Source organism: Neopelma chrysocephalum, unplaced genomic scaffold (assembly GCF_003984885.1).
Source record: "Neopelma chrysocephalum unplaced genomic scaffold, ASM398488v2 Primary Assembly neopelma1_63, whole genome shotgun sequence".
NCBI classification, from domain to species: domain Eukaryota; kingdom Metazoa; phylum Chordata; class Aves; order Passeriformes; family Pipridae; genus Neopelma; species Neopelma chrysocephalum.
In genome coordinates, this window is record NW_020897720.1 from 6,470,230 (window position 1) to 6,539,958 (window position 69,729).

General features: G+C 46.3%; 3 protein-coding genes across 6 annotated transcripts; 2 read left to right on the forward strand and 1 right to left on the reverse strand.

Annotated features, from left to right (window-relative positions):
• The first annotated feature begins 429 nt into the window (after positions 1–429).
• CREBRF (CREB3 regulatory factor) lies at positions 430–26,251 on the forward strand. 4 transcript variants are annotated; one of them, XM_027682658.1, is made up of 10 exons: positions 430–525; positions 9,947–10,124; positions 11,103–11,228; positions 12,269–13,352; positions 13,852–13,953; positions 16,691–16,885; positions 18,900–19,089; positions 19,529–19,602; positions 19,989–20,111; positions 20,730–26,251. In XM_027682658.1, the coding sequence occupies exons 2-10, from the start codon at positions 10,116–10,118 to the stop codon at positions 20,843–20,845; spliced, it is 2,019 nt and encodes a 672-aa protein (XP_027538459.1). In that variant the 5' UTR covers positions 430–525; positions 9,947–10,115; the 3' UTR covers positions 20,846–26,251. The 4 variants fall into 4 exon arrangements, with proteins under 4 accessions (XP_027538459.1, XP_027538461.1, XP_027538462.1 ...); XM_027682660.1 differs by having other exon boundaries at positions 13,855–13,953; XM_027682659.1 differs by lacking the exon at positions 430–525 and adding an exon at positions 8,781–8,796.
• Positions 26,252–28,247: 1,996 nt separating this feature from the next.
• BNIP1 (BCL2 interacting protein 1) lies at positions 28,248–32,847 on the forward strand. The gene is made up of 6 exons (XM_027682662.1): positions 28,248–28,357; positions 28,447–28,539; positions 28,805–28,896; positions 29,729–29,830; positions 30,492–30,610; positions 32,597–32,847. Exons 1-6 carry the CDS (start codon positions 28,271–28,273, stop codon positions 32,791–32,793), a joined length of 690 nt encoding a protein of 229 aa, XP_027538463.1. The 5' UTR covers positions 28,248–28,270; the 3' UTR covers positions 32,794–32,847.
• A 19,759-nt stretch (positions 32,848–52,606) lies between these two features.
• NKX2-5 (NK2 homeobox 5) lies at positions 52,607–54,294 on the reverse strand. The gene is made up of 2 exons (XM_027682875.1): positions 54,000–54,294; positions 52,607–53,214 (listed from the first exon to the last, which is right to left on the reverse strand). Exons 1-2 carry the CDS (start codon positions 54,292–54,294, stop codon positions 52,607–52,609), a joined length of 903 nt encoding a protein of 300 aa, XP_027538676.1.
• Between the last annotated feature and the right edge of the window lie 15,435 nt (positions 54,295–69,729).

The window sequence follows — 69,729 nt, forward strand, 5'->3', positions numbered from 1 at the left end:
GGCTGGGTCTTTTTTTTTATTATTTTTATTAGCAGTGATTTCTCCAGTTGTGTCTTAAGCAGTCCAGGCCAGCCACCTGTCACTGTGAAAGGTGGTTGTGTGGGTAGCTGGAGACAGCAGGAAAAGTACGGAGCTGCAGATACAAAATGGGTGGATGGATGAAGGGGGTAAGTATGTAACCAGGGCTCCAGGGGGGCAGGATCGGGGCACTGGATGTCGGTGCAGAAGCCCGGCAGAGCCCCAGTAGCAGCGGCCGCGCCGCCCTCTGCCCGCGGGCACCCGCCACCCCGCCTTAAATACCCTCCGCGCTCCCCTCTGCCGTCACGTGACGGGACGGCCGGCGACGATTGGCTGGCGCGGCCGCCTTCCCCCCGCCCCCCGCGCGTGCCCGCCCCCTCGGGCCACGTGAGGGGCGAGTCACGCGATTTCCGGGAACCCGTCAGGAAGGGACATAAACAAACAAACCCGGGGCCGCATGGAGGGGCCGGGCCGGGGCGTGCGGGGCGGCGGCCCCCGCTGAGCGCGGTGAGTGGGGGCTCGGGGGGCACCGGAGGGGCTCGAGGGACGGAGAGAGCGGGGGGCTCGGGGGGTCTGGGGCGTCCGGGGCGTCCGGCGGGAGGAGGCGGTGTGGCCGGGCAGGGGGCTGCGGGAAGCGGGAGAGGAATAGAATGGAGGGAGGGCTGTGCCTGCTAGAGGCACCGGGACATGGATGGTGCCGGCGGCCCCTCCGCCCCGCTCGCCCCGCGGGGGGTGTGGCTGCCGGGGGAGCAGCTGTGCGCGGGGGGTGTCCGGTCCCGGAGCGGAGAGATTTGGGGCCGGGGGGACGCGGTGGGAAGGGGCTGCGGGGACGGAGCGCGGGCCGAGCGGGGGTTTGTCGGCGCTGTCCTTTCCAGCCTCCGCCCGGCAGGAACAGCCCGTGCCTTTACAAGGAAGGCGAGTCTCGCCCGCAGAGCAAAGCGCCGTCCTGCCGAGGGAGCGCTGGGTGTGCTCGGCTGCCCGGGGAGGCAGAAGGGCTCGGCAGTCCCTGCGCTCTGCTGCCTTTCGGGCTTGTATTCGCCTCCTCTGCTTGCGACCTGTTTGAGTGTCCGAGCGGGTCGGGGGTGACCCGCGGGGTGCGGGCTCTCTGTGCCCGGGCGCGCCGGTGCCCGGCGGGCGGCTCCGCTCCGGAGCGAAGGCTGCGGGGCAGAGCGGGCGGAGAGGGGTCCCCGCTCTGCGAGTGCGGGGCAGGGCGGCGGGAGGGACCGTCCCCGCTCCGGCGCGGCGTTTATGTAACGAGAGCGCGGGGGGGACGGAGGTTTCGCTGGCGAGCGGGAGGCTCGCGAAGGGGCTTCCCCCGGGGTCGCCCCGGCCGCCCGCAGCCCTGGCGGGGGTCGCTGGGTGGGGGACGCTCCACACGGGACACGGGGGCCCCTCGTTGCCGTCCCTGCCCCGCGGGGTCCGGGGGCGGCCGGGGGGGGCCGTGGGGCCGGGGGGGGGGCGCGGGGGGCGCGGGGTCGCGGCGGGAGGGGGTTTGTTTACATGTCACCTCACCCAAGCTTGAAAGGGCCGCTGGGCGGGTGAGCGACGGGCGTGCCGGCCAATGGGGGCGCGCGCGGCGGGGGCGCGGGCCAATTAGCGGGCGCGGGGGGCGGGGCGGCGGCGGGCAGGGGTAGGGTGCGCCGGGCGCTGGGCGGCGGGGCGGCCATGTTGGCCGGAGGTGTGTTAGTGGGTCAGGGCCGGGCCGGGGGCGCGGGAGGGACGCGGGCACCGCCGGTGCTGTGGCTGCCGGGGTGCACCCGCGGCCCCGGCCCCTCGCGGCGCTTTGCCTCAAGGGGGTGTGTCCCGCCCGGGGGTCTGCACCGGCGCGGGGCGGTGCCCGCGCGGGGGTCCCCGTCCCTGCGCTGAGGGGAGGACGGGGCGCGCTCCCGGCTCCTGCCCCGAGCGCGCACCCGCTGATTTGGGTTATAAAACATCGGTGGGTTCCGCGGCCCGGCTCAGGAGCCGCCTGCGGGGCTCAGGGTGTCCCCTACACGGGTGTCCGACACCTCTGCGGGTTTGGATTAAGCTCACTGAGGCTCCGAGCGGGGGTCGCTCGGAGAAAGCCCCTCCTGTCACCGAGGAGTAAAAACTATAAACTTTGTTTCCCCTCTGTCCCGAGGGTCCCCAGCCTGGACGTTGTTCCCTGCCCGCAGCATCGCTGCCGTGCCCTGCCCTCATCCCTGTGAGCCCACGGCACTTCTCAGGGCATTGGCTGCTGTGACTGAGACCATGTCACAGATGATTTCACTGTGTCACACTCAGTACAAGACACACGGTGCTTTTTCAGGCTTCTCTGTGCAACAGGCTGAACAGCTTCGAGCACTCAGCTCTGCCTGCTGAAATGTGCAATTCTCACTTAAAGTAGTCGTAGTTTTGCTGTTGCTGCCACTCGAGAGGAAACTTGTTGAAATCATGCAGTACATAACCTGCAAAACAGAACCAGATTCCTGTATTATCCTTCAAACACTTCTAAATGTTTTAAAGATTGTGATTAAAATGCCTCTGGCCTAACGTAGCTTAACCAAGGGCTTCTAAGCATCCATGTCAGGAGGGTTAGTTATGACTATTTTTAAATATGTGTTTTCATAGTAAAAATTATAGAGGGGCACACACAGCTGCTTTAGAAACCTGGTCGATTTTTATTGTTGACAACTTACTTGAGAAGTGAGAATTTCTACGGAAAATAAGTCACAGAATCATGGAATGGTTTGGGTTGGAAGGGACCTTAAAGATCATCCAGTTCTACCCCCTAGCATGGGCAGGGACACCTTCCACTCTCCCAGGTTGCTCCAAGCCCTGTCCAACCTGGCCTTGAACACTTCCAGGGATGGGGCAGCCACAACTTCCCTGGGTGTGACTGTTTTATCAGGAAAGGTTTCCTGCAGAGGAGACATCTTTGGTGAGGGTCCTTTTTTAGAGGCATGAAAATAATAACTCAGAGGCCTCATACAGTGTCTGTAGCCAGAAGTTCACCTGAGCCAAGAAGGAATTGTCCTGTGTTTGATGGGAGTATTCCCTGATAAGAGCAATCTGCAGCAGAGGCATCAGGCCATTGAGCACCTTCCCCGTGTGTTTTTTAAATAACGAGAGAGGCAAACAGCTCTGTGAAGGACAAAGGTTTGAAGTCCCTTCAGCATTAGCAGGAGTTAATTGGAACAAAGAGAAGCTTTTGTCCAACTGATAGACTGATAGTGTGGGATAAATAAGGGAACCCACTCGTTTAGATTCCCGTGGTCTGTATGTCCGTGCTTAACTTAATGATGTTTTAACAAAAAACGTTGATAAGGAAATTTGGCATTGGCTTGAAACTCAAGGCAAAAGCTTTCTGAAAATCGTAAATTTAAGGTTTAGACTTTGCTATAATTCCCCTGGCTGTATATTTTTTTTAATTCTTCTTCTGTTTTTGACCTCTTAACGCCTTTTTTTTTTTTTTACTTGCTGGACTGTTTTGACTGATGCATTTTTTGGATTTGTTGATGGCTTTGAAGTGTTCTGTACTAACCCGTTCCTGACAAAAGTATAACAGTCATAATTTCACAGTATGAAGAGTAGATTAGATTGCAGCGTTTCCTTCATTATAAGAGTTGTGTTGCTTTTTGTTTTTTTCCTGGGAAGTACAGAATTAATTTTTTTCTTACCCCAAAAGGCTTTGCCCTGTCAGAAAAAAATACAGAAACAACATCCTCTTGGGACATAGAATATTACTGGAGATTGGAAGCTGAATTGTTGGTTAGTTTTGGTTTTGTTTCTCTTTGCTTTCAGCCCACTCTGCTTCAGGGGAAATCTGTGGCTCAAAAAAAAATTGAATGTTATTTTACTACTGATTCTCTTGTGCAAACAACTCTCCTAAGTCTGCAGTGTTATTTTAATCATGGTTTATGCTATTATATTTTAACTATAACAAGTTTTTTTAAAATTAATTGAAGTGTGTTAATAGAGTTCTCATAAGTTTAACATGCTGCACGTCGCACTCTTGCCACTAAAATAATAATAAAATCTCAATCTTTGTTCCAGAATGTACACAAAGGTACTTCTAGTAGGAATATATTAATCTGGGCATAGTTGTTATAAAATATGTAGATGCTTTATTTTTGTTGGTTTAAAAAATAAGCCCTTTTCTTTATTCAGCCTCCTGCATAATGGTCGATATTAGTCCAGGCGGGGGTATCAACACAGCCTGGGGATCCACAGATGGAGAGCAGCCCTGGGAGAAGGACTTGGGGGTGCTGGTGGGGGAGAGGCTGGAATGACCCATCCCAGAAACCCCCTGTGTCCTGGGCTGATCCCACAGCGTGGGCAGCAGGTGGGGGGGGGGATTCAGCCCCTCTGTCCCACTCAGGTGAGACTCCCCTGCAGAGCTGCCTCCAGCTCTGGGGCCCAGCACAGGAAGGACATGGAGCTGTTGGACCAATTCCAGAGGAGGTACAAATACGATTAGAGGGATGGAGCAGCTCCGCTGTGAGGAAAGACTGAGAGAATTGGGATTGTTCAGCCTGGAAAAGAGAAGCTTCAGGGTGACCTAACTGTGGCCTTCCAGTACCTGAGGAGAGCCAACAAGAGAGATGGAGAGAGACTATCTACAAGGGCCTGGAGTGACAGGATAAGGGGGAATGGCTTCAAACTGACAGAGGGCAGTGTTAGATGGGATATGAGGAAGAAATTCTTCCCTATGAGGGTGGTGAGGCCCTGGCACAGGTTACCCAGAGCAGCTGTGGCTGCCCCATCCCTGGAAGTGTCCAAGGCCCGGTTGGATGGGACCTGGAGCAACCTGGTCTAGTGGAAGGTGTCTCTTCCCATGGCAGGGGGTTGGAATGAGATGATCTTTAAGTTCCCTTCCAACCCAAACCATTCTGGGTTTCCATCAGTTATTGGGATCTGCCTGTTTGCTGATGCAGCTGTGGAGCATCCCTGAGCAGGGTGACAGCATTGGCGGGGGGGTACACGAGTGCTGTGTTCTTCTGGTGGCTCATCAGCTCTGCAATGGGAGGCTTTGCGTGTGTGGAGACCAGGGCTTCTGTTTATTGGTATCACTTCCAGGTCTTGAAGTCTGTCTTCTGTGGGCAAGTAGTATTAGAAAAATAATACTGGAGGGGGAAGGGATGGTCAGTGGAGGAAAGGGAACAAAGACAGTGAAGTAGCAGTTTCCCTCTCCCGAGGGGAAGAACCTTAGCAGAAGTGAAAGAGCCTGCATGTCTTTAGTTCTTTTAAATGGCAGTGCTTCATCAAACTCAGGGTCTGGGTGTCTTAAGCAGATGTTGTTTTCTGTCCAGGACAGAAAAACCAAAGGGCACAGTGTTTTAGATGCTTGTGCTGGCATTTGAATACAAATCCATCACTGAGAAGGTAGAGGGATTTGGCTGCTTCGGTGAACAGGTGAATGAGGCTGTGGTGGGTGGAAACACAAGAAGACCTTTTACAAAAGTGTCTTTGCTCACTGCTATGAAATAATAATAATAATAAAATTAAAATGTAGTGTCTTTGTGGTGGGGGAGAAAAGTAAAAGAATTTTTTTAAGTCTGGGTAATAATTGTAAAATCATGTAGAAAGGAAAAAAAGAACATTACTCAGAAACAAAATTAGGAGAAGTACAGAATTACAGAATTATTTGGGTTGGAAAAGACCTCCAAGATCAAGTCCAACCTTTTGACCGATCACCACGTTCTCAACTAGACCAGAGCACTGAGTGCCACATCCAGTTGTTCCTTGAACGCCTCCAAGGATGGGGACTCCACCACCTCCCTGGGCAGCCCGAACATTCTGAACTTGAAGACTGCACTGAGCAGAGGATGTTCTGTAATAGAAAAGAAATTGGCATAAACTCTGAAAGGAAAAATAGTTTTAAGAGAAGCATAGGAGAACTTCTTGCATCTCTAATTCTAGTACTTCATAAAATGTCCAGATACAGCAAACCCCACATTGTACATAATGGTTCTTTTCAAACAAATGGCGTGGTTTTTGGGCACTCGCTGAAATTCAGAGTTGGGCATTTGGAATGTTTCAGCCTAAGTTTTTAAGTTTGGTATTGACAGGCTCTTGTGAGCTATTTTTTTATGTCTGCATCAAAACTGTGACTTTGACAAGCTGTGCTGTGTGATGCAGTCACCATCATGAAAGTGTAATTGTTCATGTAATGCACTTACAGCAGGCATTTAGCTGCTGGGATAATGAGCACTGTGCAGCCAACAAACCAGCACAGCCACGCTCCATGTGCCTTTCCAATGGCACAAAATACACATCTGACAGAAATAGCAACTTTAGCTACAGCACAAATGATTCATGCAGGTGGCTGAGGAAGACTTTCAGAGGTGCCAAGACGAAGCTGCAGTTTGGGATTTTCTTTTATAGGGCCTCCTTTGAAGGTGCTGTATTGTGGCAGGAGGGTGTTTTGCCAGCCCAGAGAAGTGTCACATGCACAGGAACTGCCGTGTGTCTCCTTATTGCTGCATGTTTGGAGTTTAGGTCCCGCTGTCTTCTGGGTTAAATGTGCTGCTGCATCAGTAATCCCAAGTAATGCGCCTCCCGTCCCATTTTGTGAAGCTCAGTCTTCCCAGGCATCTTGGGACCACTGCTCTTCTTCAGAAAGTAAATATTAAATACAGAGGATTATTTTTAATTAGGATTTATCCTTAGGTAATTAGTTACTAACTCTCTAGAACAGGCTTTGGTTCCTTACTGATGACTGCTGGGATTTAAACCAATGTACACATGCATGCCTGCATCAGTACCCCGGATTCTTAAGTGTTAGACAAACACAGCTGCTCCCGAGATCATGGAATCCCAGAATGGTTTGGATAGAGAGGGACCTTAAAGATCATCTTGTTCCAACCCCCTGCTGTGGACAGGGACACCTTCCACTAGACCAGGTTGCTCCAAACCCCATCCAACCTGGCCTTGAATACTTCCCAGGATGGGGCAGCCACAACTTCTTTGGGCAGCCTGTTCCAGGGCCTCACCACCCTCACAGGGAAGAATTTCTTTCTCATATCCAATCTAACCCTGCCTCTGTCAGTGTGAAGCCATTTCCCCTTGTCCTGTCACTCCTGGCCCTTGTGGATAGTCCCTTTCCATGTGCCTTGTAGGCTCCCCTCAGGTGTGTCTCGCCCTTCCTCACACTGCAGTGAAGGCAGGAGCCTCCCCCGGGAGCAGGAGCACAGCTCTGCACTGATGTGTCTCAAGAGTCTGCAGACACAGAACCAACTCCAGAGTGGCTCCTTAATCACCTTAATCTGATTTCCCTGCAGGCTGCTGCCAGAGGAGGCACCCTGCCGGTGCCTCGGGCTGTGTATTCCACCTGTGGTTCAGTCCTGCCTGCAGTCTCACCTCTGTGTCTCTGCTTTGGGGAGGGCTGATGTAAGGCATTAATGGAAATTGTCCTGAAGTAGACATTCCTGCTATATTTATCTTCAGTAATTCTTAACGCTGCTGTTCTGCCACAGCTCTTTTAGTTCATTCAAGGCTGCATTCATTATAGATAACACAACAGCTGGACTATTCTTTTGTAACTCAGTCTTGGACTGAAAGTGCCAGGAATGATGAATTCTGTAAAAACAGGGCTTTAACTGCAGCCTACAAATTACTTTCCTTAACAGCGAGTTCCAGTTCTACATCTGTGCTTCCATATGTGTCGTTGACTTCTACTATACATCTTTATTTACCAGTTCATGAAAAAATCCTGGTGGTTACGTGTGAGCACCAGGAGTCTTTTAATGAAGATCTTGATCATTCTGGGAAATTTGGAAGGCAGTTGGAAGTAGGACTGCTTTGTTGGGAGCATGAAGCATGCCCCGATTGTGCAACTCCCTGAGGCAGTGTCTTTCTTTTTATGTCCTCACCATGTTTTCCCCCTCCATAGAGCTACCAACAAAAACCTTACGTTATTGAATTCTGGAATAGAACCTGCTGGGATTCAAGTCACAATTAAATATTAATATTATAAAATATCAAGAATGAAAGATAAAGAGAATTACGGGAATAATCAGATTAGCTGATACACTGCTTTGACCCGAGAGGACATGCACTGTCATCCTTAAATGGTGCAATAAGTTTATCACTTCAGTCTGTGAGCTGGTTAAAGTATTTTGAAGGTTTAATGTTTATTTGAGGATTTGTAAATGATCCCAAAGCTGACACTTGGAAGCGTGGGTCAGTTGTTATTGAAATCAGTGTCAGTACAGAGGAAGTTTCACCTCCCCTTTGCTAGCTCTGTGTGGAATGGTTTGAGGTTTGTGTTTGAACAAAAACATGATAAAGAATAACCAGTGAAGAAGCAGCAAATGGTTCCTTTCTTTGCCTTTTATATCATGCAGTGGCAGAACTCTGACAGTCTCCATGTGAACGCAGGTGGTGGTGGTGGTGGTCTGGTGGTGATGTCAAAGTATTAATCTGATGTTCTGGTGGAAAAGACATCAATCTCTGCATGGAAAGAAAGTGCTTGGGTATAGATTTATATGGAAGATTATATCCTTCTCACCTCTCTCTTTGTGTCTGCAAACATCATTTGTTTGTTTTAAAGAACAGGCCTTTTCTCCTAGATCAGGTGAGGCTGAGAAGTGACTCAGTCATCCCTGCCACGTTACCAGTGACAGAAAGACCAGTTCTGCTGTGATGTGGCCTTTACTGGGTGAAGGGAGATGGGGTTGTTAAGGCACGTTTCCCTAGGAGACAAACTTCACTTTAAATGCCACTTAAGTAAAGAATTTCCTGGAGGTTTTAGAAGAGAAAGAAACTTTTCTCAGGAGGAACTGGCTCTCGACCCCATGAGGAATGCCTCAGGCAGTGGTAGGGTGGATTCACTGAGAACTTGTGTGTTACTGGACATGTAACTGTTGTTCTTTTTTTTCCAGCTGCTTTTTGCAAAGCACATTTTGATAAGTAAAGACTTCTTTGAATAATGTCTGTTTTCACCACAGTCTGATGGTCTATATGCTGAATATAGCAAAATAGCTGAGATACTATCTGAAAGTGGGAATAATCATGGGGATGCCATCATGTGCTGCTGAGAGGAGGGTTCTCAGTGTAACTCTGCTGTAGGAGAATACTTATAGTTTACAGTTTGTTTTTCAAAACAAGAAAATAAACATAGCCTGAGCAGATTGCACCAAAGTCTGACTTAAGAGCAGTGCTGAGTGAGGTTTTTCCTTACATTGTTAAAAATGCAGGATTAAGCAGCATATGAGGCTTATCTGAAGTAGAGCAGGTTTATAGAAATTACTAAACTGGTAAAACTACTAGCAGATAAATTGGTCCAATTTCAATATGTGCCTTACTTGAAATAATAGAGAAGATATTTTATTGGACAGCTGTGAATGTGGCACAATTTTTAATTAGTTCTGTTGGGGAAGTCTGTCTCTTCCTCTCTGCTGTTGGATGGTGAGATGCTCGCTGTGATCCTTTACCACTAGATGTTGCTATGTGAGTGATTGATATAATCTTATCTGATGCTGGACGGATTCATCCCTGAAAAAAAGGAGGAGGTATAGCTGAAACAGAATTTCTGCCTATTCTGAAATTCGTATTTTGAACCATTTGCCCGAGACATTTTTAGAATTTATTGGCTCCGTTATATTAGTCATAAAGATTATTTCTCTCTTGGGTACCCAGCAGTGTGCTAGTTGTTATTTCCAATTTGGCAGGGTTTTCTCTTCAGGTGTCTATAGAGCTTGTGGTCTCAGCAGTGAGGAAAAAAGGCAATAAAATGTAGCTCGGCCAGAAAGGTTTCTGCAGCAGCTGTGTTCTGCAGCATCAGTGGCTTTTCGGTCAGTCAAACATGGCAGGGGGAATAAAATCCTTATGCATTCCAGCATGAGGAAAAATCACTTCTCAGGGGAAATTCTTCCTTTACTTCACTTTGACTGGTTTTTAACCTTTCACCTTTTTTGGTGGAGGATTGCTCACTTTCTTGGGGGTTTGCTGTATTTGTTCTGCACAGAAGTCTACAAACAGAAGAGCTCCATCAGAGTGAACTGAAGTTATCCTAAGGAAAAATTTCATTGCATGGATAGTGTAAACTCCCTGAGACTGAATTAAAGCTGGAAAGGAATCTACAAGTGAATAAAACAAGAAGTTTGGAATTGGATTTGGGGAATCTGGGCTTGGAAATGCCTCAGGTAAGTCTGTTAGGATTTTATTTGCTTCTGTGAATAATTCTGCTTCCGTATTAAAAACAAGAGAAAGTTTAAGAGCAAATTTGGCTGGCAATAGGAGGGAGAATTTATAAGAGATTAAATGGTGTATATCTTTCAGAGTCCCAGTAGTATCTGTGTTGGAAGCTGTGGTGCTGTTCTTGGTGCTGTGTTTGTTCAGGATTCAGCCAGGTTGTCTCTTGATGAGGGCGGATGCCTGGAGAGCAGAACAGCCTTTTCTTGCTGCAGTGATTCACACATCAGCACACTGAATGACTTTCAGCAGCACAGTGTTTCTGCCTTCCCAACCCTCAGGGTGAGAGTGTCTAGAAGAGAAATCGAGGTCTGGAATTAAATGTAGCAAAAGGCCGTGCTGGCCATTCCCTGCATGCCCAGTCATTCTGAATAATGTTTTTTTTGCTACAAATTCCACTTGAGAGAGAGGTAACACTCTTGATTTAGTTGTCATAAATTTTGCTTTTGCTACAATTTTGTATGGAAGCTTTATGAGTTCTAGTGGTTCTAAATACAGTCAGCACTGCTTTAGTACAAAATTATTTGTATTAGTGGGAAGACCCTGCAAGCACGTGGTGCCTGCTGATTCTCACAGATCTTACCAGTACTTGCCCTTGTCTTCTCCAAATGCCAGTGTATCCCAAAACTTGTCAAATGCGTGAGGCTTTCAAACTCACAAGAAAGAATGAATGAGCAATGCTCTTGCAGCTCTGTAGTGAATAAAAACATGTCCTTGGATTGAGGGGTTGTATGTAGTCAGCTGCTCTTAAAGCATTCTCTGGCTCTGGGAAATGACATGCTTATCTGTGTAGGTAAAAACCTTCCAGATGCAAGTAGAGCAAGAGTTCAGAGAGTTGGAGGAAATGGTGATATACTCTTTCTGTTTTGTTGAGGATGATAACATGCCTTTTTATAGCATGTTTCAAGTGTCTGTCCATTGTGTTGTAGCCCAGTGTGAGTGGAATGGACCCTCCTTTTGGGGACGCCTTTCGGAGCCATGTGTTTTCAGAGCAGACCCTGATGAGCACAGATCTCTTGGCAAGCAGTTCAGATCCAGACTTCATGTATGAACTGGTAGGTCACGTTTCTGTGTGTACAGAATTTCTTCTCCTTGACTAATACCCCGAGTTCCTGTAGTAATAGAGGCTTACTTGTTCAAGAATGCTGAGAGATTATTCATTATTGCTGGGTACTGGTTAGGGAAGAGCCCAGCTGCTTGTCCAGCAAATGTGATGCTTCCTCAATAGGCACTTGAACAAGCTGGCCATCAGGACAGGCTCAAATGGAGTTTGTGATGGTGCTTGAGACTCTTCCCTACAGTCTTTTTTTTGCAAGAGCAGCTCCTATAGAATCACAGAATGGTTTGGATTGAAAAGGACCTTAAGGATCGTTTTGTTCCACCCCTTGCCGTGGGCAGGGACACCTTCCACTAGACCAGGTTGCTCCAAGCCCCGTCCAACCTGACCTTGGACACTTCCAGGGATGGGGCAGCCACAGCTTCTCTGGGCAACCTGTGCCAGGGCCTCACCACTCTCACAGGGAAGAATTTCTCCCTCTTGTGTGCTACTTCACCCAAGCTGTGAATGCAGGGGAAGCAAAGTAAAAGTTGGCTTATGAGCTACTTACACGAGCATTCTCATTTTTATTAACCCCTGCATCAAAGGAGAAATGTCACTTGTAGTCATTAATTGGTCATGTTAGAATGAGGTTTTTCCAGGAACTGGTAAACTTGAACGTGTTCTGTTAAGCACACAGCAAAGATTGACCTAGATTAATAGAGACTTAGTTTGCCTGTGTGATGCCTTTCATATTTCAAAAATATGGATATTAGTACTAGTTTGGTTCCCGATGACCAGATGAATTCGCAATAGCAGAAAAAGAATCCAGTGTCATTGGAAGAGCAGTCTTTTCAGAAGGATCCACTGCTGAAGCACAGAAGCTGTACTTCATGCTGAGCCTCAGAAGAAGCTTTTAGTTGAAAGTTGAGGTATCTTCGTATGTTCCTACTCTCTCACACTTCACTTGAACGGAGCTCTCCATATAAGATGAAGTAGAGGACAGAGATGATTGATATTTGTTGTGTATTAATTTTTAACTTGTCTTCTTATGCACAGGATAGAGAAATGGACTATCAGCAAAGCTCCAGGGACAACTTGCTTTCCATGGAGGACTGCAAAGACCTTGAGAACCTGGAGTCTTTTACGGACATCCTGGACAAAGAAGCTGCTTTCACCTCCAAGTGGGAGCAGTGGGATACCTACTGTGAAGACTTAACTAAGTACACTAAATTAACCAGCTGTGACATCTGGGGAACAAAAGAGGTGGATTACCTGGGCCTTGATGACTTTTCAAGCCCATACCAAGATGAAGAAGTGATAAGCAAAACACCAACACTGGCTCAGCTTAACAGTGAGGACTCCCAGCCTGTCTCGGATTCACTCTATTACCCTGATTTGCTCTTTAGTGTAAAACAAAACCCTTTAAATTCTTTGTTGCCTGGCAAAAAAATTGCAACCAGAGCAGCAGCCCCGGTCTGTTCCTCCAAGAACGTTCAGGCTGAGGCGCCACTGTCGGACTGTGCTCAGAGGGTCAGCAAACCTGCGACCCAGCCTGCTGCCAGTACACAGATCATGGTGAAGACCAACGTGTACAATAATGAAAAGGTGAACATTCATGTGGAATGTAAAGACTATGTTAAAAAGGCAAAAGTAAAGATCAATCCTTTGCCACAGAGCAGACCAGTGCTGAGCCAGGCACATGCTGATGCAGCGAAAGAAAACACCTGCTACTGTGGTGCTGTAGCAAAGAGACAGGAAAGAAAAGGACTCGAATCCCCGCATGGCCACAGCACACCTCCTGTTTTGCCTTTTAAAGAGACTCAAGAACTGCTCCTCAGCCCACCCCAGGAGACCCCAGGGCTTATCGTGGGGGAGAGCAGCCTTTCTGCCAGCACCTCCGTGTCGGATTCTTCACAGAAGAAGGAAGAGCACAACTACTCTCTTTTTGTAACAGACAGTTTGGGTGAACAGTCAGCCAAGGGAGACCCTGAGGAAGATGAGGAGGATGAGGACGATATTGAAGATGAGGACCACGATGAAGGATTTGGCAGTGAGCATGAGCTGTCTGAAAACGACGATGAGGAAGAAGATTATGAGGATGATAAAGACGATGACATCAGCGATACTTTCTCAGAACCAGGTACCAGCAATGTTGGGCTGTGTTAACATGGAGGTGAATGGATTTGTCTGCCAAGTGGGAAGGAATGCTGTTGAACTCCTGATAGATCAGTGTTGCTCACCTGTAACTTAAGTTGTGAACTTCCATCCCAGATTTTCTAAGTGCTTTGCAAAATGCAGTTAATTCAAAATCTCTATTGCCCTGTTTGGTGAAAAACTACATCAACCATGGTCATGAAACAAAAGTAATAATAGAGAATACAGGAAGCCCAGCTGTAGCTTGAGGTTAGAGCAACTGCAACAAGTGTTTTCTTCTTTTTTTGTGGCTGGATGATAAGGTGTGCAGAGCTTTCTTGCACTTCTTGTTGCTTTGAATTTATCCAGAGTTCTATCTCTCAGTATGAAGTCATATCCTGAGTGATTTCATAATTATTTAAGTCCTGCTGTAGGTACAGTTTTTGACAGAATCCAAAGAATAGCTGCCACTGAAACTAACAGAACCATTTCTTGGTGGTTTTCAGCAGTAACACTTAGTGGGTCTTCAGAGAACACTGAATTTCCCTATTCTGCATGTAGAAATGGAGCCCTAACAGCAGAAGTAAGAACTAACCTTCACGTAGAAGGTAACAAAGTGGTAACGTTGTATAAAAATAAAATCAGAAGGGAAAGAGACAGGATTGTAACCAAGGATTAATTTCATTGCAGGAAGTGTTACAGCATTCACCTTTTATAAAAACTTTATAGTAGAGTATAAGAATTAAGGTATTCAGACATGTGGAAATATGTAACTGTGGGGTGGGGGGGAAGCAGCTGAAATTTTTCCCTTTCAAGAATAGCTTCTGTAAAACTTGTCAGTGTTTGTCATCATGAACTCTCAGATGGAATTATTTTCCAATTAGATTTCCTAAGTTGGCATTAAACTTGGTAAGCATTATGCCCTTTATGTTACTTTAACTTGCACAGAACACATTTTTATTAGCACTTTAAAACCTCTTTCTCCTTTCTGAGGTGAACTCCCTCTGCTTTCTGCATTTAAACGTGGGGGGCTTAGGCAAAATATACTAAGTAATGGCAAATAGAAATACTTGTAAATGACTGCTTCTCCCATCCAGTAGTCAAGAGATTCCAGAAATGGGAAATGCAGCAACTTATTCAGTTGTCAGTAGCACTGGAGAAGAAATAGCAGAAAGGGAAAAGTGCTTGTGAAGGCACAGAGATTGTTTTAAGGAGCTGCATTGCATCAGCTCTGAGCACCTGCACCATCAGCTGAGGGAAAAACACTCCTAAATGATTTGACAGAAGTCACTGTGACCAAGTGGTTAAGAGGAGGGGTTTTCTGGTTTTGTTTTGGTAGGGCTATTTTTACTTTTAATCTGGTAAAATGAGGAAGTCATGTCTATACTGTTCTCTGTTTTTAAACCTGAAGCCACAGTAAGGGATGTGAACAAAGATTTTTAGGAGGGGCTTGTGAAGGGGTGGAAAGCTAAATACAAGAACCTTTCAGATTTCATAGAAGCCTGCCCTCGTATATGATCTTTGCTAAGAGGAGGAATCAAGGAAGAGGAATAAATACAGCACAGAAAACCTAAACAAGTTTGTGTGCTACAGCCCAAGTTAAGACACTGTGCACTGGATTATTTTATGTAACCTTAAAATTATAGCAGGTCAGTGTGCGAGTTGCAAGGCAGGATGTATTAAGTCAATCTAATTTAAGTTGCTAACTTAATTATAGTTCAAATAAGCAAACAGGAAGTCTTGATTTTAACCTTGTTGTACATTTGTACACATCAGCTCTTACAGAGATTTGTTTTCATTGGTTGGATTAGTTCTGTGTGATTCTGAAGATGGGCTAAATTCATACATTTCTATCTAATGAGTTGCATAGCTAGGCATGTTTTTTCAAGGGGAAAGTCAATGGTCTTTTTGGGAGTATTTTGATACTCACGTCAAACAGCATTTGGGTACAGTGGAAGTACAGGTACAAATATTTATGGTATTTGAAACTATATTTATTGTAAATTTGTCAATAATTTTGGCTATACAACAAAAATGTTTATAAAATTATAAAGCATGTTCCATTGTTTGATTTGCCTTTAAGTCCTGCCTTTTAATAAACTAGAGAATCAAAGTAAATGAGTTGATGAAATTATTAGAAACAGAACTTCAGAATGGATTTCATCCTTCTGCACACCTAACTTTTATTCATACTTGGGGTTATGAGGTGAGAGTCAGACCAAATCAAGAAAGTTTGTTTTTCCTCTTTCAACTGTTTTTTCAAGTGTAAACAGACTAATTGAATGGACTGTTTTAAAAAGAAGAAAGTGTTCTTTGTGCTGCTGTTAGAAGATGAAGCAGAGCTGAAGCATATGGGATCAAGGCTTGCTGAGCCTGCAGTCCATGCAGTGGCTTTTCCTTAAGCTCCATCAGAGCATGTGATGCTTTGAAATGCTCCTGTTTTTAAGTAAATGTAAACTATTATGTAGCATTTTAGTACAAAAGGCAATGCAGCGGTTTGGGGGTTTTTTTAAACTTAGTATAGGTTATCTTTATTTTCTAAAGCATATCTGGGGTTTTAAAACCTGTGGTTTGTGTTTCTAGTTATGGTAAAATGTTTCTGTGATGTTGAACTGCATTACAGTTTCCACATCCTTCGTGAAAAGTTCATCATATCAAGGGCAGCATAATTTACCGCCAAAATATGATACAGAGGATCATTTCATCCCATTAAAGAGGAGCGGAAGAGATTGAACAGCCTGTGTCCAGATCCCTTCGGTTTAGATGGTCTTTTTGTCACTGTCTTGATAACAGAGCCTACTTCTTCCAGTCTGATAGGGCTCAGTGGTTGGATTTATTCCCCAGAGGTGTTCAAACTCAAGGAAGAGCAGGAGTTGGACTCAATGATCCTAGTGGGTCTCTTCCAACTCAGAGTATTCTCTGATGGAATCATTTTGTTTTATTGTCTTTTGCTAATCCATCTTTATTATCTGCTTCTCTTTCCATGTGTTTTGTAAAATGTGGAGGTGAGCTAGGGTTATGTTCCTGTAAATTCATGGAGAAAGTTGTAAGGATGGAAGAATACTGTCCATGGAATTGTGAGGGACAAGAGCTTAGGGGGTCAGAGAACATAAAGGGGCTTTCAGTGCATAAATATTTTGTCTCTTTTCAACTAATGAAGCACCATCAATGGCTCAGTGTTTATCCCTGGATTTTAGGGAAGTACTTGATGCTGAAAACCAAGTCTGTTATATAATATAAAACAGGCCTCATCTGTGGTTTTGCTCTTGAATGCTCAGGCTATTGCTAGAGCACTACAAACAGGTTCTGTCACCAGTATATAAACAACCCAATGCATCCTTTTAGGGTATGAAAATGATTCAGTGGAGGATTTAAAAGAAATGACTGCAATATCCTCTCGGAAAAGAGGCAAGCGAAGATACTTCTGGGAGTACAGCGAGCAGCTGACACCGTCACAGCAGGAGAGGATGCTGAGGCCATCCGAGTGGAATCGGGACACCTTGCCCAGCAACATGTACCAGAAGAATGGTCTCCATCATGGTAAGGAGAGAGTCCCAGTCACAAGTGTCTGTCTTTCGTTCTGACACCTTCAGTAGCCAAATTCCCATACTTGCAAGTGCGGAGAAAGTGGTGTTTTGGCCCTGAAAACCAGTTGTTTAAACACTGTAGGTCTGTTGCTCAGTTAGCGGGGTTCTGCAGTGTCCAAGGAAGGCACAACGAACACACAGTAGGGACTTTCAGTGTGGTTTCTTCCAGAGGAGGGTGGATGAATTGAGAATTGTAACTTCCAAAGGCTCTCAGTAGAAACCTCAAGAGTTCAAAGTTTTCTCAGTCAGATACTGTAAACATTGGATGGGTGGTTTGACTGATATTTGCTCCTTGTAGCTGTTGGTTTCAGTCCTGCCTGTGTTGGCAGGAAGCTGGAAGGGATCTGGGATGGATGCTGAGTTCAGGGTAACTGTGGTATGAACTGAGGACAAGCAATAAGGCACAACTGTCTCTTTTTTCTTCTCCCTACTTATTTCTCCCCCCATGTGAATGCAGCACACTGAAGCAGTTACTCTTCTGGGAATAAACTATTTCCTTAAAATGCCCTCTTAGAAACTTAAACCAATTGCTCTAATAACTCTGATTTATTCCCAATGAGCAATTACTGCACCACAAACATGTAACGTCACCCCAACAAACCACTCTTAGGGGTATTTTTGTTTTCTTGTCACAGGACCTCTTTTAGGCTGCTCTGTTTGATTTGGTCTTTGAAGGAGAAAGTGAAACCAGCTTCCCTGTTGTAAGGTTAATATTCCCCTTACAGTTGAAAATTACTGTCTTTAACATGACAATGGACCTTCTCTTAAACCAAAATATGTTTTTGTTACTGTTAATTGTATATCTATTCAGGGAAGAAAACATTTTTTCCTCTAAATCTGTTTAGTTTTTAAGTGCTTATTTATCTTGTAGTGAAATATCAGTACCTAAAGTCCCAACCTCTGCTCCTTCTCATGATGGAGCTCTGAACAGCCTCATCTAGTGGAAGGTGTCCCTGCCTATGGCAGGGGTTGGAACGAGATGAGTTTTTAAGGTCCCTTCCAGCCCAAACCATTCTGTGATTTTAAGATTCTGTACTTGTTATTAAACAACAAATAACCAAACATGCCTTGAGGACTCGATCCCACCAAACATGTGAAACAAGTGACCTTTCAGTCAGGTGTTTGTGCAAGGGATTGGTGAGATCAAACGCTGTTTAACATCCAAAAGCTACAAATATAACATGTGCAGGGTTGTTTTGGTTTTATATGCAGATATACCCCAAGGTCAATAAGCATCCACCTCAGATAAATCATGCTAAAATATCACCTCTCAAATATTTCTGGAGCAGGTTTTGTTAATTTTATTAACATTTTCATGCAAGTATCTCTATCAACCAGCATTTTTAATACAAATCTAGAAAAGACACATAGCAGTGGCAGAGAATCTTAAGGAATAAACATTTTGTCTTGAATATGTGTATTTCCTCAGGAAAACCAGGCCTTAAATAGCTTCAAACACATATGAAAGGGGTTAACTGGCCTTCATGTGGATCATTTATGCTCAGCATCACTCAAGATCATTTCAGGCCTCATCATTCTTTCTTAATACAGAACTTTAGCAATAAGATTATTTAGGAATTTAATCAAATTGAGTGTGCAAGAGGATGTATTGACTGAACACGTGAGTTAACAAGTTTACAGCTGGAGCAAAACAACAGGGTTTGAACTTGTGACATACATTTTTCAGCACAGTTGTGTGTATATTGTCTGTCACATCCAGTAGCCTGGCCAGCAGTATTTGCTCTTATCTGATCTGGATAGAATATGAATTGTACAAAGCAGTTTGTCTGGAAATGCTCTTTCTATTGTGAAAGGCCACAGGGATCACATGATTCCAGCCCATTCTCTTGTAATGAACAAAGGAACTTCAAATGCACCCAAAAAAATTACGTATTTAGGAATTTTCTCACAGGTTTGTGTGCCTATTGTGTCAGTTCCCAACCTGTTTTTCTGCACATTTGAAACAGGAAAATATGCAGCAAAGAAGTCACGGAGGACTGATGTAGAAGACCTGACTCCTAACCCCAGGAAACTCCTACAGATTGGTAACGAACTGAGGAAGCTCAATAAGGTGATCAGTGACCTGACACCAGTCAGTGAACTTCCCTTAACTGCCAGACCCAGGTCAAGGAAAGAAAAGAACAAGTTGGCTTCCAGGTATGTGTTAGCTGAAGCTGCAGGGATGAGAAGATTTGGGATTGCTACAGTCTCATGATTAAAGTCTTAAGTGATTTTTGCCTGAAGAAATGCTGCTTCATGTGGTTGCTCCTGCAACGGGCTAATTACCAGTTTATCAAAACCAGGGCAGGTAGCACTTTGGAGCTGTAGTTTGCCTGTTCCCTAGATAAGGCTGTATTTCCACTGGAAGTTGGCTTCCTTAGCTGCAGGGCAAATGACTGATACAGTGATAAAATCCACAAGTGTCAAATGTAATCAAATGCAGGTAGCAGAGTGTTTTCAGTGAAGGGGAGCAAGGATTTTGTACATGACAGCTCTGGGTGTTTTGGTTAATAAGTTAGTGTGGCAAACAAATAGATGCTCTTAGTATTCTGGAATTTTTGGAAGTGTTCTAATTCTTCCCCTCTTCTTACTATAGGGCTTGTAGACTAAAAAAGAAAGCCCAGTATGAAGCCAATAAAGTAAAACTCTGGGGTCTCAACACGGAATATGGTAAATACAACTCTTCACATCTTAATTTTTCTTTTGTTTGGACAAGTGTGTGTTTTGCACCGTTATGTAATCTGGGTCATAGAGAAAACAGAGTTGGTACAAACCCAACAATTCTGTTGGTACAGAACCAGTCCATTCCATAAAATACATGTAAATTTGGTTACCTGCAGTGTTGAGCTACTTTACAAATGTAAATTATGTAAATGCATGTAGCGTAAATATTTTTGAAAATATTTTTAATATTTGATATAAACTATTACATTTTAATTTTACAATAAGTGTGATGTGACACTTTTGACACAGATAGCTGTGTGTGGATAACTGTGAATTTCTTTTGCTCCAGGGGGAATGTGTTATAAATCTAATCCAGGTTTTTTTCTTTGCAGATAATTTACTGTTTGTCATCAATTCCATTAAACAAGAAATAGTTAATCGGGTGCAGGTACCTAAAGATGACAGAGGAGTCAACATGGAACAGAAGTTGAACATACTTATTAAAGACACTCTTGGTAAGCAGTAAAACTTCATTGTTTGCCTGTATGTGAAGAGACATATCACATGATAGTTTGGGTTGGAAGAAAACTTAAAGTCCATCTTGTTCCACCCCCTAGAACAAGAACACCTTCCACTGGACCAGGTTGCTCCAGGCCCCATCCAACCTGGCCTTGAACACTTCCTGGGATGGGGCAGCCACAGCTTCTCTTGGCAACCTGTGCCAGGGCCTCACCACCCATACTTCAGTGGGAAGCCATTCCCCCTTTTCCTGTCACTCCAGGCCCTTGTAAATAGTTTCTCTCCATCTTTCTTGTTGACTCCCTTTGGGTACTGGAAGGCCGCAATTAGGCCATCCCAAAGTCTTCTCTTTTCCAGGCTGAACAATCCCAATTCTCTCAGCCTTTCCTCTCAGCAGAGGTTCTCCATCCCTTGGTGGCCTCCTCTGGATTCACTTTGAGCGCAAACAATTTCTGAAATAGAGAAAAGAAAGAACCCTTTCCTGGTTTCAGTTGTCCGTACCTTTAGCTGATCACTGACCAAAGCATTCATTGGCTTTGTGTCACTTGTAGGGACATCCCAGTCCATGCCATCAGCAGTAACCTGACAGCACGTTCTCTTACCCTCCCCTTTAGGACTCCCTGTAGCTGGACAGACATCAGAATTTGTGAATCAAGTCTTGGAGAAGACAGCAGAAGGAGACCCCACCGGAGGCCTCGTAGGGCTGCGAATACCAATGTCAAAAGTTTAAGACGTGACTTGAGCTGTTCACGGGTCAGATTCCACCTGTGCTGTTGAGTTCTTCGTTGTAAATCCCGTTCTGGTCTGCATGTCAGCTTAGCATTCTGTAAACACTCACCATTAGGTTCCATTGTTTGGAAATAACAATGTAGTAAAACAAATCAAAGCGTGATATAAAATGCTTCATAGCATTTTTGGACCATAAACCAGATAGTTTCAAAGCTGCTTTAAGCTTCAGTACAGAAATGAGAGTTCTTTTTCAAGTGATCTAGGACCAGAATATATCACTTTTGTTTTAGAAGCAAAAACATGGTTTTGCTAGTGAAATTTTTTAGCATGTGCCAGACATTGTGACAGGCTTATGGTCCAAGTAAAATAAGAGGAAGCGTTTTTTTGGTAAAACTGTCAATTTAGGGAGTTTTTTGTTCCTTTTTTTTTGTTAATAATTGGGGTTTCTTTTCTTGTTCTTAAAAACCAATAAGCTTTCTTTGCAACCATTAACTTGTACATAGCACACCTGGCATTAGAGCTAGTGTGCCATATAAGACTTTAATTTTCTGAGCTTAATATAGTATTTAAATGTCTGTGCAAGCAAGAGAAAAAAAAAGTATATTCTTTGTGCCTTGTATTTTGGGGGGAGAGCTATCAGTATAAGCTGGTAAAGTTTTGTATGAAGAAAACCCTGAGGGGCAAAACCAAGCTGTATAGATGGTAAGATTTTAGGTTTTAATGTATTTGTTCCAGCTCTTAAAATTTTTGAATGTATATAGGAATATGTTGAAAATGTAGATATATGCCACAGAGTCTATGTATTGTATAAAAGATGGCTCTAGAAAACTCAATTTCGGTACTTTGGCCGGAAGAAAACAAATACTTGCACATTAATGCGATTGTTTATTTTTGTACCAAAGACAAATGCAACTGATATGGCGAACTGCCAGTCTAAGTAAAGTTTTGCACAGCTTATATGATACTGTACTGAATGTAAAAACAAAAGAAAAAAAAAGAAAAAAAATTAAAGGTCAGGGTTAGGGATCTTACTGAACTGTGAATTTTTTTGTTTGGGTCCAATTATCTACAGAAGGAGCATTCATACATAACAATATTATTTTGCTGTTCTTGTAGTTCGCTTCCATGGTAGATAAGTTGGTGGCCGTCTTGGAGTCTTTAAATCTTTTTTCTCTGCACTTACTGTAGGAGATTTTAATATATTTGGATTTTAGTAAGCTATTGGTAAAATAGTTTTCAACTTTGAGAATTTAAAAAAAAAAGTATTTAGCTTGTTGTAGTATACTTCCACCAAACAACCAAAATAAAATTATTTTTATTGTAACTTGTATATATGTAAAAAGAAAAAAAGAACTACAAATATCTAATTCCTTAGTTGCCACTTTTCCAGTTGATGTATTATTATGCATGTGATGTTTCCAAGGATCAACACAGGCTTCAAACAAAACAAAAAAAAAATTTATAGACTTTTATATTTTTGTACAGGTATTTCGAAACTAGCTTCTTCAGACTTATATGTGACTTATTCTTGTTAATTCAGTAGTTTCTATGATTGAGGAATATTAACACACAGTTCTTATTTGCTATTCTGCTAATAAGAGTTGGCTTTGTAGTCAGTGTTAACGTACAGATTAAAAGCTTTAGCCTTTGATGAGAAAGTCCTTTATCTCAAGGCAAGATCATTCTCTGGTTTCATGGACCCCCCCTTTTCCTCCCTGTTCTTTCTCTCCCTATTTAAAAATGACAAAACACTGTTTACTGAAAATAGAAATACCAAATATTTTCAAATGTAGCTGCTGAAAAAAATGCAAAAGTCCATGAAGGCTTTCTCCCCACTCCCTTTGGGGAATTTCTCCACTTCATTTCTAGTTTGTCTAAGTTTGTTTGTACTGTGATTGCTTTTTGTTTATAAGTAGATTATTTTTATATCCAAGCTTGTACTATAAAAAAAAAAAAGCCTGAATTGGTAACAGTGCAGTAAGAGTGGCTGATGGAGGTGGTGGCCCTGCCACACTCGTGTGCACACAGCTTACTTTGTACCTAAATATTTTGGAAGACTCAAAAGGGAGGAGGAGGCCAAAATACCACTACTGAGCTGTACAGAAAGTCTTTCCTGCAAGAGACTGAACAAATACCCAGGGCAATTTAGGCAAAACTTTGTAAATCCACTTAAGACTTGCAAAAGCTGAGTGGAATGTGGGTGTTTTCGTTTGAGGTGTTTGTGTTGTTGTTTGGGTGAGGTGAGAGTTGGCTGCTGCTTTACACAGTGGGTCTGGTGTATTCCTATTGTAGTTGTTGCAGTTATTCTGGAGCTGCAAATGGCCCATAAAAACCCCGACAGAGAATGTCTCCTGAAGTTCAGGCCGTGTCTGCACCAGGGCTGGCACACTGTTCCTTTCCAATGGACTGCTCGGATCCCAGAGCTCCTTGTGCTCCATCCAAACCCTGCAGACAAGGCAGCATTTCTAAACATTAACAGAGAGCAGTTTGCAATCAGGTAAAAACTTCCGTGACAAATTAAACTGACAAGGTATTAAAAAGCCCCTTTTTACTGCTCAGAAATGCTGGGCAAACACAACTTTATAGCTTTTTATTTTTGTCTGAAAACCAGACGATGATTTTGGTCTCGCATTTCAAAGTAGACTTTGAATCTTTCGTGAGTTCCATACCTTCGCATTTCAGTGTTTCCTATGTATTATTTTAAGTTAAAGCTTTGAAATAGTTGAGCTTTTTAATGTTGACACTTTATTTTGTAACTATTTATATGTATGTATATCTTAGAAAAGCACTTTGTTTAAAAAAAGAAAAGAGGAAAAAAAAAAGAAACTGCGTTTTATATGATTCCTGCCACTTGCTGCTAACTCTGGGCTGGTCAGAATGCTGCAGCGATACTTGAGATAAATAAAACCTGGCAGTAAAATGTAGAGTAAAGATAAGACCTTTTGCTGGTTTAACTTTATCATAAAGGTGACATAGGCAAGCTGTGCAGCTTTACATTTTAACCAGGGGACTCTGTGGCATTTAAACCGTCTAGAAATGGTTGTACTTTAATGCCAGTAACAATCTGCTTCCTCTAGTGTCATTAAAATATATACATTTAGTGTATACTTATCACAAACAAAAATCTTATAAGGGTATAAAAACCAACAAATGTACATGTTCTGTTTTTTGGCAATTGTGGCATGCGTTTTTTGGGTGATCTTTAGAGAAGACCATTTTCTAAAGATTTTCAGTGTTCATACATGGTATGTGGATCTTAACGAAGTCCTGGGTTTTTTTGTTTGTTTTTGAGTGTAGGCATTGTGAATATTCACTTTTAATCCTATATCCAAAAACAATGATATATTTTTTGATTTAATACAAACAAAAGCTCTTCCTTTTTCTGATACACTGGATTCTCTAGGATTTGTTTCCATATTAAAAGCATGCTGTCATAACTGCTCTTGTCGAGATCTCGTCAGTCTGAACGTAGGTGCCACACTTGGAATCGATGGGCTGCTTGTTCTGCTGTACCATGTATGACCCTAGTCCTTCCCCACTTCCTTCATGACAGATGATGATGTGGCTTTATATTGTGCCTTACTTGTACATCTAGAACTAAATGTTTTTCATTCCCTCTGAACTCGTCAAACCCTCTGAAATGGAATCAGAACTGAAGAGAGTGCGGATAGGTCTGATTTCAGTTTCTCTCACTAGTCCTTTTGTATTTATATGGAAGACCAGTTTTTGAATAGCCTTGCAAAATGTGGGGGTGCTCATGAAGGGTGTTTTTTAGCCCGAAACCCCTTTTGCTAACGCTTCCTTTTCTGGTTTATTGAACACATTTACTGATACTTGGTGAGTACTTTTCTTTTTTGGATGAGAGAGACTTACTACTAAAGCTATGTTTACGTGTGGATGGGCTGGATTTTCTTATCATACCAGTTGAAATCATTGTGATTTAATAAAGTTGAATTGCTGTAAAGCTGATGTGAGAGTCAGGCTCAGCTGTGTTCAGTTCCTAATTCTTTATAGATTGACTTTTTTCCATACTAAGAGGGCCAGGGAAAAGTTTGGTTTTTTAGAAAACAAACAAACAAAACACCAACCTAAAATGGATGAAAGGTCTTTTAACTAACTTAAAAGCAACCAGACACCTCTGAAATACAGTGGTGTCAGTTTTAATTTTGTTTTTAAAAGACCCCTCCCCGTATTTATCTGATATTTGCCTTCATTAATAAAACAGTTAGCTTATTCATGAACTATAATGACTGGATGTGCTTTTCTTTTCCATAAACCATTTAAACATAGCTATTTTTTTAAAAGCTCTAAAACGCTTTATCAGGAGAATTTCCAAGGGTTGTGTACAAGTTGCCTTCAGCAGAAATAGCAAATGCAATTCTGTTCCTCAAACGTGCTTGCTCGTCTTCCTGAAATTCTGTTGAGGCACAACCCGTTTATGGACCGTGAATGTCAGGATCTGTATTTGGCCTTGAGACCTGAGTTTCAAGAGTACATCTAATCATGATTTTATTTTCTTTTTAAGTTGGATGCTTCAGTTGGAATCACCTAGTGAAGTGTGCTGCTAGATGTGGTCTTGGCTTATTGACACAGCCTTGCACACAGCTGAGGTTTATTTTGTTTACCCCAGGGAACGTGTGAAGTACATTTCAAACAGTTACTCAGTGACTGATCCTTCTTGTAACTGTATTAAGGGCATTAGTATGTTGAGAAAACACCACTTTTGAATATCTCCCAGTGTAAATTGGGATTCTTAAATGTCATTAATGAAAGATGGCACTTTTTAGGTTGTATCTTCTTTGCAGCATACAAAAATGTCTCTATCTTTCTACAATTTACATTTCACAATATGCCATGTTTTTCCCCCTAATGCTTTTAGAAGTTGTGTGTGTGCATTCTGAATTATAACCCTCAGCCTCTTAGACATTCATGGACTTCCACGGGAGCAAATACTGACTCTGCATTTACTGTCTTTCTAAGGAGCTGTGGAGCCAGAGGTATTTTAAGCCACGCTTTTTCTTCCCCCTTCCACCCGCCCCCTCCCCCAAAAAGAAATACAACTCCAACCTTTTAGATAACATCTTTATTCAGAGTTTTTCTGGAGTTAATATTTCGTGGTTGGTTGTCTTTGTAAGTCAAATTTGGGTGACTTAACTAGCTCCTATAAGGAAAACTTCAGTATTGGATTTGGTATTGGCAAAAGCACGTTCTACCCTATCAAAATCTGATTGGGAAAGAGAATCTAGTAATAAAACTTAATTTTATTAATCTTTCTCATAATGATCAATATTCATACATTCTGATTGGAATAGTGTATTCTCCAAGAATATTATGCCCAAGGAAAACTTATTGCTCAGTATTTGTGGTTGGGTGAACTCTTAAGGCTGATGGCACATGCAGATGCAAATAAAAAAAGGCATTTTAAATGAAACATGGCATCCTGTTCCACCTATGCTTGGGGTCATGATTGTAATGCTGTCCTTGATATTCTATAATCAACTTCCAACTGGAGCTCAGAAAAACTTACTAAAAGTCTTGTCTCTGTTAGAAAATAAATTTACCTTGTTCAAAGCATGATCTGTTAAGAGTTGCAATGTTTAATGTTGGTTAATAGTTGTGCAGTTTTATTTTTTTGAAAAGAGGCACAATTAAACTATTGACTTTGTTTACTCTGTCACCCTTGATCCCTAGCACTTCTATTCAGATACAAATTCATCAATGTATGCAACATCCTTTGTAATTTAAAATAAAAATTGTGGAGGAAATAATGTCTCAAATTATTGTGTGTGTGGAGTGATAGCAAATGGAATCAGCTCTCAAAGTCAAGTGCCTTTGGTCTTCTGGTATTTTCAGGAACTTTCCTTTGCAAGTTGAGAGGGAAGAAAAGAACTTGGTTTTCCTTTCTCATGCCAAGAGCTGCCTCTTGAGGCTGCTGGATCAGCGTGGTGGTCCAGCAAGAGAAGCTGGACGGGTCGTCTAATTGGCTTCCTGCAGTCTCTGTGAAAATGGTCTCCAACCCCTTTATCCAGAGGGTCTGAGAGCAGGAGAGGGAGGACACAGCACCAGGGGAGGAGTTTGTGGAAAAAGCAAAGGGCCACTGCCCTACCTCTTATTTTGAAGGAACAGAGGGAACCTCCTGTTCCCCCCCCTTGCTCATGGCCAGTATTGCTCTGGGTCTGTCCGCGCAGAAACCTCAGGAGGGTATTGGGTGTAAACCTGGAGCTTCTCAGGGGAGAACTTGCTCTCTTCAACTCCCTGACAGGAGCGTGGAGCCAGATGGGGTTCGGGCTCTACTCCAAGGGAACAAGGGACAGGACGAGAGGAAACGGCCTCCAGCTGTGCCAGGGGAGGTTCAGAATTTCTTCACTGAAAGGGTTGTCAGGCATTGGAAGGGGCTGCCCAGGGAGGTGGTGGAGTTCCCCATCCCTGGAGGTGTTCCAGGAAAGACTGGATGTGGCACTCAGTGCTCCTGCCTAGTTGACAAGGTGAGGATCCATCACATGTTGAACTTGATGATCTTGGAGGTCTTTTCCAACCTAAAGGATTCTGTGGTTTTGTGATTCCAAGCCCACTGTAGTCCTGGAGTGACCATTGGTTCTCCCAGGTATCAGGGGAGATGCTGCTTTGCACCTTTTTTTACCATGAGTCCAAGGGCCCCCCATTTGCCCTCGGCCACTAACGAACCACCTTTGCGTGCTTCACACAGTGCTCAGCGGGACATTTCACTGCCCAAAGAACTATAAAAGATGCAGTCCCAGCAGCACTGCAGGAACACAGTATGTGTTATCTGCAGTGCTGTGTCCAGTTCTGGGCTCCTGAGGACAGGAGAGACATGGAGCTCCTGGAGCGGGTCCAGCAGAGGCTGCGGAGATGATGAAGGGATGGAGCATCTCCCTTACGAGAAAAGGCTGAGGGAGCTGGGATTGTTCATTCCCCAAGAAGAGACACTGAGAGGGGACCTGAACAATGTCTGTCAGTGTCTGCAGGGAGGGGTCAGAGCATGGACCAGGATCTGCTCGGGGGTGCCCAGCAATGGGACAGGAGGCAACGGGCAGGAACTGGTGCCCAGGAAGTTCCACCTGAATACGAGAAAGAACTTTCCTTTGCGAGTGACAGATTGCCCAGAGAGGGTGTGGAGTCTCCCTCACCGGGGACATTCCAGTACTGTCTGGACACAACCCTGCACCACGTGCTCTGGGATGACCCTGCTCGAGCAGGGAGGTGGGACCAGATGACCCACCCTTCCAACCTGACCCAGTGTGTGATTCTGTGCGACTCTATTATTCATTCCCTGCGGGTCAGCGCTGTCCCTTCCCCGCGGCCCCTCAGCCCCGCCCGCCATGGCCCCCTCAGGCCGCGCCTCCCCCGCCGCCCGCAGGGGGCGCCCGCGCGCGGCGCTGCCCGCGCCCCGCCCTCCCCTGCCAAGATGGCGGCGGCCGCCGCGGCGGTGCCGGTGCGGGTCTGTCACCAGGAGATCGTCAAGTTCGACCTGGAGATCAAGGCGGCCGTGCAGGTACCGCCCGCCCGCCCGCTCCGGATCACCCCAGCGCGGCCGCGGGGGGAGCCGGGGAAAGCCGCGCTGACCGCACCGTTGTGTTCCAGGACATCCGGGACTGCCCGGGGCCTCTCAGCGCCCTCACGGAGCTCAACGCCGCCGTGAAGGAGAAGTTCCGACATCTGCGGGGCTGCATCCAGGTGAGGGTCGCCCCGGCCGGGGGCTGCTAAAGGGACCAGTGGTCTAGGCCCGTGCCTGCGGCTGCCCGCGAGCTGAGGGGGGTCCGGCCGTGGGTTGGGGGGTCCTGGTTTTGGGTTGAGGGGTCCCAGCTGCGGGTTGAGGGGTCCCGGCTCCGGGCCGGGGGTCTACGGATCAGTCTGCTCTGAATTCGCTCCCTGGCCGGGGTTGGGGTGTGCGAGTTGCCGGTGGCTGATGGGGTTTTGGTGTTTGTGGTCTCCGCCGAAGGAGCTGGAGCAGATGGCGAAGGAGCAGGACAAGGAGTCGGAGAAACAGGCCTTGCTGCGGGAGGTGGAGAACCACAAGAAACAAATGCTCAGGTGGGTCGGGCAGCTGGTGCTGTTCCCAAGTGCCCTGTACCCCGAGATAGTCTGACTTCGGTAAAGCATCTGTCAGATTCTGTTTGGCAAATGCAGTTGCTGACAGGATATGTTTTGCCGAATACCAAGAGGTCAGGGATGGAAAGGATATGACTCTCTCTTCCTTTCCAGACTCCTGTCCTGGCTCCCTAACTCTGGTCTGTCTCTTTGAGCACTTGAGCTCAAAGTAGGTGGCTTGAGAGTCTGTCATTCAACAGCTGGCACCGTTTTCTTCTTCCCTTGCTCCGTAAATGATACACTGAGGAGAAGGAATGTTGGGGCAGTATATTGTTACTCTGTGTTGTAATACTGAGAAAGTGAGCAGCTGAGGGAGCTGGGGGAGCTCAGCCTGGAGAAAAGGAGGCTCAGGGGGAAACTTGTCACTCTCTATAACTCCCTGACCGAAGGATGGAGCCAAATGAGGGTCAGGCTCTGCTCCCAGGAAACAAGGGACAGGACAAGAGGAAACAGCTACAAGCTGTGCCAGGGGAGGTTAAGGTTTAACATCAGGAAGAATTTCTTCATGGAAAGGGTTGTCAAGCATTGGAAGGGGCTGCCCAGGGAGGTGGTGGAGTCCTCATCCCTGGAGATGTTCAAGGAACGACTGGACTCAGTGCTCTGGTCTGGTTGACAAGGTGGGGATCAGTGATCTCAGAGATCTTTTCCAGCCTAAATGATTCTGAGGGTCCATGCACGTATAACGGGTGCCCAGTTACAGTAGTGTTTGCTTTGTGAAAGTTGTGCTTGCAAAATGTTCCCATCACGTTACAGCACTTTGTTCTTGTGATTTCAGCAACCAGGCAGCTTGGAGGAAGGCAAACCTGGCCTGCAAAATTGCTATTGACAACTCTGAGAAAGATCAGCTGCTGCAGGGAAGAGACTCCTTAAGACAAAGGTATCAGACTGTCCCACTGTACTCTGAGAATCAAGCAGTGTCTGCTGTATTCACTAGTTTTAAATGGAAGTGACATAAAGTTACTTAAGTATATCTGGAACGTGGCTTTTCTTTTATGAGTGCATTTTCCTTTTGTGGAGATTTGAACTGTTAAGGACTGTGATAATTTCAGGTTTTCTTGGCACTGGCATCTCTAAGCAGAAAAGGGGGTAAGTTAGCCTTTATAGTTTTTCTTACTATCTTTTACATTAATTCCAGTCAAGATTCTAAACAAGTAATAGATCATTATCCAAGCTGTTTTCACGTGCAGACCTGGATCCAAGTGTATGTAGGTTGTGTATTGAAAGCAACAAATGGGATACCTAGGATAATAAAGTTGTAGTTTGTTTGAGTACTTCCATAGGTGCTCTAAGTTACACAGTCCTGGATGAGTAAGTAGTGAAATACAGGCCCATGATTCTTTAATATTTTGTGATTATTTTTTTTTATTGTTTAGTGAAGATAATCTGAGTTTCTTATGCAGTGAAAAAAAACTTTTGTACACTGGCAGAGATGTTTGGTGCCAAGCTTTGTTCTAGGCTCCCTGGCAGCAGCATTTTACAAAGTACCCAAAGAAATAATTTTATCCCTTCCTGCCTTACTTTTTCCCTTTCCTTTTCAGGAAGACTACAAAGGAAAGCCTGGCAGAGAGTGCAAGTAACATCACAGAGAGTCTGATGAGCATCAGTAGGATGATGTCACAGCAAGTGCAGCAGAGCGAGGAGACCGTGCAGACCTTAGGTACAGATGGAGTTTGGGCATGGATTGGGTGGTGGAAGCACCTTTTGCCAGTTCTGTCAGGAGAGGGAGAGGCAGACTGGAAAATGTGGAGCAGAGTGGAAAACTGCTTTGCTGTAGGAGAACATGGTACGATGATAATTAAAGGACTGTCCAGCAGAACTTCTGTAGCAGTTGGACATAAACAGGAAATAATAATGTACTTTGTGTGGAGCTGTTTGTTGGAGTTTCTGTTTCATAATTAAGAAAAGGAAAAGGGGTCACAATAAGGAGCTTTTGTTTTAGTTTCACATAAATGCAGTTGTAAAAGCAATGTGGGCTCAGACAGTGCCAAGAATATGTTTGATGTTATTCTGTGTCACTGTCCTGGCATGGATTTGGTAATGGCAGAGAAAATAGAAGCATGGGTACAAGTCCATACACAAAGGAAAGAGTCTGGCTGGAAGGCTGTTTCCACCCAGGCTCCAGCTGGGATGACTGAGAGACGAGGAGATCAAGTGACTTGAACCCAAGGTCACTTGCTCTGTCAGCAGTGCATCAGGGACTGTGAAACCAAGATTTCACCCAGTTCTTTGGCTTGGACTCCTAAACCAATAAATCAAGTGACCTGTCAGAACTGGTGATTCATGAAGCATTTAGAAGTTGAGTCTGTGCTGCCTGGGCCTCTTCCTAGCTGTGCTTTTGGCAGAAGGGAAAACAGTTTAAAGATGAGGATAAATAACACAGTTTTGCCCTCCTTGCTTTCTGCCCTGTCTGAGGGTGGCAGCTGGGCACAGTTTGTTCCTGCAGAAGCAGCGTGTTCCTTCTCCAATTAAAAAGACAGCTTGGCTGACACTTTTTCACCCTGCGTCTGACTGAACAGCACTTGGAGTTCATCAAAGGAAAAACTGTCAAAGGTCATTTTCAAAACCCAGCTGCAAATTCTGAGTTAGCAGTTAGAATTCCTTTTTTCTGAGCAAGTCCTTCTGTAGGATGCAGTGAATGTTTGAGGCTGTGGAACAGGGAGGCTCTGCTTTGTCATTAACTCAGGAAAACAAGTTTTCTGTTTTCACTTGGATCAAAATGCATCTTGAAATAAGATGTGATGGGACAAAATGTTTTGTAAAATATTGCAGACTTATTTCTACTCTGCTTATTTCTGTGAACTAGACAAATGCTGGATTTGACCTTTCTGTAAGCAATCAGGGCAGTGTAGAGTGGTGCACCTTTCACTGTCCTGTAGGCTGTGCATTCTGTAGTGGAGGAAAAAGGGAATTCCAGGCTTTTGCTTTCATTGAGTAATTTGAAAGGAGGAAGGCTGAGGAGTTTGGGGCATTTGTTTGCTTTTTTGTTTTCTCACAGGGAAAGAGAAGTTGAAACTAATCAACACACTTTTTCTAGTTGACTCTTCTCATTTTTATTAGGCAAAAAAATATTAAGTTTGTCAAAAATGGCTATTAAGATCATTATCATCCTATTAAAAATCTCTTACTGCTGCATGCTGCTTTCTCACTTTCTGCAAGCCCACCTAAATCACACTGTTCTACTGCTCTGGCTTGGGGGAACAATTTCAGTTGTGCAATTAATGTATTTAAATATCGGCCTGTCCTGCTGCTGCCAGAACTGCTGCTGATTGTGCTGGTGATTTCTCTCTCTTCAGTTGGTGGTTATTTTGCACCATTCTTATTTCACTCTGCATCCATCAAAGTCTCAGCACTGACTGAAAAACATGAACTAGATTTGACCTGGTAACCTAAAAACTAAAAATTCAGGAACTTTAGTAGGCTTTGAAGTTTTTCAGTGCTGTTGTTTTGCTCTGCCTTTTTCCTTAGCACTACTGAGTTGTGACAACTTCCATGAGAACAGTCCCTGTGTGTCTCACCCACAAGTCAGTCTGACCCAGCAGGATCTCTCAGGCACTCTCTGTATTGCCAAATATCTCATCCTTACATACTTTGCCTTGTATTTTTGAACTGGCTGATTTTATTTTTTTTTTCCCCTTAATTTCAGCCAATTCTTCAAGAACCATCCTGGAAGCGAATGAGGAATTCAAGTCCATGTCTGGGACGATTCAGCTGGGGCGGAAGCTCATCACCAAGTACAACCGCAGGGAGCTGACAGACAAGCTGCTCATCTTCCTGGCCCTCGCCCTGTTCCTGGCCACAGTGCTCTACATCTTGAAGAAAAGACTCTTTCCATTTTTGTAAAATTCCAACACTAAGCTGAACTATTAAAAAAAAAAAAAAAGAGAATCAGAAAAAGGTGGTTGACAATGGTGGGGCTTTTAAATGAAGTAATAAAGGGATACTGCAATAGCTGGAGGAGCGTTAGAGCAGGCAGGGCTTTGTGCTGTCCCCATGGAGCTTGTGACCTGCCTCGGAAGAGCTTAAATGAGCAGGATTTGGGAAGAAACAGGTGGATCATGGTGTGGAAAAGAAGAAATGCCGATTTGACGGTAGATTTGGGGGAATCAAACACCTGAGGAACTGGTCACTCAAAGGTGCCAGTCTGAACTTTAAACCTCTCATTGTTTTTTGCCTTGAAATTAACTTTTGTCCTTGGCTTGGACTGGAAACTGCTCTGGCATCTGTGTGTAAGGTGCTGAGAGTAAGAGGAAGGATGGAAGAGAGAAATTCACATACATTCCACTAATAAACTATTTATTGTATTCATGTAAACAGAGTTTTGTTTAAAAACAAAGTCTAATGTGTTGAAAGAGCCTTCCAGTGTAAAAATTCATATTATTTAACAGCAGTGGTTGTTTATGGATTGTTTTTCCTGGGAGCATAGCACATGTGCAGCCTGGCTCTGCTCCTCTGGCAAAGCAAAAATGGGAACCCCATTTGTTACGATTAATTCACACAATATATTTGAGAATTACATTGCCAATCTGTTGAAATCAGAAGCCTTTTTGTTCCTTTTCATTATGAAATTTTACTAAATGCTTTATATTTGCAAAATGCTGCCAAGTTGCACATTTGAAAGTTGGGTTTTTTGTTGAGACGGGTAATCTCTTCTCAGTAAAATCTTTACCTTCCCTATCTCTGTTGCTTTAGTAATGTGAGTTTATTTGAATTAACAACATAAATGCCAACCACCACACTTCAGGTAGTACCTTGAGGTACCAAAACCTGCATTGCAGTGTTCTTATAGTTGACGTTTCATTGCTTCTTCAGAGCTGGCTGGTAAAGCTGACATTTGGTCTAGGAAATTCTTGCAAAATGGTTAAATACTGCCTTAATTTAGTAATAAGTAACTTTTTTAAAAGGGAGTGCTACATGTATCTTAATAAATAAGTCATCAAGCCAATTGCAGTATAAGTTTGTGTGAAATTTGAGGCTTGGTCACCTTTGTAGTCAGTTCTCAATGGGACATTCAGAAAGGAGGTGACCAGTTGATGATCTTGTCATTGTAACTCATTCACCAGATCTCAGTGCAGTGCTGGTTTATGCAACTTTGGAGCAGTCAATAAAATTCTCTTTACAGGGACTTGCTGCTCCTAGACCAGATGTAGAAGTGTGACTTTATTTTGTTCAGTCAGCTTGAAAACGGTCTCATCCTTCTGAAGTATTGCAGTCAAACACTCTCTGCCTCTGGACATAGATCAGCCTTAAAAAAAAAGCAGCAGCTTTCTCACAGTGCTGAGAACTTCAGGAAAGGTTGTTTTTAAGGGGGTGATATTTTGGGGTGGGGATTGTAATGTAGAGTTTGGGGGAAAAGAAAACATCTGTTGCTGAGTGTCTTGGTTTTTGCTCGGTTGTCATCTTGATACTGAAATTGAACCTTTCAGACCTTGACCTGCTGGAACAGTCTGAGGGCAAAAAAAAGCTTATGACATTTGCTTTCTATTGCATCCGGATTTAATTTAAAAACATAATCCAGTCCTTTTGTAAACATACCTACCTATGTAAACGGACTTAATTTACAGTCCTGAGAGACAAGAGAATTAGGTGAAAAAACATCGACAACTAGACCTTCTGGAAGAAGGGAAGAGTGGAAATACCTCTGCACTGCCCTGGATGCAACAGCTTGGTCTGCAGTACCTGATACTTGAATCATTTCCTTCCATAGGCAGCCAGAAATCATGCAGGCTCCTGATGGGCCACAGACCTGGAAAGAATCAGTGGAGACAGCAGGATAAATGTTACTTCCTCTTCAGGGTAAGAAGGGTGATTTGGTGAAGCACCACCTCTACTATGGGGGGTGAACCAAATCAAGTGGTTGCTCAAGAGACACCTGGGACTGGAGCAGAGCCAGAGCTGGTGGGAGTGCCCTGGATCCCTCCTGGCACAGTGAGATCCCCAATCAGCCCTTACAGCCCACAGCTGGGGGTGGCTGTGCTCAAACATCCTCCGTCCACACTACAGTGCGGTGTCTGCCTTGCTCCTCACCTCCAGACCTTGCTCCTGGCCTGAAGGTAGGGCTTTATATCTTATTTTTTGAATAAGTGAGTGGGAACAGCACTGGGGGAAGAAGAGGTGGTTGTGCCCTTTTTTTTGCTGTCTGATCCAGGGAGTGTGGAAAGTTGTGCCTGTGCAGTTTTTCTGTGTCTGCAGAAGGGTTTATATTTGCACACAGGATGGTGTGTCTTGGGGTCTTGCTGCTGTGTGCCCAAGGTTGTGTTGGGAAGGGTAAAAAATGGCATCACACTGGTTTTTCTGAAAGAGTAGCATTTTCTAAGGTGTTTCACCTTTCAAGTCTGCCCTGAAAAGTGCAGCAGAGCCATCAGGGAGGGTGAGAAGGGGATGGCCTCTGTTCCCTCTGCACTTTTGGGCTTGGGCATGACTTGGGGACCAAGGGTTGGAGTCCTTCTGAGACCACAAACTCCAGGACTGCAGAAGCAGCAAGTGTTTGGGAAGAAAGAAAGAAAGAGCTCTGGAGAAATGTTCAGGACTGTGCTGGAGGGTTCATACACAGGTGAAGCAAGCAGGAGTGCTCCTGTTACTCCCTGGGCCATCTCTCCCCAGAAGGCAGCAGGTATCAGATGTGGTTGCTGCAAGCAGATGGTGGAATTTACTGTCACAAAACAGTTGCAGTAAAAATCTTTGAAGAATAACACTCCTTTAAAAGAGGGAGTAAGGAATCACTCTGAGCTTAAAAAGGGGCTGAAATCTTGCTGTGGAGTTCAGGGGCTGAGACAGGCAGCTGGCAGCAATCAAGCAGCTGTGGGTTAATGAACTCATCAGCTGAGTGGTGGTTCATTAGTTGTGTCCTCCAGGCAAAGGGGGCTGAAGCCATTTAAAGAACTGTGGGTGTTTGGCTGTGCAGCTGGAGCCACTTGGGGGTGAGGATGAGGTGGCTCTGATGCCTTAGTGGACTCAGAGGTTTAGAGCTTGCAGGTTTGTGGAGTCTATATCAGGTCCTGACTGTGGAGTCTGACCCACTTCACTAAGAGCAGTTTGCTTTTTCTGAGCACCGGTGGAAAAAGGGAAAATGTCTGGAAGTTGACTGTGGATGTATCAGGAGCCAGATGGTGCTGTTGGATATTTATCTGTGTTGCCAGCCAGCACATGGTTACTGGGTTGTGGATGGAGATACAATCCTGGTCTCAGTTCCCACATGGCCATGGTGAAAAGCCTGTGGACAGGAGCAGGTGCCTGCCAGGTATCCAGTACATCCCTGAAATCTGCAGCATGAAGGTCACTTCCTAAGCATTTAGTCAGATGCATGTTTCCAAGGAAAGTCACTTTTTAGTGACTTGCAATAGGACATAGACCTGAGGAAAAGAAGTGGAAATAGTTTTAACATGAGTGTAACTGTGCTGAAAAGACTGATTTGATGTGACTTATAATTATTTTGTTATTGATTACGGTGTCAGGAAATACAGAAATATTACAGGATAACTATGGGAGAATAAATGAAGAGTCTAATATTATTTATTCCCCCTCCCATGAGAATTGACGAGAAATTAAGTTTGTATCTGAAGTTGTGCTTTTGAAATGCTTTCCACATAACTGGCTTTACCAAGATGGAAAGGTGAATTCATAGCTTGGAAGTTTCTAAAAATGTCTCTGCCAAATGTGCATTGCTGCTATCACAGGCCGAGTGGCCCAGAGCAAGCCAGGCTGGAATCTTTGGGGGCTGAGAATATCCAGAGGGCATGTGCATACTTGTCTGCAAATATGTGGGGCTCTTCTTTGGAAAGGGGGTGCAGAAATCAGCTTAGTATTACTTTGCCTCCCTGTTTGTAATGAAGTGATTCTCCCAGAAGAGAAATCTTAAGCTGAATCCAGGGGCTCTTTCATCATCCTGCTACTATGGAAAGTTGTTTCTGGGCTGGCTTAGTGCAGCTGATCGTGGACTTGTTCAGGCTGAGGCTGTTACACTGAATAAATAAAACTTCATTGTTATCTGCTTGCTTATATACAATGGCACAAACATTGTCTGGGTTGCTCTGTGCCACAGGGTAAATGACAGTCCCACCGAGATGAGATTTGGTTTTGTCACAGGAACATGTGATGGAGACTTTGTGCTGATTTCTTCGGGTGACACATTGAGAGAGATGCTCTGGCAGTGATGGAGCACTGTAACTAAGCCTTCAAGACTTGATCCTCTTCCATGTAAAGAGAGAGCTGCAGTCTGAGGAAGGGAGTGGGTTCGTCATTTTAGGGCCTGGGTTCTTCATTTAATTTGGTTTAGGGTCTGGCCCTTGGTGTGGTGTCCACTGAGATCTTAAGTTAGCAGAGATGCAGCACATGTGATTAATTTTCAAGTCCTTTACTGTCTATAATTATTCAGGCTTCTGCAAAGTCACTGAAAAACATTGCCTAGTTGTGCCTCTGTGTGTCCATGTAAATGCACTTGGTTCAGTGTAGCGAAGCCAGCACGGATCTCCCAGGTAGGGTCCCTCCTCTGTGCTGTGGGCTGGGGCTGCTGCTCCCATCAGTGTGAGCAATGTGTGGAATAAACTCCAAGCTTTTGGCACCACATGATCATGAAAAGTATCAAATTCTGCACAAGCACATATATGGTCTTCACAGTAGCAAATCTGAAAAAGCATATATTAATTTTATTTGGCTCTGGTTTGAGGTTTGCTTTTGATGTCATGATTTTAAGCCTTTCATGTAAGTGTGCAGCACTTAAATCATAACCTTGGAGAATTTGCAATTGCCCATTTCCCTCTGCCTGGCTACATCCTCACCCACTGGCTATTCCCACTTCCTCCAGGGGAGCAGGAGTGTTCCAGCCTTTCTTGGGCTCATCTGGTGTTGAAGAAAATGTCACGGTTCCAGTGTGGACCTTGGTTACTACTGCAGAGCCAGAGCTAATTGTGGCCACGTGTCTGCCTCCAAGTGGTGCCTTGGGCACCAAAATGCTGAGTGAGTCATGAGGCTCCTGGAAAGTCATTAAAAATACTTGTGTTGGAGTTGAGAAGCAAATCTGTTGAAGGTCTCCCTGGGGTGCTGTGACATCTTGCCATACCTTAGACCACCACAGCCTTTTGCTTCCACTTGGGCTTCCTTTTATTTTTATCCCCACAACGTGAGGCTGATCAGATGTTATCGCTCCTGACCTTTGTCTCCCTGCTGCAACATCAGAGCCGACTCCCGTATCCCACTTATCTCTGGCTCCTACAGCCTGCCAGGCGGGGTCGGGGCTGTGCCGTGGTGCTGTGGGATGCTTTGCCCCGCGCTTGGTGTCGGTGGCTGCATGAAAGGAAAATGCCACTCGGCTGCTCCAAGCCTGGCCCGGTGATAATGCTGCGTGTGTCCCTCCGGGCCCGCGATAAGCGCCCAAAGGGCAGGCAGGGAGAACGTCTCTGCTGGGATCAGCGCACACCAGGCCCTATAGATAGAACCACATATATATAGAACAACATGAAAGCTTTTTGCTTTCTTCTTTTCAACAGCATGATGGCTGAGTGTCACATCCAGGGACGCTTTCGGACCTGACCCCGCCGGGGGTCTGGTCTCGTTGTACACGCAAGTTCTTCAGTTTGTGTTGTCCCAGGGGGGCTGGAGATTTGAAATCAAAACCCACACGGGCTGCAAAGCGATGTTCTGTAGTCCTGATAAAGGCACTAAGACTGGGGAGGGGTGGGTTGGTTTCCCTTTATCTTCAAAATAGACAGCAGGACAGAATTTTCCTGTTTGGGTTATTGGCTTTTCGTAGGTGTCACCGAACAGTTATTGCTGCTGCTGATGGGAGATAACTCTGTCAGTGGCATCTGGGTGCTGACATTAAGGCCAGCCAGCCTGAAATGAAGATAAGATTTTTCTATATTGAGTAAGTCTATTGATCCGGTCGGCCTCCTGTCCTGTGTGTGATAATAACTTGATGTTTCCAAGAGAAGCAAACCTTCCCCTGTCCTCTATATTGAGATATATATATCTCTATATAAATGATCCGTTATATGTATATCAATGCTGTGTATTTTGGATTAAATAATGAAGAATTCCTTTCTGAGCGATGTTCTTAAAAGCATGCTGCTTTTCCTTCTTTTCATTTGGCCATAAAGTTGCAAATGCTACTAAGAATCATAACATTATTCCCATTTGTTTGCGTGTCAGAGATGAGACTTGAAAATAACTGAAATTTGCAAATAGTTTAAAAAAAGCCAGGGAATCCTGGCTTTTACTGGCTGATTTATGCCAGTAATCTGCTTATTCAAAACCAACCAGCCAAAAATAAGAGAGAAATAAAAATTTTAAAAAACCACAAACAAACACAAAAAAACCCCCAAGCACACAAGCATTTTCCTTATCTTCAGATTTGTTTAAAATACTTTTGTTCTTTGGTAATTGCAGGCTTTGACCCAAAGTTGCTTCCTGATCTTTCACAGACTTAATGGTAAACAATTTTGTAGACAACAAATTGGATAATATTCATGGTGAAAGACAGCAAGCAGGAATTGGAATTCTCATTACTGCAAGTTAATTTTTATGAAGTTGTGTGTGGATATTTAGGTTTGCAGATTTCAACAAGAGTTTCTGGTCTTATCATCTTGTCAAAAAGACATGTCTGTTAGAGGATTCCAGAAAAGGCAGAGAGGAATTGCCAGTTAGGAAAGAGTAACTCCTGGAACAACAAGCAGTAAATAGAGAACAAGAAAAAACTTTTACGTTCAGTACTAAACTGTAGACGAAAACTTTGTTTCTGCCTCTGCAAGAGGGAAATGGCAGCAGAGCTATTTTTGTGGATTAAAGCCAAAAGATAGTGGCAGTCCTTTCTGCACTCACCCAGGGCACTGGATTTAGTGTCTGTAGTAATAACCACACATGTATTGTTAATTCACATATCTCAGTTTTATTCCTGTGAGGTTCCTTGTCCGTGACCCCACGGGAGGAGAAGTCCCTGTGGGTGCACAGAGCCAAGGGGTCCCTCATATGGTCCAAGCTCAGCAGCTCCTCTCTGAACGTGTTCATCAGCCCCAGACACTGCTGGTGACAAATGACATTTTCTTTGCCTTTGTCCTCCAGGGCGTAAGATGTGACGTTTACATCCAAGATCAATTATTTTTAACTGAAGAGTGATAGCCCCGCGTCTAAATTATCTCAGGGCTTAATTCACATCAGTTAAAGCTTTTCAAAGGCTTATTAAAATTCCTTAAGTGTGTCCAACTTATCAGCAGTTGAGTGTCAATGGCATTATACAAATGTTGCTATTGGAAATAACTGTTAAGTATTGTTTGACTGTATTATTCTCATATATATATATATATATAATGCCTGTGACTATTAATACTACTTAGTACCTACATGATTCCTTTCATCTGGTGATCATAAGGCATTGCCCAGGGAAGCAAGAACTGTTCTCCCCTTTCTAAATATGGGAAAACTGTCCTGTCTAGCAGCTGTGTCTTATACCTAGATTTAACATCTTCCACTGAATCCTGCCAGGCTTGGCTCTTGGTCTGACCTATTGGTTTTTAACTTCATTTCGCTGTGCTTCTGCAGGACCTAAACCTTGTCTTGTGTGGGCAATACAGGGCAACAGCGCTGCTCCTTTGCCAAGAAATTTGTGATGCTGGAAAAAGTATGGATCAATGTATAGGTCAATATAGACTGACAGATTTGTGACAGGGAGGAGATGATATTGAGCTGCCCCAAGTCAGTTCAGCACCCCCTGTTACGGAGCAAAGGAAAGTTTGAGAGAAACATGGAAGGGTTTTTGGAGGGGAGGAGGCTCTCTTGCTCTTTCTGACGAGTGTCCCCATGCTGGCAGGAAATCTGGGAAAATCTGAGCACAGAGCTGGCATTAACATTTGGTGCTGTGAGAGAGGATGAAAAGGGCAGGGACAGTCTCTGAAGGGCTGTGAATGCCACTAGTTCCATGTTCCTGTGCTAATCCCTGGCAGTGGTGCGAGGTAGGAAAAATCCTGGTTGTTGCATAAAGGTGCAGCCTGTCCTGGCATCTGCTACAGCTGCAGGAGGCTGGGATGGGATTTTTGATGTGCTTGTGTGTATGAATATCCAGCCAGAAATACTTGGGATTAATTTGCAAGTGTTCTTTGCGTTTTTTCCTTCTTTCTTTTTCCCTCCCTGCAATTTTAATGTACAGTTCCTACCCATTTCAGGCAGTGGTGGAGGTTTAGATTTTATACACATTTGTACTTAACTCCACGCTGAAGTTCTGTCTGGAGAAGCATTTTGAGGAACTGATCATTTGTTCCAGAAACCACTAGGTAGCACTGTGAAATAAAGTTCTGCACCACGTTCTGCTTCCCTGCTCTGCTGGCCCCTGCAGAACAAAGACCTGCTAATTCCGGCATGGCTGGGCTCAGCATGGATAAAGGCAGCAAAGGTGGGATTAAAACTCAAAACTCTCCAGTATTGGGTTCACAGTCAGGCAAGGGAGAAATGAAGCTTTGTTAGGAGAGGTTTAGGCTGGATATTAGGAAAAAGTTCTTCACCCAGAGTGCTCAGCCATTCAATGGGTGAAGAACCTTTCCCTCATATCGAACCGAAACCTCCCCTGACACAGCTTCATATCATTCCCTTGGGTCCTGTCACTGCTTACCAGAGAGAAGAGATCAGTGCCTTGCATTGTCTTGATTTAATATGTTAAAGGATTATTCTTCCAGAAAAGTGGAGTCAGGTAAAATTTTGGGTTTGATTATTAACTTGTTTTTATGAAAATTAGTTTAGTTTTTGGTTTATTAATCCCCAAAATTACTCAAAATAGATAACTTGCCAGTTTCATTTTTAAACTTTTGAGCTTCAACAAGTTAGTAGTTATCTTGCTGCATTTTAACTCAACCCCACATAGTCACTGTACAATATCCCAGCTGTGGATCAGTTTATGCCCGTTTCTATTTCAATTCCAACTGCAACGTGTGTGCCTGCAGCAGCACCATATCACTGCTTTTTAAAATTAGCCCTCGCTCTGGCTGCCACAGGGAGAGGATACATGATAAAGGGATTGAGCATCACGCTCTGCCAGAGCTGCTGGGCTTAAATCATCGAGTTACAGGAACCCTGAGCTGCTGCTGGAAAGAGCCCCTGGCTCCAGGGGTCACAGTGTGCACTGTCAAATGCTTTGGAGAACTTCAGCATCAGCGTTGGCTGAGGAGCTGGAAATTCAGATGAGGAGATTCTTTTTATGTGTCTGCTGTGGTTGTACCTGATGCAATGGTTTTTCTACCTGCAAAATTCCATAATTGGACTACATGGTCATTGTAGGTCCCTTCCCAACTGAGTTATTCTAGCCTAAAATGATTCTAGAAGGATGTGGAACTGCTGGAGCAAGTGCAGAGGCCACAAGGTTGATAAGGGGACTAGAGTACCTTCCCTATGAAGACAGGCTGAGAGACCTGGGGCTGTTCAACCAGAGAAGAGAAGGTTGTGGGGAGACCTCGCAGCCCCTTCCAGTGTCTGAAGTGGCTACAAGGAAGCTGTAGAGGCACTGCTCATCAGGGACTGTAGTGACAGAACAGAGGGGAATGGCTTCAAACTGAAACAAGAGAAATTCAGGATGGATGTATAGAAGAAATTCTTCCCTGTGAGGGTGGTGAGGCCCTGGCACAGGTTACTCAGAGAAGCTGTGGCTGCCCCATCCCTGGGAGTGTTCAAGGCCAGGTTGGACAGGGCTTGGAGCAACCTGGTCTAGTGGAAGGTGTCCCTGCCCATGGCAGGGGGTAGAACTGGATGATCTTTAAGCTCCCTTCCAACCCAAACCATTCTGTGATTCTGTGATTATGTTTACAAAAGCACGTTTTGAGCTGGGTATAATTCACAACTGTCAGGGAAATGCATGGAAAGTGCTGACCAAAAAGGGCAACTAAAGGCTGTCTCTCCTCTTGTACAAGCCAAAGACATCCCAACTTGAGCTGAAACAAATGTGCTTATTTTGCCCTGACAAAGGCCTGAATTGCTTGATGTTTTCATCTTTTTATAGGTTTGGCCACCCTGGCTTAGAGCAAAATAACATTGTGGCATCACCTGTTGCCCTAATGATGTCTGTTAACACTTGCTGGGCGGATGCTTTTCTTTGTCTGGTTACTTCTGCAACATCTGCAAGCAAGTTACGTGGTATTTTCATCCCCCTGAGGATTTATGGTGACCTCTCAGGGACCTCAATCATTGGATCAATACACTTCTAACACCTGTAGATCAACATAAACTTGACCCTTGGTCTTGACAAATCTATCACCACAGTGGCCTTTCTGTAAAGCCTCTCCGTGGCAGGGAGGGGGTTTGGGCTGGACAGAAGCAGCGATGGTGGCACAGCAGAGCCTCGTCCATCCCAGGGTCAAAAGTCAAAATGATAAAGGAGCGGAGTGCTGGGATAATAAGGAGGGAGCTGCTCCAGGAAGGTCCCTCCAGGTGTTTGGGGTACAGGCAGGTCCCCAGGACCAGCGGCTCTCCCTGTGGGTGATGCTGGTGCAGGGCAGGAGCTCTGTGAAACTCCATGGTGGTGGAGGTGCTGTTCCCTCCTCCGGGGTTTGTGATAAGGCGAGATCTGCTGCTTTAAAAAGCTGCTGCTTGTGCCCATCCTATCTTTAGCTCAGGGCAGTGGAAAGCATTTTCTCTTTTGAAAAGTCAATTACTCTCTGTGCGAAGGTTTTCCTGTGCTTACTCCCCACTCCATCTATTTTTCCATCCAAAGCAGGGATTTCTGTCCATATCTTTGCAGCCTTCCCGTGTTTAGCAGGTAATGGAGGATCTTTCTTCCTCACCTGAACTCTCTGCCTCTTTAAAGCCACATGTGAGATTAAATGACCAATCTCGAGATTCTGCAAATGAATGTCAGAGTTACAATTAAAATAGTCTTCCCAATTTCAAGATCTTACCAACTCTGAGCTTACTGCAAAAAGCAAAGCAACAAGCAGTGGATGCTGCAGCAATGACAAGCACAGGTAAAGAGCACTCTGCAGGGCTGTATTTTCACAGACCGCTTTTTTTTTGATTTGTCCCCAAAGTTTTTCCACAAAATGTCACTGGCTAAAAAAAAATGCCCAAGTCATCTGTTCTGTATTTAAGGAAAAAAGAGAAATACAGAACGAAGTCTTGAGGCCCACATTGTTTTTCTGAACTGAATTTGAACTTCTATTTATTTTTATTCTATTCAGAAGGTGGGTGGGATGCTGCTTATCTTGGTTGATAACACAGGAATTATCTCAAAGAAGACTTTTCATTTGAAAGCATCTGGTTAACGAATTTTGAAGAGGATGGTGCTCTCCAACTGGCACACATCAGTCTGAAAAATTTGTGTGATGTTATTTCATCTTAAAAATAACGATGGTCTAAGTGGGAACTAATTGCTTAAATGACCTCTCCAGTCCCAGGCACCTGTACTTCAGTCCAAACTTGACTCCTGTCTTTTACATGTCACGTTGGCTTCTGGGTGAAAGGACCAATTGGAGCTAAGGAGTCCCAATGTCTTGATTTCACATGGTGTTGGGAACAGCACGAAGGAAAGGAGTCTTTCTGGAAAATTAAAGGAATGGTCACCTGAGAGGCAGAGGGAAGAGGAGAAAATAGTCAGGAGACATTCCTTCTACTCTGCAGTTAGTCAGGGTCTCTGTCATTGAAGACAGAGGGTCAAGGTGGCTTTCCTGGAAAACACTCTTTAAACCAATTATTATCCTTAGAGTAATGGGGCATTTTAATATTGAGAGCAAATAAGTGCCTGACTTTGACAAAATATCCTCTCTATTCTGTTTTGGTTATACACTCAGGTTTGAATGGATCTAACCCCAAAATACCTTTCTGCACAAGACAAATTGAGCACAGTGGTACTGACTTCCACCAGAAGAGCATCCTATGTTCCCAGAACTGAGATCATGGCTTCTCTGTGCTATGAAGGGCCTTGAAATCAAGTTTGGGTCTGAATTACATTAAATTTAGAAGCTTGTTTGTATCCAGCCTTTGCTTTGGGAGCCTGCTTGGTCCATCTAAAGGTTTTCAAGGCCAAAAGGGACAAGTAAGATGCTCTAGCCTATTATCTTCTATTATATAGTTGAAAGTGTCTTCTGAGTAAAAGAATCCATTTCAGATGCCAGTCTTGTTTTAAATGCCATAAAAATCACTGGGGAAATGGTATTCCTTTTACACACATAGAGTTTCCCTTATTTTTTCCTGGAAGATGACAATTTGATTCTTTGGACCACTGATGTACAGGGACTTCAGTTTTGCCTTGACTCCACCTACTTACACTTAACTGATACTCATCATAGCCATGACACAGAAGGTTTCTTCTCCAAGGCATTTAACTTGCTGACTTCTTGGTCATGGCAAGGTCTGTTGCAAGGACAGCTATGTTGCATAGTGGGTACCATTCTGCTATTTTATCTACTCAAACAGAAAAGAGGTTGGAAATCATAAGGAGGAAATCTTCACTCCACCAGGGTTCAAGCATCAGTGGGAGCTTTGATGTGAAACTTTGGGGTTTCACCTCTGACACTCTCTGGTTTTCTGAGTAACTTGAGTTCAGTTCCTGTTTCTGGATGTATCATTTCATGAGCATGTGAAATGGTGGTCCCAGCAGCCTGCAAGGGATGGTGGTGCTCAGATAAGTAACACTTGTGGGGGTTTAGTATTTGGGGGATTAGTATTTGAAATACTTATCTGAAAGAACTGAAGTGTAGTTCATTATTATTTTCTAACAGGACCTAAAATAGGTCTTTGGTGGCTGCAGGCATGGGATGCTGAGCGTGCCCTGCTGATCCCCCAGCACAAGGACGGGATTCTGCCCCACAGGTTGATTTTTGGTGTGTGTAATCTGGACACACATTGCCAAAAGCCATCCATCATCTCCTGCTGTGACCTTGTGCCACCTGTCTGTCCCATGCAAGGCCAGCAATTAAAATGTAAGGTAATGAAGACAGTGAGACTTGAAAGGGCTTTTCAGTAGCTGATCAAAGGGGCAGAGCACAGTGTTTTCACAGCCAGGACATTGAGACCAATAGGACTGGACATGTGGTCAGGAAAGAAAGAAAAGCAAAGAGGATATTTTGAAATTAACCTACAATTTTCCCTGTCATTCCAGTGTGCTGCACTGGGGGGGGTCATTCTCTCACGTGCTTTTACTATTTTTTTGGTGTGGAAAAATACCAAGAATTTACTTTCATCTTGTTACATGGGAAATAATCTTTGTGTGTATAAAAATGAAATGCTCCAGAAAATGTTACCACTGAGGACTGAATTGGGAAATTTGACTTCCAGTTCTAAAGATTCACTGTGTAAGAAATGATTGAGGATTAAAGACTCAAGATGAAATACTGGTGGGCTGTAAATTGGTGGCTAACCAGGTAAATATAGTCACATCAGGCCTGGCTCTCAGAGATACCAATGACCAGGACCTCTTGCTGATTTTTTGATTTTTTTATTATTAATATTTTTTGTGTGTGTCTAAAAGGAGAACTTAGCCTCAGTCCCAGACAAGCACACTGAATGCCTGTGAGTGTTAGATGAGAGATATGGCAGAACATCTCTTTTTATAGCAGCAATTACACTTTCATGTCTTCAGAACTAGGGTTAAGTAAAACTTTTTTTTTTTTTGGCATTGCTTGAAAAGGGCTGTTTATAGAGACAGCAGTGAGGAACCTGCATTCTGAGCAGGGCTGTGTGTTTAGTGGCTCTGGGATGGGGACTCCTTCAATTCCCAGGGATGTACAGACTTTCTGGGCATGGAATTGGGCAGAAAAACTCAGATATAACCCAGAACAAGTAAGAAAACTCCTCTAACCCTCATAACTAGAAATAAATAGCAGAGGCATATGAAAGCCTCAGCATGGGAGGATGCCAGAAATGTAGCCAAGTGTCGGCATGTCCGTGTACTTCCACTCTGAGCCCTCGTACGCCGTCTGTGTTGGTATGGAATCTTCAGTGGGATTAGCCATGTCCGTAAAGTGAAGTGTGTGTAATTGCAGGATGGATCTGGACCTGTCTCTGGGTATGTGGCAGGGAGGGAAGCAGCAGCTGACAGTGCACAGTGCATAAAGGAGCACATGAAACCTCAAGTCAACCAAGATTTGTATTTTCCTCCTTCAGTTCTAGTGATATCAAGGAGATGATTTATGCTGTTTTGGTTTGCTGAAGCCAGGCAGTGGGTCTTAATTCTAATTTTTTTGGTGCTTGAAAATGTAAAAAACTTACTTATTTGACTGAAATGAGTTTGAATTTTTTTTGCGACCCATTTTTTAACGGCCCCTCTTGGTGACAGCCAGCACTGAGCACAAGTCTGTGCCCTGCTCCTCCACCGACCACAGCCACTGCTCTGAAAGCAGCTTGTCTTTTTCACAGATAGTAGGGAGTACGAAAACATCCTGGCCAGGAGTGGGGTTTGGGGGCAATTTCTAGGAGCCACTACTGTGACTTATTCAAAGCTTATGCTGAAGGACAATGCAATCTATTTAGGAAATGTCTGCTGTGCTAAAATAAATTCTGGTGTATTCTTGCAGCATCAGAGAGCAACAAATCCTGTTCCAAATATGCAGAATACCTAGAAAATGCTTCTGAGAGTAGGTGTTTTTAACTGTGGAAGTTTAATAATTTGTTCAATAGCCAGATTTGTCGGTTCTAGGACTCAAACTCTGAAATGGCTTTCTAAATTCTGTTTTTTATGTTTGTTACTAATTAATAGTTAGAACAATTCACAGAATTTGAATCACAAACTTGCTTTTCTTTTGCTGTTTGAGCCTGTTAACTTCTGACCTTGCGCACTGTACAGTAGTGTCATTCACGCCTTCAGCCTACCCATCTCCACAAATAGTAATTTAGCTCCAGGATGCCTCCCCAAGACCAATTAATTTTAACCAACCCCAAGAAATAAAATTATTTTGGCCCCTAAGATTCTTCCCACTTACAGGTTTTTCTTTTGGACAACTTATTTTTCCAGCACATCAAACTGAGCAGGTATTGAGTGATGTCTGAAAGTAATGTTGGGGAACCCCTGCACTTGCACAGCTGGGCAGGACTGAGCTTGTTGCAAATATGATGCCTCTCTCCAATGGAGTTGGGAAAAGCTCCCAGTCTCCTGATTTACAGACCTGTGGTTTGGCCATTTCACTGTGATTGTTGACACCAAAAAAATGTTATTTTAAGCAGGGATGACTTAACAGACATGTCTCAGTGGAGCCAGTGCACCCACTGCTTGCACGCAGAGCTGGTTTAAAAATGCCCTGCTTTGCTTTTCTGAAGGTTCATCTCTCTCCCTGGGCTTCTGTTGGTTTTTCCTCTTGCTCAGTCTCTGGGAAACAGTTTATTTTCTGTCTTAGCCTAGTCATCCAGACTCCACTGACATGCCTTGTATCTGATTTGAACTACTTTATGCAAAGACAGATAAAATCACCTATTTTTACTCAGCCCAGCAGTTCTAGCACCAGTATGGGGCAAGTCCCTGCAGTATTACAATAGGAAAGACCTGTGGCTAATGCACTGCTCAGGATGATCTTTTTGCTTAGTGGGACTTTCTTATTGAATGAAACTCTGGAGTGGCAGGGTTTAAAATGACTGTAGGAGGCAGGTAGAGATTTTCAAGTAACATGTTCCATGTCACTTTGCTAAACCTTGATTGATTAACTTTCATAAACCTTGACTGAAGAACTTTCACAAATGTACTGCCAGTGCTTGATCTTCTGCTTGGGAGAAATCTCCACTTCCCTCTCTTTCTGCATCAAAATGTAGCATTAAGTTTGCTTTGCAGGTAATAAGGAACCACCTAGGAATGAAAAATTGGACTCCAGTCTGAAAGCCTATCCCTCTCTTGCTTTGGAGAGAATGTGGAGTGGCATTTTAAAGGTGTTGATTCTTCTTAATAATCCCCATTAACAAGAAATCACTTACTGCTGATACTGATCTAAACCGATGTCAGTGAGATGAATTAGGAGCAGGGGACTAGGGAGAGGGGCTTGTTGATCTGTTGTTTTCCTGATGGGCATCTCAGGAACACTGAAACTTTTCACTAATTCCCACCTGGACCATGTCTCCTCATTTTCTGACTCTAGAGAATAACTTTGGATGTGAAAACTCCTTGAACTTAAGGAATAAAATTCTGGCCCCAAAAGCACTTTAGGAACTGCATGGGTGTTATTTGGGAAAAACAATTACTTCAGTTCCTACAAAACTGCTAATGGCAAGGGATTTGATATCAGTCCCTTACAGCTGACAACTTGTTCCTGTACAAATCATGTAAAGTCCAAATAGCTTGTACAAACCTACCATATGCAGTTTGTCTCAAGAAGACAAGTAGGGCTGAGCTGCACTTGCCCTGTTACCTTCAGGTGGAGTTGGGGCACTGAATTCTCTGAAAAAAGCTATGCTAAAACAGAGAAATGAATGCCAGTGCCAGGCTGTGTAATCCCCAAAAAATCTGAGGAAAGAGAGAGATCAAATCCAAGAGCAAATCTTTATTAAAAGCTCTTTTCTATGCCCCTTAGCATGCCCCCAAACACTGAGAAGATCTCTGATTTCAGGTTCCCTGGGGAAACGCCAGTATCCTGCAGTTTCCTCTGGAATAACCTTTTCTAAGCACAGGCTTTTCATGTTGCTCTAGAGATGTGAATCACTTCAGGCTCAGACCGAGGTCTGATGCATTCAGTTTTTCTAAGCCGTTGAGAGGACTGGACTGAGGAGAGCACATCACTGTGCTGTGGTGTTTGCCAACAGCCCTGGTGCCTTTGGAAATCCTTGGTGGACCCTGTACCCCCACCTGACCCTGCTGGCTGTTCTTGCTGCAGAGTTGCAGCTACAGGTGAGGCAGACCTGGAGAGCAGGAATAGTAGCAATGTGTGTCTGTGAGGACAGTGAGCCCCCCTTGGCCAAAATCAGTGTGCTGGGAGTTAATTCCTACTGTATCTCTCTTGCACTTCCCGTTAATCCAGCTAATGGAAGGTCTTTAACCGTGGCTGCTGGTGCCCCTGCCAGAGCCGGGCTGCCTCGGCCTCAGCCAGCTGTGCTTGTGTCCTCTCCCTAAATTGCTTTCTGAACTGGCTCCAAGGCTCCAGCTGCTGTTCCAAGCCCTCATGTCTTATCCTGCCGTGCATCTGCTCGTGATGCAATTCCCCCAGGAGTAGGGAAGCATGGGGGGGAGCGTGTGAGCAGTAGTGTGGGCATTGAGAAGGAGCACGGGGCAGTCCTGAAAATCGGTCCCAAACCTGGTGCCCAGAACAGCCCCTGTGGAGCAGGAAAAGTCCCACTGGACACTCAGATTCCCTGATAGCTGTAGCTCTGAGATACCATGGGAGCAAAATAAACAGGCTTGAAGAAAATGAGGGATCTGAGGAAGGGAAAGGATGCTGGGAATATGTGGAGAAGGGTGCTGTGCTGATGTGAGGAGTTACTCTTTCCTGTGGCTTTTCCTGAAGCTTCATTGCAGTCTCTCTTGGTTGAACACTTAATGAAGAGCCCTACTCAGGTCCAGCTTCTGAATGTAGTGGTTCAAGTTTAATGCCTTCTGCCATGTTACCTCAGGACTTGTCCTGTCTTCTGAGGGTTCCCCGTGTGGTCTAATCCTGGCCAAGCTCTGCAGTGGCAGAATTCAACTGTCAGTGACACGGGGGGCATAGAGTGGGAGGGCAGCATTGTTCCCATTTTACAGATCAGCCAAACTGAGGCACCAAACTGTCACTCCCTCCACATCATTCGACAGTGGTAGAGTTTAAACCCAGCTTTCTCCTGCCCCCTTCCATGTATTTTCTATCTAACCTCTCTATCATCTGCTGAAGCCTGTGTGTCCTTCCAATGCGGGAAGATGACAGAAATCATCATGCAGCCAGTGATACCAGCTTGGAGAGGTTTCAAATGAGGAGTAGCCTTTGCTTCTTCCTGGATTGCACAGCTGTGGGGCTGCCCTGCGTCCCTGCTTCAGGCTGGCAGACTCTGGTCCCCTTTGTTGTGACAGACCCCATGTCCCTGTGTCTCTCTGGGGTGAGTACCCCCGAGGCAGACCCTCCTTGGGAAGAGGCAGAAGGCCCCCCTTTGCCCAGCCCTGAGCCCCAGACAGGTGTCTATACTCCGTGCTGCACTGGGGGCTTTGTGAGCAGCACTCAGGGTTCCTCATCCATTTGCAGAGATAGGAAGGAGGTGGGAGCTCCTTATCTGTGCAATCCTACCTCGGGGTGTGTGTGAGGTTGGTCCCCCTGGGAGGGAGGGATAGAGGCTTCAGGCAGCTTCCATTCACCGGCAGCCTTTCATCCCATGTCCCAGGGCCACAGCCACCCTGTCTCCATCCCTGTTTACTGATGGGGCCGATATGGCCAAGGCAGGAGGGGTTGCAGGTTGTCCTAATCGCCTTGTCACCGGGCCGGACAGTCTCAGACACTCAGAGGATGTTGTGACTGCACTGAATTACAATGTTTGTTGTTTCCCACTCCCAATAATTGACATTTGATAGGACTACTGTAAAAGCGGCCGAGAGGCTGCGGCTGAGGGAGAGCAGAGGCAGGAGCCAGGCTGTGGCGAGTCCCACTCGCTGCCCCTGGGCAGTCTGGGGGCAGGTGGGGTCCTTTGCCCCTCTCCCTGTTCGGGGACGGGATGTGGAGGGGCTCCGGAAACCTCCTGCGGATGTGCTGGGGGCAGTTCCCTCTGGTTTATAATTTCGGGGTATCGGTACCTCCCTGGCATTGATTTTCTGTGCAGGGGAGAAATCAGCCGCTCGGCACCGGAGTCTGGGAGCGAAAGGGTCACCAACGGGAGGGAACGGGACCCGTCCCGATCCCAGCCCGGTGTGGGGAACGGGACACGGCCGGTGCAGAGCAATCCTGCCCGGGCCGTGAGCTCGAAAAGTGGCTTTAAAATTGTTTCTGAAAAACTTTATAATACAAGCGCCGTTTCCAGGCCGTGCAAGGAACGCCAGGGACGCCAAGGTTCAGCCACTCTCTTTAATGACAACTCGCTGACCTCCGTCAGCTTGTACAGCAAAGGGTGACACGTAGGAAGGGACGGACAGTGCATTTCCATACTAACTCACGTTTTAGTGCATAACCCTATGGGACCTGGCGGGCCGGAGTGTCCGTGTCCCTCGGCCGGAGTGTGGGGGGGCGTTTGTCCTCATCGTGTGCGGGCGGGAGCCGCTCCCGGTCCGCAGCCCAGGCCGGCGGTAGCAGCCTCGCAAAGGGAGACCTGGGGGCGGCGAGATGCTGAACTGGACGAACAGCGGGAACCGTACGAGAAGTGCAAAAATTAAATGTGGATGTCAATAATAATTAGTATAGAGTAAAAGTTTAAAAAAAAAAAAAAAAAGAAGAAGAAGAAGAGAGAGAGTTGCTGGGCTTGGCTAGCTGTCGTTGGGAACAAGTCCAGCAAAATGACCGGCTGGTTTGTAGGAAAGAAGGAGGGGAATTACCAGGGTGAAGACCCAGGTGGAACGGGGAGCGAGAGGGGTCGGGCGCTGCGGGTACTGCCGGTCCTCCCCACCGGTGCCCGCCTGGCCCCGCACGGAGCGCGGCCACCGCACGAAATACCAAAGACCCCCCCGTAAATGGCCACCACTCCAGTGAACTCCGCCGGGATGCTACACTGAACCGTCCTCATCCCGCAGCCTGGAAATGTCCCGAGCCCGGCTCGCAGGCGCGGCCGGAGCCCCTCCATCCCTATGGCCGTGGTCCTTGGAGGGAGCGGGCCGGGGGCGGGGGCGGCTCTACCAGGCTCGGATCCCGTGCAGTGTGGAGATCCCCGCGTTCCCCTGCGGGATCGGCGTCTGCACCGAATTCAAGTCCCCTACGCTGAAGTTCATGAAGTTGTTGCCGGCCGCTGAGGGCTGCATGGGCTGCATGGAGGGGTAGTTGCAGTTGTAGTTGGCGTTGCAGGCGGGGCTGTTGTAGTTGGTGTACGCAGGGTAGGCGTTGTAACTGTAGGGGTTAATGCTGACATTGTAGGGCGAACTGTAGGGAGAAGATTCCCCCAGACAGGGCTTCCCATCTCGCACCAGCACCGGCACCGCTATCCGCCGGGGGGGAGGGATCCCCACCATTTCCAGGGTCTGATCCTGTCTCTGCCTTTTGCATTTATACCTTCGATTCTGGAACCAAATTTTCACTTGGGTGGAGGTGAGCTTTAGGACGTTCGCTAAATGGTCTCTCTCGGGGGCCGAGAGGTATTTCTGCTGCTTGAACCTTCTTTCCAGTTCATAGACTTGGGCTTGAGAAAAGAGGACGCGAGGTTTCCTCCTTTTCCTCTGTCTGGGGCGCTCGGGATCTTCCAGGTCTCTTTTCTCCTGCTCCAGGCTCTTGTGCAGGGAACACAGCTCTGCAGCAAAATAAACGGGAGAAGGAAAAAGGGGGAGGAAAAAATGTGCAAAAAATATAAAGCAATGTTCAGTAAACAGCGTGCAACGTGAGCGAGCCCTGGCTCTTCCCCGGCCCTTCCCCGGCTCCGTGTGTCTCAGCCCCGCAGGCCGCAGCGGTGACCCGCTCTTGCTGCAGTGGGACCGGCCCTGCCCCGCTTTTTAAGTACCTCTTCGGCAAAGTTTCCATCTTTTTTGTTTGTTTGAAAGCAAGAATGCTCAGTGCACTGACTTGGGTCGCGACCGCCTGTGCCCCAGCCTGGATTTATCACGTAGCCTTTGTATTTATTACGTAGCCTTTGTACCGAATCCCAGCCCGACCCACGGGCTCCAGTACACTCAGCCGAACGAATTAGAAATCCGATTTGTCACCTAATTTCTGTACAAACTCGAGACCTCGCGTATCCTCCTGCAGCTCTGCCTCTCCCGTTGGGTGGGAGCTCGGCCCCGGCCCCGCTGGGGGGGGTGTCTCCGGCCCGGGGTCACCGGGACGCTCCCCGCGGTGGGTCTGTCCCGCTCCTGCACTGCAGCGCCCGGGAGGGGATGAAGATGCTCCCACTCTCCGCGCTCTTTCTCCCCCGGCCCCCGAGGGTGGGCGCAGCCCTGCACTGTCCCCTCTTCCCCCGCAGCCCTGGGGACACCCGGCCGAGCCCCCAACCCCGGCTGGAGGGGTCACTGTTCCCCTGCGTTCCCTTTTTCTCCTCCCAAGGACCACGGGCGAGCCCCGGACAGCAGCACTTGGCTTTACCTTTCTTGTCCGCCTTTCCCTCCTTGGCCGAGTCCATCTCCACGTAGTTTTTCACGTAGTAGGAGCCGGGGAAGGCGGCGGCTGTTTTGGTGGGGGGCGGCTCGGGCAGCTCCTCCCGCAGATCGGGCAGGGCCGGCGGCTCAGCGCTGTAGGTCTCCTGCTTGAAGGTGGCCAGCATGCAGGAGGGCGAGGCCAGCGAGGAGAGCTCCATGGAGGCCAGGCCGCTCTGATGCTGTTCCAGGTTCAAAATATCCTTGACCGAGAAGGGTGTCGTTGTCACAGGGCTAGGAAACATTGCGGAGGAGAGCGGGGCAGCAGCCTGAGCCCAGGGTCATGGAAAAGTAGTTGAGGAGCAGCCAACCTGGAGCAGTGGTGGAGCGTGGGCTCACGGAGGGGGCACATAGCATTCCTGAGAGTAGCCTTGACTTGTGCACTGGAGGCAGGTAGGACCAGACCATAAGGGAAGGGAAGGAGGGACTAGGCAGTTTTTGGGTGACTTTAGCTTTCTATTGGCCAACATTGCAGTGATGGTATGAGAGATGCAAAGTTCCATGTCACCTAATATAGTAATACATCTCAAAAACATCTCCGCTCATTTAAAGGGGCGGCACTGCATTTATCCAGCTTTTCTGCGCTGAGTTTTTTCATCCATTAAAAAAAGAAAAGCAGAACGGCCTAATGTGTACAAAGGCACTATCTGATGCTATCTATCATACAGTCAGATTAAATAAACAGGCCGGGAGGAAGCCATCAACCAAATATGTGCTGATTTCATATTTTTTTTCTAAGTGATGGAACCGAGGTTTCGTTTTTAGTGTTCTGCAATATCCGATCGCAGGAACTAGAGAGCAGGAGTTCACTGCTGTGTGAAGCGCGCTCAAGGGGAAATCCGCGCTTAGGGTTTATACAGATATTCTGAAGCAACACAACGCTCGCAAAATCCAGCTGATAGGAAAGAGGTCCTGAACAGCCCCTGCCTGGCTTGGGAGAGGGAAATGCCGATCGGGTTCTCCTCCCGTCTGTTTGTAAAGCTTTAAAACAAACAAACAAACAAAAAACCCCCAAAAACCAAAACAAGCGCGGGTTGAAGGTATTGCAAAATATAGAGGGGTAAGAGATGAGTAAACCAAAGCAACCGGCCGCTGGGCTGCCGTCGGGAGCCAGGGCTGGCCCTGGTGCTAGCCGGGTCCCCGCAGCTCGGTGGGCACGGCTGCCCACGGGTCCCGGGTTCAAGAGGCTGAGGTGGGTGCTCTCACCCGTTTAATTTGCATGGAGTGGCTGAAATAAACCCTAGCGGCAAAGCCGAAGGTTGAGGGGGGGCCTTACGGTGCTTTCTGGGCTCGGGGGACGAGAAAGAAAATAAATTTTAAAGGACCTCCTTTAGCGCTCCAGCGCCCGACTGAGAGAGACACGGGATGGGCTCGGCCCGGGCGGTGGGAGCCGAGCGGAGAAACCCTGCAGGGATGCGGTGAGTTTAGGGGTCCCTCGGCCGGGCCCTGCCCTGGGAGGCGGCGGAGTCGCAGTTGTTCAAATCCTTCCTCCGCCCGCAGGAAGGGACGCTCCGAGGCGGGTGGAAATGTGAGCACCTGCCCGAAGCTGCCCTTCCCGGGCTGCTCCTGAACGGACCTGCTGGTGTGACACCCCCAGCTACCCCCCGAGATTTTTGTGTCTCGGCACCTTCGGTCTCGCTTTTGGGGAATTTAATTCAGGGTGTTTTTGGGGGCGATGCTGTGACCTGCCCCTCTCTTTGGGGATCGCTGTCCGGAGCAGCAGCAGCAACCCCGGCGCTTGCAGCCCCTCGCTACAGATGCCTGCGGGTGTCCTGGGAGCAGTTTTTTGGCGAACCAGATCCGGATCTTGCGATGACAGTGCGATCACTGTGAACGGGGAGGCCTGAAATATTGCCATTTAATGAGGGGAGGAGGTGGCTAAGCGGCCATCTCGCTCTTCGCGGCTGCGCTTCCTGCAGAATTCCCTGGGAAACAACTCGGAGGGGATGTTTCTCGGTTGCAGGAAAAGGGGTGAAGCGCCTGGGGAAGGCAGAGGCAGCCTCAGCAGCCCGGCTCAGGAGAGGGGCCTGCGGCGGGACTTTGCCGGCTGTCCGGGGCACCCCTTACCCTCGGCTTTGCCCGGCAGGTTTTCTAATCTCGTTGCCTCCTTTTTAATGCAAGCTAATGGGGATAAGTTAGATAAATACTAAAATAGCGAAGTGATCCCGATCCCTCCCAAACCCAGAGCCGCGGCCGCAGGTTCGTCCGCCTTGGTGACATCCACCTCCCGGCAGAAACGGCGTCCAGCGCTCCCTTCCTCCATCCCGGACCCAAAACGCCCTTCCCAGGTCAGGCCGGGAGCTCGCACGGCAGTGCCTGCCCCGGCGGTTTCCCTCTGTCCGACCTGGCCCCCTCCGGGCCCGGGGCGCGTCCCGGCGGGGCGGCCCCGCCGCGGGCTCCGTGTCCGCGGGGCGGGCACTGCCGGCCGACAGTCCGCGATTCACTGAGGATTGACGGGCTCCCTCCAGCCCCCCAGTCACACGGCGGCTCCCGATCGATGTGGGCCCGGCTGCAGAGGGTGGAAGTGATTAATTGAACGATAAGCCGGAGCTATCATTTGGAATGTCATTAATGCGTCGGGGAGACATTCATTGGAGACAGACAGCGTTATCTCCGCTTTATCTTCAACAATGCATCACTTTTAATACTGCGGTTTAGAAACAAATGGGGGCTTTAGCCCTAGCCCTTCTCTTCGTGTTTATATTTTTGGAAGAATCACAACTAGTGGGAGTCCCGGGCTCGGCCCCCTGATAAATGAACATTAGCACTTTTTAGAACTACTGTATCAACAAAAAGAGCTGCAGGGCCGCAATAATTGGTGAAAAAGCAAACACTCCGCAAAGAGAGGCCAGGTCTGCTCTGTGTCCGGCTGATTGATGAATAAGTTACTGACATACAGCAGCTCACGGACTTTCCGGGTCGGGGCTCCGCACCCATTCCTCCCCCCTTTCCCACCCCCTCTTTCTCCCTTTCCCGGTGCTCTCCAGCAGCCCGCTGAAGCCAGGCTCCGACTGTCCAGCGATGTGGACAAAGGCGACCGGTTCACCCCGCTCCGGACTCTGCTCGCAGCCCTCAGGCGCCGCGCTCGGTCCCCGCCCGGCCCGGCCCGGGGGGACCTTCTCGGGTGCCCCGGCTGAGTCGCGGGGCAGGGGCGAAGGGGAGGGACCCCCCGCACCTCTAGCTGTCCCGCACCGGTTTTGCCTTCTGCGGAGTCGCTTTTGGCTGCGTTTAATTAATACACAAAAAAGAGTAAAGGGAGGCAGGACCCCGGAGCAGAGCCCTGAAACACCTTCTCCAGCCCACTCCTCCAGCCGGGACCCAGGCCCTGTGGGTGTATGGAGGGGAGACGGGGCGAGCAAAGATGTTGCTGTTTTTCTGGCTGGCGGGGAAAAACGGGGGTGTTCTGTTCTCCCCCGGTCGCCTTCACGTTGTTTGCAGGTTGCTCTCGCTGCCCCCTCAGGACTGAGCCTGCCCTGGCCCCCCATACCCAGAAAAGCCCCTTGCAGTCGAGGGTTGTCGTCCAAACCCGCTCATGGCTTCTCTCTGGGATTGCTAAGTGCATGTTGGGTTTGTTGTGTTTTGTGTGCGTTTTCTTTTTTCCTAAAAAAAAAAAAAAGACACCACAAAAATTTAAAACTTTTCTTGCTGAAAACAAACAAACAAAACCAAAAAAATTCCAACCCCGCAATTAACTCCAGAGAGCACATCCTCTCTACCCCTGAGCTTTCGACACCTCGGACTGTTTAGAGAGAGATGGGACCTTTTAAAAAACTTTTCCTCTTAATCCCAGTCGGTTAAGATGTCCAGGGCCCCCTCCCGCTCTAATTCCCAGCTATCTCCCGAGGACTCTGTTTATACCTCGCCAGTAAACGCCGGAGTTTGAAACCTTGTCACTAATTGAGTGCTAACACTTCAGGTGCTATAGATTTGTTAAGAGCCAGTAGTCCAGAAATAGCCTATTAGGGTATCCTTGCGAGAAGTTGTGCCAATCTCGCTGTTCTCATCGTAGCGGCGGGAGCCGCTGGGACCCCGGGGCCTCTGCGGGTCCTCAAGGGTTCCCCACGGTCTTTTGGTCACTTATTCCTTTCAAACGCTTGGGAAGGGATGGTGCAAACCGGCGAGCCTGGGTTGAATAAATCCTGCCGGAGGGATCTCTGTGCTGATGTGCGTGTCCGCCGTGGCGGGGTCCCACCGGCGGTCGCCGAAGGCGCCTGAGGGCTGCGGGGGACGAGTGGGGCCAGGGCAGGTTTTGCTTTCACCTCTCTGGAATTCCGCAGAGGAAAAAGATTTTGGAGCTGTCCAGGCGCTCCATCTAAAAACATTCTCCTTTCCTTGCTACTTTTTTTCTATTCTTTTTTTTTAATTTTTATTATTTTCTTACCCCCCGATCCTTTCAAGCCCTAACGAGTCTCGCCTTTTCTGGTCGTCAAAAAAAGAGTTTTGACCTTGACGTGAAGCCGGCCCTGACGAGAGGCCTCCCCTCTGCCCGGTTCTTGGGTCCGCTGCGCTGCGAGCCGGATGGGAGCTCCTCGACAGCCTCGCTCCCCGGCAGCGGGGCAGGTACCGGGCCTTCGGGTCTCCTGCCCACCGCTGTCGGATCCCAGCTCCTCCCGCCGGGCACTTAGGAGATCATCGGGCCCCTTCCCTCCCGGTTCAGACCGGCTGGAGAGCGCGGATGAAGCCGGGCAAGCTGGTGCCAGGGCACAGCACGCGAATGCAGCAGTCAGACAGCACCGAAGTGCCTTTCCTGTACTTCAGGACAATTTATGCAAAGTCCAGAATAAAACCTCTCCGGAGTTGTTTCGGCTTTGGCACCCCCAGCCCCGCTCCCCCGGCAGGCTGGGGCAGCACGGGGGGTGCGCCCGGGGGATGGCCCGGTCGCCTCTTTCCGCCTCCGTCGGGGACTCGGGTGGGGTGACTTAGGCAGGGGAACTAGGATAGCAAATGCCACCGTGGAGTTCCCCCTCCTGCCCTGGGCTCCGTGCCTGGAATCTGACAATTAAGCTGGTTCTTGCACCTCGAGCTCTGGAAGTGTTTTTTTCCCCCGGCTGAAGCGAAAGCTGGGAGCCGGGCCGATAAATGAAAAGCTTTAATTTTACCCTGCCTGTAACTTTTTTTCTGCCTGTAACTGTGCTGGTGAAGGGAGAGAGATGGGGTTTCGCCGTCCTTCCCGCCGCCTTCTCCCCGTTCACGGGAAGCGGTAGCGTTATTAGCGCTTGTCTCAGACCCGCCGGTTTTCTGCTCTCCAGAAAAAGCTTTTTAACGCGTCCAGGTAATCCCAAAAGCGCTTGTTCGTTATGTTTCCATGGGGAACGCACTCAGGGCAGGAGCGATACGGTAATTTTTGGGGACGGGGAATTAAACGACAGAAGAGATTTTCACGTAAATGCGACAACGGTTTGGCACACGCGTCCTGCGGCCGGGACGCACCGGGGTCTGGGAACGGTCAGAAAAACTATTTTAAAAACGAAATACCTTCCAGGCACTGTGGAGTCTGGGCTGTTTCGAAGGACAGGGCTCTAAACGCGGCGGGGCTTTGGCCCGATCTGCCTCCCCCGGGCGGAGGGTTCCCACCGGCTCCGGTGGGAACGGCAGTGGCGCTTGGCCGGGAAGCCTGAAATCACCGCAAGATTTCAGGGTGTTTGCAGCTTTTCTGTCCGCACGATGTTTTCCCGAGGAGATAAAAGTCTTACTTCTCGGATGCTTCCTGCGGGTCGTGCAAATCCGATCCGTCCTGCGCTGTCACCGTGCGCGCTCGGCGCTCCCCGGGAGCCCGGGGTGGCCGCGCCGGGCCGGGGCAGCGGGCAGGGCCGGTCTGGGGGAGCCACCTCTAACATGAGACGGTGTTTGGGCTTTATTTGTCTTACAAGTGATCTATCCCCTACACATTCCCGCGGGATGTCCCGCTCCCAGTGCCGCCCTGCCCGGGGTGCCAGCTCAACCCCGCGGGGCTGCGGCGGGTTTAGCCCGGGACTGCGAGTTTCCCCGGAGCTCCCGCAGCAGGGCCCATCCCGAATCCTACCCTCTGGAAAAAGCCCTTCCTGAGGTGATCAGCTCCGCCGAGATGGATGGGAGGATGAACCCGGGCGAGTAGTGTTACAGCGCCCTGACCCTCAGCTTCTCTACGGCGTCTCCCGGCCGTGTCCCCTTTGCTCCGGCCATGCCCAGCCCGTGACCCACAATCGGAGAGCCATGAAATCGGCTGTCCCAGGGGCAAACTGCGGGCGGGAGGGGCTGTCTGTCCCTGTCCCTTTCCCCATCCATGTCGAGGTGCCATCTCCTTGTCCCGCGGGGCCTTGTCGGGATGGCCGGCTCTGTCTTTCCTCCTCGTCCCCCTGCTCTAGGAGAGAGGATTCCTGGGACGGCCCCGCTCCTTTTCCCTCACTTGGTCCGGGGAGCCTCACCGCTGCCCTGCAAAATTCCCCACCGGTCCCCAGGGTTATGGTCCTGATGGGAGCGCCGCGCCTCTTTGAGATAATAATAAGCAATTTTTAAAAAACACAACAAAACCCCTCAAACAAACAAAACTCCCTCCAAACTTAACAAAACCCCACAAACAACTCAAAAAAAAAAAAAAAAGGGAAGAGAAGGGATACCCCCACTACCCCGGGGCTCTCGTACCCGCGTTTATTTTTGCCCTGAGACGCGGGCTTGGTAGATCCGGTTCCTCCTTTCCCACCCTTGAATCCCGCAAAGAGGCACTGGGAAAACAGGCTCCGTGCAGCCCCTACGGGGCTCCCGGGTAGGATCGTCCCAGGAGCAGGACCAGGACTCTGAATTTTTTTTTTCTCGAGACGGGAAAATTGGGTTTTGGGTTGCGTTGTTGGGTTTTGTGGTGATCTGACGGGAAACGGGTCTGTTTCTCCAAATGGTCCCGTTTCTGCATCCTCTCTGGAAAGCTAAAACTTCGGGTGCTCCAGCGGCTTGTTTTGCAGAGATATAAACGGCTACGAAGAAATCCCTGCAAAATTAAAATACATAAGAAAGAGAAACTGGCAAATACAAGAACGGGAAAGTGTTTTCATCAGCCCAATGAATGTACAATTCACCGAACATAAAACACGATATATTTCAAGTGTGTATCAAGAAAAAAAATGGTAGAAAGAAACGAAAATCTTGTAAAACTTCTTCTAAATGTTTACTTTTTTTTTTTTTCATTTCTGAGTAAAAATTCCAAGTTTCGGATATTTTCACAAGTCCTTATTTTTATTTTTAAATTCAAAGGCATATCGCATAATAAAAACAGATTTCCATTTTTATTCCCCAAATCCTGCATTAATTATCAGCGGTAGAGGGAAGAGCACCAATTACACGGCAGCTTTTTTTTTTTTTTTTTCCTTGAAGCCTCGGCAATACAGCAAAAAGAACTGGAGGAAAGCAGGGAGAAACGCCCGGGGTGCCTCGGTCCCTTCCTCCCTGCCAGCTCTGAGAGATCTCCGCTCGTCCCCAAGCCCAGCCGCTGCTGCCTTTTCTATTTCTCAGTTCAAGAACGAGAAAAAAATCCAAGTGAAACGCACAGAACGTTAAGCACCCTTTTATTTCGACGACAGGGTTTATTTCTAATAGAATTGAAAGGATTTGGGGTTGGCTACTGGCATTTTCTTACGCTTTTAGACACTGTTCTCTCCGGCAGTCCGCGGGAGTTACTTTTGTTTTTTAATTACACCATATCTTTCTGAGAGCTAAAATCAGTGAGAGAAGCCGGCGGGGGCCGGTGCCAGGCTGTTTTTGGGAAGGGAAGATCCATGGGAAGGGATGAATCCCAAGGAGCTGCCCGGGAGAGACCCCAGGGCGGCAAGGGGGAAGGGACTGGCCGGATCTTGGCTGGGCTGGGTGTCACCTGGGGGTGTCCGAGGCCAGGGGGGCCGTGGGCTTCCTTCAGAGCCGATTTTGTCATCCAGGACAGGGATCTCCAGCCCCTGGTTGCATTATTGCTGTGCCCAGTCTCCTTGCAACCCCTAGAATGCATGTTTCCAGAGCTCTGCAGATCCAGGGTTATGTGTCCACAGGGATGCACATTCCTGGGGCAGCACCTGCTGCAAGTGGAGGGAAGAGGTAGCAAGGGGGGTGCTGGAGAAACACGACTTGGGCCCGTCCTCCAGGCCATCTCTCTCCACCTCTCTGAGGCACTGATCTGGGAAAAGGTCCCTGTGCAACTTTTTGGGGCACCTTCACATTGAAGGTTAGAGCCAGTCAGGAAACATCCCTTCCTCCCATTTCTGTTGTGTTTTTGACCCTGCCCCATCACAGTTTTGACATGCAGCCTTGATCAGACTCAAGAGGATATTTCCTCCTCCAGTGTTTCTCTGGGCAAAGAGGCACCAACAGATTTTTTCCATAATGATGAAAACATCTGGCCGTCTCCAAGCTGTCAGGCTCTGTCTTGCTTCTTCCCAGATGCCTTCCCCACTCCAGCCCTGTGGCCGCTCCAGTGCAGCCCTTTCATGCCCAGGGCACTCCTGGCCCACATCTCCAGCTCAGAGACACTTGACACTGTCTGCACAGGGGCACTGAAACCTCCAGAATCCCCTATGCTCAGGTTTGGAAACACATTTTAGGCACAGTCAGCCCAGGGAGATGGAAATCTCTACCCTGAATTATTTTCTGAGGCTTTTTCCCTTCACTGTGTCCAACAGAAGTTGTTTCCACCACTGCCTTCATATGTGTAGTTCAGGATTAGCTGCTTCCAGCTCTCCTGTTTCAGAGTCCATCTCAGAGAGGGGAGGTACATCCGTGCTTTCTGCCAGGGCACTGATCTTCACTGCTCCTGCTGTCAAAACATGCTTTGGTAAAAATGCGTCCTTGGGTTTATGTGTGTCAGAGCTGGATTATGCATCCACTTCTAGGAAAAGTGAAAAGACAATACCCCCTCCCAAAAAGAGAAATAAGGAAGTATGCAAGCTCTTATTCAGTAAGATCCTAATGTGATGGTCAAATTTTAAACATCTGAATTACAGGGCACTCATGTGCTTGAAGTATCAGAACTGAGGTGAAAAATTAGAAACTTTATTACATATTCTGATTTAAAAGAAAAAAAAGTCATGAAACTGGACTGTTTCTGAAAAGTGAACAAAGGTACATCCAAGTGGAATGACTGAAAAGATAAATATGTTCTTAGGCCACAAGAAAACACTCTCAAAGATGCATTTGGCTCCAATAGTCAGGACAGCCTGAGCCCTGTCTAGAGCAGCTCGCAGAATTTCAGCATATAAAAGGAAAGGGGGGATGTCCTATGTTTAAAAATATGACTTTACTTACTCCCAAGGAAGAATAAACAAAGCAAAGACAAAATCCTAAATGTCTCTAGAGAAAAAAAAGTGTTTAACCGCAATTCTAAACTATCCTTTTCCTTGTCTCTCCCCACTTTTTAAAAAATGAACAACTAACAGCCAAGCTCCAAAGCATTGTGTCATATTCCAGCCTCTCTAGCTTTGCTCTCATTGATGCCAAAGTTCATAAAAGAACAATAATATTTACAAAATATGAACCTGATCCAGTAGTTCACATTCAGGCAACATTCTGCACTTAAGGTGATGGAAGCTGTGGTAGAACGGAGCGGAAAATGGCCATGTATCTCCTGTCCTGGGAACTTAAATTTCATCAGGGATGTGGAACCTCTGCTGGGCTGATCCTTGGCTGTGTTTGTGCTGAGGCTTTTGGTGTTGTGTAGGAGGAGGTAATCAACTTGTCACTGCTGGCGTAAGATCTGATGGAAAAGGAATACATCCATTTGCTTAGTTGACTCTCCCTCCTGTTCTCATTCCTACTACATTTATTCTGAACGACTTGTTAGCATTAGCTGGATTAAAGTTCCAGTAGGATAAAATGTCCTGCAATATGGCTTTCTACACTACAATTTGATGGGAGTAAATGCTGTTGTCTCTGTGTACATTTTTATTATAAGCTCCAGTAGGCCTGGGGTAAATCTGCATTTTGAAAAAGCCAGTATGACTGGAGTCACTCTGAATTGCTTTTTATGTGTATCACACATAAGCAAAAATGAGGCAAAAGAGACTTTGTGTGAGCTGAAAAGTCAGGCCCTTGGCAGTCAGGATGTGACTCTGTTATGCACGTTCCCTGTCAGGCTTTTAGGTTTCTTTCAGCTTTGCTTTTTTCCCCTAAAGCCTTGTGTCTCCCAAAGTGCACAGGATGCACAGTGCTTGTGCAGCAAGCAGCCATTCAATATTTAGTTTTATCCCTCTTATTGAGCTCCCAGTCTTGTTCCACAGAGATGGAGCTTTTAGTTCCTCTCTCATTTCAAGGGTGTCCAAGTGCTTTGAAGGTATGAGAGGTTCTGCCTTTGCCTATCCCATGTGTGGGGAGGAAATAATCCAGGAGTTTTACCCCTGGATTTAAAGTGCAGAGTTTGAGGTTAAAAGCACCCACTGATTTGTGGTACCCCATGTGACATTGCTGCAGTGTGAGTTAAAAGAATCTTTGATGTTAAAAGACAGTACAGTCTTCCAGACATGGAGAAAGCCCAGAGAAACTGCTCTAGCAGGGGGGTAACTTGGATATGTTTACAGTGATTCTCATGTAGGTCACAAAAATGGCTGGTCCTGGTGCAAAGTTCAGATCTTTTCCTAAACACAGAGGTGTGCCATGGTCTCTCAAAGCAAAGATCCCCAGGATTTTTCTGATGTGTCATTTTCCAGCCTTGCTCTCCCCTGTAGTTTTCAAAAAAAATCCAATCCAAACCAAATAGGTAGATATAGGTTCCAAAAAACTGACAGGTACCATTTTGGCTCAGCTGCTAGGAAGTGCTCAGCAAGTAGAAATAATGGAAATACGAGGCAAGTTTCCATTAGGTGGGAGAACCTGCTCTGTCCAGAAGCAGTCACTGTGTCCTTGGGCTGCTGTCCCTCACGCTGTGCCAAATGCCATCCTGTGGGATCTGCAGCCCTGCTGGGGAGCCCCTAGGGCTCGCAGAGCTTGGGGAGGGGGTACCCAGGCTGTGGGTACAGGCAGTGAGCAGAAGCCTTTTTTTGCTGCCTGGGAATCTGGGTGTCCTCAGGGGGACTGAGGAGCACCAAGAGAGAATAACCTAGGAATGAAATCAGGAAAAAGCCCAAAGTGGAGCAAACTGTCCTGCAGCCCTCAACAGCCATGGAATTCCCCTGTCTTTGTCTAACTGAGGCAGGTTTGATCTGTGACCTTTGAGACAGGGATGAGATGCTGTCTATAGCTGACCAGCTTAGGAAGCTTTCGTACATGAACAAGCAACAGACAAAAAACCGAGCTTACCTTGGGTAAATGCCCATAACTGATACTTTATGAACTGTCCTCCCTCTTAGGCAGCCCCCTTTTTTTTGTGAGTGAGAAAATCTACTGCAGACAGGTGCCAGCAACATGTGCATCTGCCCAGTCTGCAGACACCAGGACCGTTCTATAGCTAGAAAAAAAGTGGAGCTCCTCACTTGCTTTTTGTTTACTTACCCTTTTATAAGAGTTGAATCCATCTAATATGGTTTTTCAAGTGAATAGTCCATCTGTGCAAACTTTTAGCATCCTGCCTACTGCTTTTTACAGGGAATACAATCTCAGCCTGCTTTGTATCAGCTCTGTCTGGTTTTGGACATCCCATCCTTGGAGTGGGTTTACTTTTATCAGTGGTGGTGGGACATTTTTCTGATGGGAAAGGCTATCCTTAGGAACAGAAGCTGTTACCTCATCAGAAAGGTGTTAGGTGGGCCCAGCTTTTGATCACTTTATTAACTCAGACTCAATGGGACTGACTGCTGTGGCAATTGCATGACCAATATCCCAACGCATCCTGTCAAACCCATCCCTTTCTCCTTCCTGCCATCGAAGGCTTGAGATAAGCAACAGTGAGATGTCTGTCTGGCTGATGGAACCAGCAGTTTCTGGTCTAATCCATGTTGGACTACAGCACAAGTGTCTACCAAGGATCACAGAGTAGTATGTTCTATGCTGGTGGGTAAATTTAGAGTTGACAAGTCCCTTCCACAACTGGAGGACTCAAGGACAGTCCTATCAGGTGGCAACTGGCTGGGGGAGTATTTATAATCCATTTGCTGACTGGAATTAATATGAATCTGTCATCCCTTGTGCCACTTGGAAAACCGTGTAACCGAGGGCTGATGATGCCAATAGCTGTTGTTGGTCTTTTTTGGCAAGAGCCGAATGTGTTTTTCCCAAAAAAAGTTGTCACCGAGATAAAGCACTGTCTGGATCCTCTTTTTTTCTGAGCTTTGCGGGCTCGGGTAAATGGGACATTTGATATGGAGAGTAGATTGTGGTGTGGGTGCAGCCAAAGCCCAGCTGGTGTGTCCGAGGAGCTGACAGCTGTCTAGGGTGCAAACTCAGAGCTTCTTTGCCCTTATTGCAGAGCAGCACCTCATGCTTCTGTCTGATTTTAGCAGGTAATGCACTGTGTTATCTGTGTCTGCATACATGGAACTGGGTCTTACCCTGTGCTAATCAGGTGAAACACAGTCTGGGCAAGTTCTCCGAGGAAGAGAAATTCTTGGCTCCTTTTCAGCCTGAACCGTATATTCAGTCAGTCTTCCCCCACCTGTTTGATGAATGCCTTGATGTAGTTTCTTACCTCTACCATTTGGCTTTTGTATATGTTAAAAACAGTAGTGAATTTTGTCTGCAGGAGTTCCCTGTAATGCCGTGCTCCCACAGTGGGGAGGTCTGTGGGCTGTGAACAGTGAAACACCCACATACTCCTGTTCAACAGACACTGCCAGGTGGGAGCTGTTGCTTGCTTGGGAGAAACGAAAATGGTGTACCAAGCTTTCCTGACAAATATCATCACTTGGCCTTGATGTTGGGTAACTCTGTGCTAATGTTTGTGATCAGCATCCCTAACACACATCTTCCTCTGATCTCAGCCTCTGTGGATATGTGTGAGGAAGGCTGCCTCAGGATGTGCTGCAGAGCAAGTCCCAGCCTGAGGTACCTGTGGTGGATGCTGAGGAATCCCTGATGTGATGTGACAGCAGAAGAGAAAGAGAGATTGTGGGTAAAGTCACGGGCTGTGAGAGTCGATTACAGGCGGTCCAGGATGAAAAACAAGCTGCCATTAATTTCAGAGTGGGGAGCAGCCTTTATTGACTACTTGGCATGAGTCAGTCATGTCTGCAGCCACAGACAGCAGTGAGCATTTGAGAATGGGTCAAAATGGTGATATGACCCTGTCAGGCTCCTCAATGTTGACGGGAAAGTCTTTGGAGCAGGATCTGCCTTTTGGTGGATGTTTGTGCAGCACTTGTACCCCAGCATGGTCCAGACTAGGCTTTTCCTTCACTGAAAGGATTGTCAAGCTTTGGAAGGGGCTGCCCAGGGAGGTGGTGGAGTCCCCATCGCTGGAGGTGTTCAAGGAATGACTGGACATGGCACTCAGTGCTCTGGTCTGGTTGATGAGGTGGGGATCGATCGCAGGTTGGACTTGATGGTCTTAGAGGTCTTTTCCAATCTAAGTGATTCTGTAATTCTGTAACCTGTTGTAACAGCTTTTATTTAAAAAACCCCATAAATTACCTATGCAAATACTTTGCAATATTATTTTCATGTTTATTGTCAGACATTTAGGTTTTATTTTAGGCTGACTTCTAAGGAGGTAATTTCCTAATAGGAAAAATGAAGCATAGGTAAAAACTCCAGTGAAAATCATGGACTTCTTTCTGGCTGTTGGAAAATAAGCAACATGATTTGATGATTTAAAAATTTTTCCTTAGGTCTCCTACTTTAGTAGATCTATTAAATGACAATAAAAGTTGGGACTGTTATAACTGAAAGGAATTTTATGAAGTAATTAATTTCTCTTCAGTTTTGATGTCTATTTTTGCAGTTAATTCTATTCACAAAGGTGAAGAGACTGCTTCTACTTTTTCCTCTACTTAGACACAAACCTCTTTCCTTGGAAATACTGTTTAGCCACAGTTTATCTCCAAGTAATAAAAGTCATGTTATTTTTTATCCGTAAATAACACACTTTAAAACCGTCCACCCAAATTTTAGACCCAGAAAGATGAGACCTTTAAGGAAAAAGTTTTATTTAGGGATGGTATCCTGGAGAATTTTCAGACAAATAATGGGAGGCTGGTGGCATTCCCCAGGGAACTGCTTGTCCTCTGCTTAATCCTCTGACGACCCTCAGCCTGGAGATCCCGGCTCCCGCCTCGTGCTGGGGCTCTCTCCCAGCCTTGGCTGTGCAGCTCCTTGCCCATCCCAGATGGACATGGCCAGGTTTCAGAGCTCTGTCAACAATGTGCTGGGACATTTGGAAAAAAGATCAGAAATCTAGCCTGAAGTTTCCAAGCAGGGTCTTAGATTTCATTTCCTATTTTCTGCCCATAGGCCGAGCGGAACTGGGACTGGACAGTTGCAGAGGCAGTGCAGGTCATTAGATGAGACTTTTTTTCCCCTGCCTGTGTCTCCAAGGCCCTGTGCATGCACTGATGGCTGAGCATGACAGTTTCGTTCTTAAAATTTCAGATGTTGCTTCTAAAATGAACACAGGCTGATGCACAGGGACAATTGTTGTTCCTCTAGGATAGTCTACACTGTCTTTTGACTGCCACATCTCCCAAAATGGGAGGTTTTGCCCCTGAGCCCTCTTGGCTTCTTGCAGTTAGATTTTATTTTTAAAGAAAACGTAATTGCCTGTAATTGTGCCTACTATGTCTAAAGAGGATCTTGCATCCCACAGTTTCAAATGAAAGTTCCTAGAACTTTTAAATGAGACTCTAGACAGGTTTGGTGGGCTTAGGGCAAGTAAAGTAACTGTGGATAATTTACAGAATTGACCACTTAGCCTCAGACTGTGTGGAAATGGATGTAAATCTTTCTAGTTTGACATATTGCAGGCACATAGAGAAAACTGTACTGTAACCCACAGCTTGCTTCACACCAGATCTTTTCACTGTCTGAATTTGACTTCAAGCCCACGTACGTTTCAGAAGAGAACTATATTCTGCATCCCTAAATCACATGAGCTGCTGGAAGTTGGCACAGATTTGTCCCCAAACAGAAACCAGAGAAAAGGCTTCATTCCAGAAAATCTGTTGCCAGATGGTCATTTTGAGCAGAAGGGAAAGAAGAAAATGTTAAATACTGCTCTGCTTTGAAGAGTGGTTTCATAAATGCAGCTTAATGCACAGTAATGTTGTTGGTAGTTCTTTCCAAAGTAGTGTCAAGAGGTGGATGTATATAATTTATCAATGTGTCTGTTCCCTGAAATTAATGGGAAAGACATGTTTAAAGCCCTGGACTCTTGAATTCTTCTATGTTGCCTCTTCTTGTATTCCTTTTCTCTGCATAAACCCCATGTATCACTTGCTATTGACCAGTTCACAGGTCCTGCTATTCATCTTGGGTGGTTTTAGGTATTTATTTATCCTGGTGTTTTTCCTGGCATTACAGTTAAGGAGATAGGTCTATAATTGGTATTGCTGGGATAATTCTACGATTGCCTGTTTCCTCTCATCCCCTGCTTTTGAGGAGAGACACTACCTTTGCCCTTTGCCCGTCTGCTGGTATCTCACCTGTCCCTCACAAGTTCACTAATGGCCGAGATAACTGGCTCCCCGAGTATCCAAGGATAAAATTCCTCGGGGACAGCTGATTAGGAAATATCCCTCTTTCCAGCTTGTTCTGTCACCGCTCAAAATTGAGCTCCTGCTCCGTCCCTGCTGTTAGTTGTGGTCTCT

Bases quoted from the DNA above. Each gene is read 5' to 3' on its own strand.
- CREBRF (XM_027682658.1), top strand. The intron at 19,603-19,988 runs GTAAATACAACT...TTTTCTTTGCAG, and splicing joins GGGTCTCAACACGGAATATG to ATAATTTACTGTTTGTCATC. The intron at 20,112-20,729 runs GTAAGCAGTAAA...CCTCCCCTTTAG, and splicing joins ACTTATTAAAGACACTCTTG to GACTCCCTGTAGCTGGACAG.
- BNIP1 (XM_027682662.1), top strand. From the start codon at position 28,271: ATGGCGGCGGCCGCCGCGGCGGTGCCGGTGCGGGTCTGTCACCAGGAG. The intron at 28,358-28,446 runs GTACCGCCCGCC...GTTGTGTTCCAG, and splicing joins AGATCAAGGCGGCCGTGCAG to GACATCCGGGACTGCCCGGG. The intron at 30,611-32,596 runs GTACAGATGGAG...CCTTAATTTCAG, and splicing joins GGAGACCGTGCAGACCTTAG to CCAATTCTTCAAGAACCATC.
- NKX2-5 (XM_027682875.1), bottom strand. From the start codon at position 54,294: ATGTTTCCTAGCCCTGTGACAACGACACCCTTCTCGGTCAAGGATATT. The intron at 53,215-53,999 runs GTAAAGCCAAGT...ATTTTGCTGCAG, and splicing joins GGGAAAGGCGGACAAGAAAG to AGCTGTGTTCCCTGCACAAG.